This window comes from Bos taurus, chromosome 18 (genome assembly GCF_002263795.3).
Source record: "Bos taurus isolate L1 Dominette 01449 registration number 42190680 breed Hereford chromosome 18, ARS-UCD2.0, whole genome shotgun sequence".
In the NCBI taxonomy this organism is placed as follows: Eukaryota; Metazoa; Chordata; class Mammalia; order Artiodactyla; family Bovidae; genus Bos; species Bos taurus.
In genome coordinates this window covers 52088656-52160581 of record NC_037345.1, presented here as the reverse complement: position 1 = coordinate 52160581, position 71926 = coordinate 52088656, and the positions used below count along the sequence as shown (strand labels likewise).

Genomic DNA, 71926 nt, shown 5'->3' with positions numbered 1-71926 from the left:
ATACAACTGCATCACTCTGCTATACACCTGAAAATAACACAACATTGAATTAATTTATCAACTATACTTCAATTAAAAAAAAAAGAAAGAAATGTCATAACCTAGTTCATGACTATAAATAGATAAAATCAGATTTAGCCAATGTCTGTTTTTATCATATTTCCCACATTCCCACACTACTTAATGCAAACGGTCATGCGTTTTGCTGCAATGTGAGAGGGTCTTGATAAGGAACTCTGACAGTTTCTATTCTTATTCTATTTTATTGAAAAAAAATAATCCCAGTACAATGAACTAAGGTGACTCCATGATCCACCAAAATATTTGACAATGTATAGAAGCTAAGCTGCGCATTTCTAGTTCCTCTAAAACAGGGTTTTTCAGTCAGGCACTACTGATATTCTGGACTGGCTATTCTGTGTGGTGGGGGTTGTGCTGTGCATTGGAGGAGGTTTAACCGCATCGCCAGCCACTAGATGCCAGTAGCACCCCTCCCTCAGCTGTGACAATCAAAACCATCTCCAGACATCACTAAATATCCCCAGGGAGGCCAAATTACCCCTGGACAGAATTTTGCCCAAGTAGACAGGGACCAGAGAAACCTGTGAATTAGAAACACCTCTGTCTTCCAGGGCAGGAACCATTTCAGAAGGGCCAAGGTGGACAAGGAAATGGCAATCCACTCTGGTATTCTTGCCTGGGAAATCCTGTGGACAGAGGAGCCTGGTGGGCTATAGTTTATGGGGGTCACAAAAGAGTTGGACACGACTTAGCAACTAAACCACAACAACAACAAAATAGTAACTACAAAACTAACCTTCAGTTAAAAAAAAAATTGGCTAAAAGGTCCAACCCTTCAAACAAAGAAGGATCAGAGACTCTCAAGGGGGATGAGGTTCAGGGTCAGAGGGCGCCCGTCCTCACCCACTGAGACCAGGTTCCGGAAGTTCTCCACCATCACATCCTGGTACAGCTTCCTCTGGGCCGAGTCCAGTAACCCCAGCTCCTCCTCAGTGAAGACCACAGCCACATCCTTGAAGGTCACGGCCTCCTACAACATCAAACACGTGTCAACTCAATCTTACAACCTCCACTGGAAGGACAGCATCAAGCAGGATAAAGAAGATGAACCCCAAAACGGTTACTGATTTGGAGGGACTCCAGGCAGTTTTCAGTCCCAACACTTGTCTCTTTCTCTCAGTGACAGCGTTGTCACCTCCCTACCACCCCACTCCGTCACTGTTTCTAACGTCTGCAAAGGTCATGGGCCATCAGTAACCCTCTAGGACAGGTGCACAGCTTCTGGTCTGTGCTTTAAAAGCACAAGCCACTTCCAGAAACTGCTGCACGCACAGCTGGTGAAAGCATAGGCTAAGTTCACACTTTAAGGCTTTAATTACAGGATACTGGGCAAATTCCCTCGCCTCTCACTATCTTAATTTCCTCTCTATAATGGTATCTAAATCACAAGGTGTTTGAAAGGATCACATTAATGAATATATATAAATCACTTACACTGGTGCCTGGAACATAATAAGTGCTCAATAAATTTGAACAAGCAGTTTTATCATAATCTCTTTCATTTTGTGACCGTACAGTATAGTATTCCTTAGAACTGGTGACTTAGCTTTACTCAATTCAAATAAAGTACATTTAGTTACAGATATTTACTTATCATCAATGCTGTAAAGATCCTTTTTCAGAGACCTTAGCCAAGAAGTAGCAATTGCAAAGTCAAAAAATATGCACTTTAAAATATTTGAAAGTGTAATGGTAGGTTTCCCTCTCAAAAGGTTTTCCCAATTCACCTTTCACATGCTGCTAAGCTGCTAAGTCACTTCAGTCGTGTCCAACTCTGTGCGACCCCATAGATGGCAGTCCACCAGGCTCCCCCGTCCCTGGGATTCTCCAGGTAAGAACACTGGAGTGGGTTGCCACTTCCTTCTCCAATGCATGAAAGTGAAAAGTGAAAGTGAAGTCGCTCAGTCGAGTTCGACTCTTCGCGACCTCATGGACTGCAGCCTACCAGGCTCCTCCGCCCATGGGATTTTCCAGGCAAGAGTACTGGAATGGGGTGCCATTGCCTTTCACGTGAAGGAGTACAAATGCGCCTGAATCTCTAGACAGGTTAATAAGGACCTAAAGCCTTGTTGAGAAAGATTGAAGGCAGGAGGAGAAGGGGATGACAGAGGATGAGATGGTTAGATGGCATCACTGACTCAATGCACATGAGTTTGGATAAACTCTGGGAGTTGGTGACGGACAGGGTAGCCTGGCGTGCTGTGGTTCACGGGGTCACAAAGAGTCGGACACGATTGAGCGATTGAACTGAACTGAAAGCCTTAAAAAATGAAACAAAAAAAATTCAAGAATCCAAGTGAAATACATAAATAGGAAGATTTATTAACATTTTCACACATTTAGTTATTAATGATCATTATTTTCTTCATAGATCTACTTTCCTTTTTTTTTGACACGTCTAATAATTTCTTTTATTCATATTCCAGTTGGGTCTTAGTTTGTATTGCTAATTTTGATAAGAATTAGAGATATTAAACCTTTATCTAACGTTTACACGTACACCTCATTGGACTTCCCTGGTGGTCCAGTGGTTGAGAATTTGCCTCCCAATGCAGGGCACATGGGTTCAATCCCTGGTCTGGGAAGATTCCACATACCGTGGGGCAACTAAACCCACACACCACAAGCAGAGAGTAGCCCCCTCTTGCCACAACCAGAGAAAGCCAGTGTGTAGCAACAAAGACCTAGCACAGCCAATCAATCGGTTACACAATAAAACTCTAAATAAATAAATAAGTACATCCCATCAGTTCTAATATTGCAAATATATAGTCGTGAATGCCTATAAAAAAGGAAAATAAGAAAGTGAAAACAGCTAGTCTGTAAGGAGGGTAGCACTGTAAATTATGTTTGTCTATTTTAATTTTCCCTTATTTTTTCAAAGATTGCTTTGTGAAGCAAAGAAGATGATAAAACAAACAAAACACACAGCCAGCAGCAGCAGCAGCACACAATGTGCACTCAAGACGTGTTGTGTTCATTAAGCTTTCCAAGGAAGATTAGGGACAAAGATGTCCCTAATCTCTGAGAAATAGAATCCTCAGAAGACAGAAAGCAATGCCTTACTTACCTGAAACTCGGTCATTTTCTCATGTTCCTTCTGGGGAAAGTCAGAGTCCTGAGAAGGCATAACTGGGGAAGGACAAAGAAGCCATGAGATGCAGGCCACGGCTTTCATGACCCCATGTGGATCTTTGCAGAAATTATGCACAAACACGCAGGCTCCAAGGTAGATACGCCCACATAGCTTGGTAAGCAGAGCTTGGAGTAGACTGCAGCTACTAACAAGACTGTCAGCCAGCAGCCAATGGACAAAGAACAACCTGCACGACCACACACAGCATCCCTATTGTGAATATTTCTGCTCCTACTATACACAAAACAAAAAGACAACCTATGGAATGGGAGGAAATGTCTGCAAATGATGCGACCGATGAGGAATTAATCTCCAAAATATACAAACAGCTCATACAGCTTAATATCAAAAATGTAAACAACAGGGGGACTTCCCTGGAGGTCCAGTGGTTAGGATTCCAGGCTCTCACTGCTGTGACCCAGGTTCAATCCCTGGTTGGGAAACCAAGATCCCTGCAAGCTGTGAGGTACAGCCCAAAATACAAAATAAAATAAAAATAAATTTCAAAAAAAGCAAACAACCCAATCAAAAAACGGACAGAAGACCTAAGTAGACATCTCCAAAGAAGACATACAGATGGTTAAAGGGCACATGATAAGATGCTCATCATCATTAATTATTAGAGAAATGCAAATCAAAACCACAATGAGGTACCACCTCACACTGGTCAGAATGTCCATTATTAAAAAGTCTACAAATAATAAATGCTGGAGAGGGTGTAGAGAAAAGGAAACCCACTTACACTACTGGTGGCAATGTAACCTAGTGAAGCCACCTGGAAAACAATATGCAGATTCCTCAAAAAAACTAAAAGCAGAGTTGCCATATAATCCAGCAATTCCACTCCTGGACATACACTCAGATAAAACTATAACTCGAAAAGATACATGCATCCCAATGTTCACAGCAGCACTATCCACAACAGCCAAGACATGGAAACCACCTAAATATCCACTGCCAGATGAATGGATACAGTACATGTTGTGTATACATATGCAAAGCAACTTTACTCAGACATTAAAAAGAACAGAACAGTGCCATCTGCAGCAACATGGATGGGCCTAGAGATTATTATACTAACCGAAGCCAAAAAGAAAAAGGCAAAGACTATATGACATTACTTATATCTGGAATCTAAAGTATGACACACATCCATGAACAGAAACAGACTCATAGATATAAAGAACAAACTGTTGTTGCGGGAGGGGGCGGGGGGGGGGGGGCGGTGTGCCGTGGCGGACGACACATTAGGGGAGGGTAGGATTGGGAGCTTGGGATTAGTAGATGCAAACTATTATGTACAGAATGGGTAAACAAGGTCCTACTGTGTAGCATGGGGAACTATATTCAATATTCGGCGATAATCATAGTAAAAAGAATATAACTGAATCATTTTGCTATACAGCAGAAATTAACACAACCTTGTAAATCAACTATACTTCAAAAAAATTTTTTTAATATTTAAAACCTAAAGTAAATAAAATGTTTTATATTTTTAAAATATTTATTTATTTCAAAAACATATTTATGGTAGAAACACACACGCACATATTAACAAGCATATTAAACATTCTCAGATGTATTCAATAGATAACTGAACGTTTTCCTAGTGTAATTTATTGAGTCAAGGAAATCTAATTAACTGAAAACAGATGACCAACCAAGAAAGACCGTATGTACCTGCGGCTATGCTCTGAGGAGGCAGGAAGTCCTTCCTTTCCCTCCCTTCCGGATTCAAGACGGGCGATGAAAACGATGCGGTGGGACAGAATGACTGTGTTCGTCTCACGTTTCCTGTATAAACTGCAGCGGACATTCCGAGGCACTAGCGCGGGGTGACTCAGTGCTTCCTAAAGAAAGAGATCAGTCAAAGCTCGGAAGGAGCTGTCTCCGGACAGAAAGGCCACGCCATCGCTCCTGGGTGTCTTCCCTGGGGCATCCAGTCAAAACGATGCTCCTGGGAAAAGAACTGCATCAATAGCAAAAGCCAACCCGTGGTGCCGCCAGTATTCGAAGCTGCTGACACGTGTGATCTCACTTGAATCTAATCACAACCCTAATCAGTAGTGACCATATCTCTCGCAATCTTACAGAAGATGCAAGTAGGGGCACGGATAATCAACAGCTTGCCATATATCGTACGGACAGAAGTAGCAGCGCTGCTTGGCAAGCCAGGGAGGAGAGCAGAGGGATTCCGCACTTCTGCTCTCCGATTCTTGGCTTCCGCCGGCGGCCACGACCTCTCCGTACTAAGACAGCCGGCCAGGTAGTGACTAGTACCACGCTCAAGCCAGAAAACCTCGGAGGGGTCGCGGGGGCGCAGGAATAACTCACCTCCCAGACCGAAAGAAATGGTGGCGGCTGCGCTTTCCCGGAGCGGAAGAGCCTCTGACTACACAGAGCTCAAGAACTACACTTCCCAAAAGCCCTAGAGAACAGGAGCAGCAGCCCCTCATTTCCGGAGAGAGTTGCGCCGGGGGGTGGGGGTGGGGCGGTGATAGGGCGGCGAAATACATTTCCCAGGACCCCAAGTGGAGGAAGGGCCATGCCCGCCCCTTGGGAGCTTCAACCCCAGACTCTCAGGACCTCTCGGCCAAAGATTTCCAGAAACTCCTTCATGCCATCCATCCTATTACTGCCAACCTAAAGCAGTTCTCTGACGGCAGTAGAGCTTTATCTCATTGATAAAACATAACAAATATGTAAAGAGTCAGAATCTTAATAAAAAGAACTATAAGAAACATATCATTGCAGTAGGATTGTAACCACTCTACCAGAAAAAACAAATGGGCCGGGGGTAGGGCGTGGGGAGGATGATAGCTTTAAAATGTAGTTTTAACGTTTTTAGATAATGAGTGAAATACCCCAAAATGCAATGGGGGAAGATCACAGATTTCTACTATTGTTAACAGAAAAGTCATATAATTCAGAACTTGGCTGCTGAGGACAACTAGACATGAAGTGGAAAGACAAGTTTCGTAGCCTGTGGGATCAATTTCTCAATGCAATCAGGGCCTTTGTACTCAATCCTCAGAGTTACTGAATTTGAAAGATGAAAACATTATTGTTAATTAGCTGTTTAGTGCTGGAGAAGGCAATGGCACCCCACTCCAGTACTCTTGCCTGAAAAATCCCATGGACAGAGGAACCTGGTAGGCTGCAGACCATGGGGTCGCGAAGAGTCGGACACGACTGAGCGACTTCACTTTCACTTTTCCCTTCATGCATTGGAGAAGGAAATGGCAACCCACTCCAGTGTTCTTGCCTGGAGAATCCCAGGGACGGGGGAGCCTGGTGGGCCGCCGTCTATGGAGTCGCACAGAGTCGGACACGACTGAAGCGACTTAGCAGCAGCAGCTGTTTAGTGGATGGACTGCAGCCCACCAGGGTCCCCTGTTAAGGGGATCTCACAGGCAAGAATATTGGAGTGAGTTGCCATTCCCTTCTCCAGGGGCTTTTCCACCACCCAGGAATCAAACCCAGGTTTCCTGCATTGAAGGAAGATTCTTTACCATCTGAGCCACCAGGGAAGCTCCTAGCTGTTAAGTTTGGGCAGATACGATAAACTCACTAAAAGTAAAATTTTAAAAACCTGAAAGAAGACTTTTCCTTGTCCAAAGGACAACTAGACATGGAGTGGAAGGACAAATTTCGTAGACTGTGTGATCAATTTTTCGATGCAATAAGGGCCATTGTAATCATAAAGTTACTGAATTTGAACTTTTCCTGTCCTTTTTCTTATAGCAATTTCATAAAAAAACCCAGTGCTTTTGGATCCTTTCACTAACCTTCTGATATGCATGAAAATTTTCTAAGACACTAAGCTCTGTAGATCACAATAAACTGTAAATTTCTTAGAGATGGAATACCAGACCACTTTACCTGACTCCTGAGAAACCTGTATGCAGGTTAAGAAGCAACAGTTAGAACTGGACATGGAACAACGGACTGGCTCAAAATTGGGAAAGCAGTAGTCAAGGCTGTATATACTGTCACCCCGATTATTTAACTTATATGCAGAGCACATCATACAAACTGCCAGGCTGGATAAAGCACATGAGTTTGAGCAGGCTCTGGGAGTTGGTGATGGACAGGGAAGCCTGGCATGCTGCGGTCCACGGGGTCGCAAAGAGCTGGACAACGACTGAGCGACTGAACTGAATTACACTACTTTAATAATGCGGATAATGAGGCCAGGACAGAGTAAGCAACTACCACAAAATTATACCCTAGGAAGTGGTAGAACTGACTGTAGTTGAGGGAGGCCAGTTGAAGTGCCGGGAGACCTTCAAACCTGACGACCAGCGACTGGGCAGTCCCCAAGTTGGGGCTACAGGAACTTCTCTGAACTGGAGGCTCAGCGGAGGGGAAGACAAACTGCAGCCGGCCGCGGTTTCTCTTACTTTCTCTGAGGACGAGGGTCAGAGACTCGCTGGCTCCACCACCAAGATTAGCCGGGCCCCGGAAATTGAAGACACTTTTACCCGAAGGGAAAGTGGGAGGTAGCCGGTCCCTCCTACAGCGAAAGCACCACCTATCAGCTAGAGACAACCCGTGGACCACTTCCCAGAATGCTCCAGCCGTCCATAACGGAAGTGCTCTATGCTATACGGACCTCAGACTACACGCCCCAGAATGCCCTAGAGAAAAGACGGCCACGGCCCCGCCCTCTGAAATGGAAGTACTTCCGAATACCCTGAGCCTCTAGGTACTGAATTCTAGAAGGCCAGTGCGGAGTTTGGCGAAGTTGTTCCGTTTGGAGCTGCTACTGTCTTTCTTGAGAATCCCAATCATTCTAGTATTGAAAGCTGAGCATCACTTTAGCCACGTTCAAGGGGCTTGAGAGGAGGTCGGGGTAGGCAAGAGAAGTCGGTAGTAAAATCTCAAAGAACTGTCCTATAGGAGTAAGTACATAGGGTGATGTACTTCTGAAGATCAGCCCTGGGATTTCTTTGGAAGGAATGATGCTAAAGCTGAAACTCCAGTACTTTGGCCACCTCATGCGAAGAGTTGACTCACTGGAAAAGAGTCTGATGCTGGGAGGGATTGGGGGCAGGAGGAGAAGGGGAAGACAGAGGATGAGATGGCTGGATGGCATCACTGACTCGATGGACGTGAGTCTGGGTGAACTCCGGGAGTTGGTGATGGACAGGGAGGCCTGGCGTGCTGTGATTCATGGGGTCGCACAGAGTCGGACACGACTGAGCAACTGAACTGAACTGAACTGACATAGGGTAATGGATCACCTTTGCTGCTGCTAAGTCGCTTCAGTCGTGTCCGACTCTGTGCGACCCCACAGACGGCAGCCCACCAGGCTCCCCCGTTCCTGGGATTCTCCAAGCAAGAACACTGGAGTGGGTTGCCATTTCCTTCTCCAATACATGAAAGTGAAAAGTAAAAGTGAAGTCGCTCAGTTGCGTCCGACTCTTAGCGACCCCCATGTACTGCAGCCTACCAGGCTCCTCTGTCCATGGAATTTTCCAGCCAAGAGTACTGGAGTGGGGTGCCATTGCCTTCTCCAGAGATGGATCATCTTTGGTGGAGACTAAAACCAAACTCTAAATCACCTCAATTACTTGAAATAGGATTAGCGTGAATCTTTTCTATTATCTTCAAGCACTTAAGTCCCGGCTTCCCTGGTGGCTTAGATGGTAAAGAATCTGCCCGCAATGCGGGAGACCCAGGTTCGACCCCTGGACTGGGAAGATCCCCTGCAGAAGAAAATGGCAACCGACTCCAGTACTCTTGCCTAGAGAATTCCATAGACAGAGGAGCCTGGCAGGCTACAGTCAGTCCATGGGGTCGCAAAGAGTCGGACACGACTGAGCTACTGACACTCAAGCACTTAAAGGGAACAAATGACAATTCTTTCTAGGGAAGATAGCATTATCCAAGGTTTCAAATTATTCCTATAATTTAAAAATTATTAATATATGGCAAAGAAGTCCTTGAAGAAAAAAGCATTATAAAATATACAAACTTTATAAATTTCAGACTACCAAGAATGGGTTCACATACAATATAAAGCAAACTTGGAAAAGCAAAACTGACAGAACCACAAGGAGGAAAATTCACTATCAGAATGGGAATTTTAAATACATAATTAGGAAGAAATGTGGGATTTTGAAAGTATATACTAATACATAAGTTAATTATTAAAATGAAAAAATCGCCCCTTGGTAATTTAAAAAATAACAAAAAATACAGTAAGTAGATGGATGTGAATGAAGAGATCTATGAAATAGAAAACAAACAAGGACTTCCCTGGATGGGGAACGAAGATCCCATATGCAGAGTTGTGGAAAAAAAAAACAACAACAAACTTAAAAGGCAGTGGTTTTTCAGTCCTTGACTTAACTCACTAAACTATACAAATTACCTTGAGAGTTGGTGGGCTATTTTGATATCTACTCAAAACAAAATATAACATCTAATGCAATTTGAGGTAGCATGGACTTTCATACTCATAGGAAATGAATCTGAAAAACCTGCCTCTCACGTTATTAACATACTCATTTTTGCTGAGTAAAGTTCTTTAACCAAACAAGTGTTAAACATCAGTGAAAAATGAACTAAGAACTAGTATTCAAATCTCAACAGGTTGTTCCCATCATGCTGTGTTCTTTCTCTAAGCACATCTTTTCCATTTTACCTCCAAGACTTACATATATTGACTCTTTTATCTTCAGGTTTGCCCATTGTTACCTTGGTAAACAATTAAAACACTCATTTTCTAAATTCCTTTGCCCCCATAGCTCAAGGTTCTTTGGATTATAGTACCTGGAATGAACCAGTTATTTTCCTAATCAGACCAAGCACTTGAAAGGATAAGCCAGTACTCCGGATTATCCATCCATCAGCCCAGTAAGGAACAGAACTAAGATGTATAAATTTCTACTATTGGAATTAAAATAATCTTCTGAGCTGTATGGATTTATGCCTAAACTTCATTAGTTACAGAAATATGTTATACTAGCTGATATTCTGTATCTTTGAACAACCATATAAATTTCCTTTTATAATTGATTCCGAGACTTCTATTCCTTAACTTGGGCTATATATACATTTTCTTACTGTGAGGGATTAGTTTAGTAATTTTCTGTTTTACATAGTTTTACTACCTACAGTGCTATAAATATCAGTATTTTACTGTAAAATTGATGCTTAATAAAAATTTTAAAATATGGAATCTAAAACATGGAAACTCCCTGAAAATCCTGTCACTGTTTACATGAGGGTGAATATACCAGGCTCTTCCGTCCATGGGATTTTCCAGGCAAGAGTACTGGAGTGGGTTGCCACTGCCTTCTCCATTTACAGATGACAGGATGCATCCTGTTTAGGATGTCCCTAAACTACATCAGCCTGTTACATGCTTTGGTCCTGAGTCTTGGACATCATTTCTCTAGATCTGGTTTCATATACCAAAATATATTTAAATAAACTCCTACTGAATATTTCACTTTTATAAAATTTAGCAGCATCCTTGATGTGCTACTCACCTTTTCTACATGACTCTCTTAATTGTAAGTTCCACTTCTATGATTTCTGTATCATAGTCACATCCTGTATTTTGATATATACTTCCCAACTTCTCTTCAAAAGCAATTTTTCAATCCATCGCTAGGAAAAGTGTGCAAGTCAGTCACTGAATCAATGTATTTGATGAAATGACCAACTTCCAACAAATTTTTTTCCTTTTATTTCAGGCCAGGAAGGAGTAGGAATGGGGTAGAGAACTTGATGAAAGTAATCTACTTTATAAAGTGTTTCTTCTTTACTTCGGAAGTCTTGATGAAAGTTAACACTAAGACCTTTGGAAGACTATCACATCAAAGCCTAGATGGCAATGTGAAGAATAAAAAACCAACAATCGATTCATTTACTAAGAAATGTTTGTCCTTTAGTCACTGTCATTAATAACTCTGATTTGAAAAAAGAATCAATAGTATGTTTTCTGTACTGCAAGATTAACAATCCATTTTTCAGTAAGTCTATACTGTCACAAGGGCTTCCCTTTTGGCTCAGCTGGTACAGAATCCTCCTGCAACGTAGGAGACGTGGATTCAATCCCTGGGTTGGTAAGATCTCCTGGAGAAGGGAAAGGCTACCCACAGTATTCTGGCCTAGAGAATTACAGAGTTGGACATGACTGAGCAACTTTCACTTCACTTTATACTGTCACAAAAAGTAACTTAATTTGCACTGTATAAATCTGACAGAATACTAGACAAACTCCAAGATGGTAAGATCCAACTGGAAGCAAGGCTAGGTGGACAAGAGGAGCTAATCAAAATGGGACAATGTCAAATTAATACTGCAGACTGCAGTACTGAGTGGTTTACTTATACTTTTAACTCTGTTTCTCTGAACTACTTGTAAGGCCACATTTAATTACCTGTTCTGAATAAAACTTTTTATGAAATTTTGAGCATGATTGCAATATAATTTATAAAACATTTTTCATTTACTAATTTAACAAACATTGAGCACCTATGCACCTATAAAGTATTATGGGTTTCCCTTGTGGCTCAGCTGGTAAAGAATCCACCTGCAATGCAGGTGGCCTGGGTTCGATTTCTGGGTTGGGGAAATATCTTGGAGAAGGGAAAGGCTACCCACTCCAGTATTCTGGCCTGGAGAATTCCATGGACTGTATACTCCATGGGGTTGCAGAGAGTCAGACATGACTGAGCAACTTTCACATGAAGTATTACTTGGCCATGGTCAGACTATGCAAATTCAGAACAAAGTCTCTGCATTCTGGAGAGACTATTGGGCATCAAGAGTTCTAATGGGCATTAGTTTTGACCCATCCATCATACTTTTGTACAAGGCCTGATAAAATCATACTAAGTCTTCTCATCTGAGTAGTATTTAATAATAAGGTCAAAGTTGAACTGAAACCCTTACTATACCCTTTATAAGGGATCTCTGTTACGTGGCCTTCTGACTACTGGGACATGGTGAGCTATGGTTAAAATGCTGACTTTTTAATGAAACAAATGATTTTTTTTTTCTTTTGAACTTGACAACTGGAAGCATTCACATGACACTTGAGTTTTTAAAAAATCATTTTAATGAACTTTTCTAAGTTGAATCTCTGATGGTCTTACCACCCCTATGACTTTTATAGGATTTATCAGCAGCATGGATTCTTTGATGAATTGTTAGATTGGAGCGCCAACTGAAGCTCTTACCACACATCTCACACTTGTAAGGTTTCTCCCCTGTGTGGACTCTCTGATGAGACTGCAGTTGTGAAGACCGACTGAAGACTTTACCACACACATCACATCTGTAGGGCTTCTCTCCAGTGTGGACACTCTGATGAAGCTGAAGACTTGAGGCCTGACTGAAGTGCTTCCCACACTCCCCACACTTATATGGTTTCTCTCCTGTGTGGACCCTCTGATGCATGTCGAGGTTCAGGCTCCACTTAAAGCCCTTCCCACACTCCTCACATTTGTATGGCTTTTCTCCAGTGTGGACTTTTTGGTGGGCTTGAAGGTGTGAACTCCGACCAAAGCTCTTGCCACATTCTTCACATTTGAATGGCTTTTCCCCACTGTGGACTCTCTGATGGGCCAGGAGATTTGAGGCCTGCCTGAAGACTTTTCCACACTCCTCACAATTGTATGGTTTCTCTCCGGTGTGGATTCTGCAGTGAATTTTAAGATCTGCTCTACGACTGAATCCCTTCCCACACTCTTCGCATTTGTATGGTTTCTCACCAGTATGGATCAGCTGGTGGATCTGAAGTCGTGAATTCTGATTGAAGCCCTGCCCACACTCCTTGCATTTGTAGGGTTTCTCTACACTGTGGGCCTTTTGATGGATTTGAAGATATGAACTCTGACTGAAGCCCTTCCCACACACTTCACATTTATAGGGTTTTTCTCCTGTGTGGACAACCAGATGAACTTGATAATGGGAGTTCCTCCTGAAGTTCTTCCCACACTCCTCACATTTGTATGGTTTCTCCCCTGTGTGGACTCTTTGATGTGCCTGAAGGTTTGAACTCAGAGTAAAGCCTTTACCACACACATTACATACATATGACTTCTCTCCAGTGTGGATTCCCTGATGGGCCTGAAGACTTGAAGGCCGACTAAAGCCTTTCCCGCATTCCTCACATTTGTAGGGTTTTTCTCCTGTGTGGACTCTCTGGTGAATGTATAGATTTGAGCTACAAATGAAGCCCTTCCCACACTCCTCACATTTGTACGGTTTCTCTCCTGTATGGACTCTCTGGTGGGACTGAAGGTGTGAATTCCGACTGAAGCTCTTACCACATGCATCACATATGAATGGTTTCTCCCCGGTGTGGACTCTCTGATGGTCTTGAAGGTGGGAGGCCTGACTGAAGGCCCTGCCACACTCCTCACAAGTGTAAGGTTTCTCTCCCGTGTGGACTTTACAATGAATGCTAAGTGCTGATCGACGACTGAAGCCTTTCCCACATTCCTCACATGTGAATGGTTTCTTTATGCTGTGGACTTTCTGATGAGTTTGTAGTTGTGAGCTCTGATGGAATTCCTTTCCACACTCAGCAAACACACTGCATTCTTCTCCTATGTGAACTCTCTGATGAATATGAAGAACTGAGCTATAACGGAAGCCTTTTCCACACTCATCGCACACGTGAGAGGTCTCTTTTGAGTGTAACTGCTGGTGAAGATCAAAGGTAGAAAGGCTGGTAAAGGTTCTTTTACATTCATTACACTGGTAAGGTTTTTGTCCTGTGTGAATCATACTATTCTGATCCAATGTGGAAACCGTGCTGTCTTTTCTATAATCATTGTGGCAATAAGACTTTTCATTCTTGTGTACTCCTCGATCATCAAGGTGGTATGAGATCCGACCAATGCTGTCAACATCCGCTTTACACCGACACAGTTTACTTTGCGTGGAAATTTCCTGGTATCTATTCTGGTAATTCTGTGACTCAGTCAAGGAACTTTTTCTCCAAGAATCCCGGGCTCTCAAAGATGCAAACCTTGGATTTCCAGTATCACCAGGACCACCTGCTTTCTCATTTAATATATAGTTCTCATCTTCAGAAATTTGAATAGATAGTCCTGACCCAACCTGGTGCAGGGAATAACCTTGTTTGTGGAGCTGACAATTATTTATCATGGAGTCTTGACATCTGGTTAAGTCGTTAGCAATTTGTTGCCAGATTTGCCAGCAGGAAAGCTCTTCATGTAATCCTCTCTCTTGAATGGCACTCAACTCACTCTGATTGTTTTCTTCTATAATAACAGAGAATTGAGAGATGTGGACAGGTGAAAGCTTTGTTCAAAGAGTCAAGAGTTCACACTTAAGACACAGTACGAGACTTTAATGAATCCCAGCATGGTTTGACTTATCTTTCTCCCCACAAATAAAGTTCTCAGGTTTATATACTGACAGCAACCAAGAGATGGTCCATTAAACTCCCAAATACTTAGCAGTAATGAAAACCATGTAAAACAAAATGCTATCTGACATACTATTTACAGCATCTTTCAAAAATTACATATTGCTCCTATCACAGTACAGTATCAAGACAGACAAGCATTTTGCTGTGCTCACAGGTTTCACAATGTTTGGCAGTTAAGTTAGTCAGGGCTCAAGAAAGGCATGTACAGGTGAACCCCGGTTTGATTTCCAGGATGCTCAACAATTTTGAATTCCAGATTATCTCTGAATCAAGTCAGAGAAGCAAAAGAGCTTTCACAAGGAAGGTGTCTGAAAGAGGAAAAGCACTGGAAAGTACAGCGTGCTGAAAAGCTGAAATGCTGCACCAGAGGCAGCAGTACACCAAGGAGGGAGTGCTGAGAAGATTCAAGGTGCTAAGAATCAGTGGGGGTGATAAAAAGCACAAACCTATACAATACTCTTTCTGTTTCTTAGTGCGGTAGGCAGCACGTCAGTATCATAATCTGAAACCTATACACTGGATCCTTCTGAGGTAGCTGTATAGCCTAATGTGGCTCCACATCCCCATAAAGTAGGAATCAACATTTACAGGCTAGGGAAGAATGATGTCTCAGCATGGAAAGGACTTCCCTGGTGGTCCAGTCGCTAAAACCGGTGGTGCAGTTCCCAATGCAAGGGTTCCAGGTTTGATCCCTGTTTGGGAACTAGATCTCACATGCTGTAACTAAGAGTTACCTGTTGCAACTTAGAGATGCCACATGCCACAACTAAGACCTGGCACAGCCAAATACATAAATAAATATTAAGAAAACAAACTGGCTGCTTATTTTTTTTAAAAAAATAACCACAGCATGGAAAAATTTTGGACATAAATACATTGGCCTTTAACAAGAATGATTTCCAAAGTGAAGAAGGCAGTTCATGAGTGAGGTGGGAATAAATTCCATAGCTTATGATAAGTATTTAGAAAGAATACTGTCAAAGAATCATCAAAGCAGTCAAGGCAAATATGATCTGAAGTCCCTTCTAAAGGATATGTACAAACCGCCACACAAACAAAATGTTTGTAGAGGTAACAACCTAAGATCCATTTCTTGTTACTGAGGTGGGCTTGGGAGGAAGGAGATGGGACAGAGCTGGGAAAATCTTTTCAGGGCAAGACTAACTCACCAGTTAGCTATTTTCTGAGACCTTTTCTCCCCGGATATGATGGATAAGGAAATAGAATTTTTTTTTCCTTCTATGAAAAGCTACCTAAGAAGTAGACATAAGAATTCTTCATTCAAAAAAAATTTTTCTCCCCAAATGAATATGCTTGCTAGTAACGGCTAAAAGAAAGTCACAGGGAAAGCATTTCACTCATTTTGGTTATAATTACAGGTTCTATGCATGTGTCTGCTCAAGTTGATGAGGGTCAACTTGTACGGAAAGGCAAACACCCACATATACACCATGGGACCTGAGAAGTTAGAATTAGGCTGCTGCTGCTGCTGCTGCTGCTGCTGCTAAGTCGCTTCAGTCATGTCCGACCCTTAGCGACCCCAGAGACTACAGCCTACCAGGCTCCTCTGTCCATGGGAGTTTCTAGGCAAGAGTACTGGAGTGGGTTGCCATTTCTTTCTCTGAGAATTAGGCTAGGAATTCATTTGAAGACACAAAAACATTTTGCAATATCCCTATTCACTTGGATTTGTTCACCAGCCACTGGCTATTTAAGTGGTAGGCAAATTTCTCTATCCATCAACTCATCCATTTATTCAACAAATATTTAGAGTCGTTGTCATGTACCAAGGCTATTCTAAGCACTTAGGCTTGTAAGCAATAAATGGAACAGACCAAATTCCTCCACTCTGGGGACTTCCCTAGTGGTCCAGTGGCTAAGACTCCACACTCCCAATGCAGGTGGCCTGGGTTTGATCTCTAGTCAGGGAACTAAATCTCACATAGGCAGTGAAGATTGAAAATCCAGCATGCCTCAACTAAGACTGGCACAGCCAAATAAAGAATATTAAAAAACAACAGTGACAAATTCCTCCATTCCTGGAATACCCTCCAGGGGAAGAGAGAGAAGTGAGAAACAGGTGAACCAAAATGTATGGACATGAGTGACGATCAGTGCTCAAAGATCAAACAAGGCAGGGCAGAGAAAGAAAGAGAGGACTGGATTTTCTATAGGGTGGTCCAAGGACAGCCCTCTCTTCCTCTTGAAGGTGAGTGACCTGAGGTAAGTACATAGGCCTGAAGGATTACAGGTGAAAGAGTATTCCAGGCAGAGAGGACAAGGAGATGCATCCTTTGCAGGTCTGAGACAGTAGGGAGGATGATGGAGATGGAAAGGACAGAGTCAGAAGGAGGAGGGGAGATGTACTCAAGGAGGTGGTGGGGTCGAAAGCAGACCATTAGAGGATTCCAGAAGTTGCTTTAGGTGGTTTTTATTCTAAGTAAAACAAGCCATAAGAGAATTTTGAACAGACAACTAACATAATCTGACTTAAAGTTACAAAGGATCCCTTCGCCACTTCAAGAACAAACTGTAGGAGGGGAAAGCTGGGAGCAGGTGATCAGTATAGGCTGTGTAATAACCAGGGAAACAGATGTCCCATTGGGACCAGGTGATGGGCAGCACAGGGCTGGTGAGAAGCACAACATATGGAGAGTTAACCACGAGAATGAACAACTGCTTGGTGCTTACCTAAATTTCTATCTGGGTCGCTGAATTCATCATCCAAAGCCTCTCTTCTCTTTCTATGTGTTTTGTATCTCTTTTGAAGAATGAGAACATGCAGAGTTGCAAGTTAAAATGAACAGGTCAGAGCTACAATTTACTGGAAATTTGAGTTTCCAACTGCATATTTAAGATACTGAAGAGTGAAGTATGAACAGCAGAGAAGAATAAACTGTAAAATGGTTCTGATTATATTTCCATTATCAAGGCTAATTGTTTTAAGAGATTTTGCCTTGATTATAACAATAATAAACAAGTAATTTATGTTTCAAGAAAAGATACTGAAGGCCCTGTTTTTCAAACTTTGTATCATGACCCACTGAAGAAGTAGCATTTATTTCATGACTCAGACACATATGTAGGAATATGCATTACTAAAATGAAGGCTGAATGACCTATTTCTGACCGGTCTATTTTCCTAAAATCTGTTCCCACTGGCTCTCACACCACTCATGCATTGACCAGGGTTTTCACTGCAACGTGATCTATTCTTCCTAAGAAGCTCTTGATATTTTCTCTGTAATATTTGATTTCATTAAAAACAGCATATTAGGCTTGATAAGTTGGCTTTATAATCCACTAATGGGACTGCCACTAATGGGACATGAGTGAAATCTGAAAAAGAACAGACAAAGTACATCAGGATACTGTTCACTGACTGTTCTTTGACCAAAAAAAGAAAAAGACCTGAAACATACTGTTTAGAAAGACCAGAGATAGCCTCTCATATCCCACTGGAACTGGAAAAGTCTGGTCTTCAAACTCAGGGAACCATTTCAAGAACCCCAGAGCCTTGAAACACCAAGGTCACAAGACACTTGCAGAGAAAGGCTATCCTCACCTACTGAGACCAGGTTCCGGAAGTTCTCCACCATCACATCCTGGTACAGCTTTCTCTGGGCTGAGTCCAGTAACCCCAGCTCCTCCTCTGTGAAGGCCACAGCCACGTCCTTGAAGGTCACTGCCTCCTACAACAAACAATACCAGCTCAGTCTTATAGCCAGTGTCCAGTGGAAGGGGGCAGCACCAGGAAGGAGAGGAGGATGATGAGAAGTTGCCCTGGCTCCTGTGCAACGTGTAGACTTCGCAGCCCCGCTCCTTCCATCCTGCCAACATCACACTGACTTTCCTTAGCCTCACCGCAAGTGCAGCTATGAAGAAGGAAGGTTTGTGTATTTACCTGGTGTTCTCAGTGAACTCATAAATAAACTCCCTAGAATTCTAACTGCTGCATCCTGAACTAAAAAGCCTTCACTTTTTATTTCTGGCCATGCCTTGCAGCTTGTGGGATCTTAAGTTTCCTGACCAGGGATTGAACCCGGGCCTTGGCAGTGGAAGTGCAGAGTCTTAACCACTGGACTACCAAGTGAAAGTCACTAAGTTGTGTCTGACTCTTTGCGACCCCATGGACTATACAGTCCATGAAACTCTCTAGGCCAGAATACTGGAGTGGGTAGCCTTTCCCTTCTTCAGGGGATCTTCACAACCCAGGGATTGAACCCAGGTCTTCTGCATTGTAGGTGGATTCTTTACCAGCTGAGCCATAAAAGGAACTCCCCAAAACATTTCACTTTTTAGTTACAATCGTCAATTGTCCCAGAAACATTTACTAATTTAGGTCTGGCAGTATATGATGCCTGCTTCTCACTGAAGTAGGAACCAGGTGAGGAAGAGGGTCATATGAGGGAATTAACCAAAAGGCCATGCCAGGCCTCAGATGAAACCCTTCTTTCTTTCTCTATTTGTCTTTCTCTTATCTAATGGTATATTCTGACTCCAGAATCTTGGTTTTCTGGATAAATCTGAATTGGTTCCTCATTTTTCACAACCCTTTTACTTAAAACCAAGATAAAACCAAGTATGTACCTCTTTAGACAATTGTTCTCAGGTGTCAATGCAGTGACAAGTGAAGTACCACCTGACTTTTAAAATTAAGGTCATGGATTATTTTGATCAAAATAAAAAAAAATACTGGGTTAGCCAAAAGGTTCATTCCAGCTTTTCCATACCACCATACAGAAATATCTGAACAAACTTTTTGGCCAACCCAGTACAAGATGGATAAACAAACAAACCAGTAAATAAAATACACACAGGGTCTGATTCAACCACAGGAAGACAGAATCTCACTCTTGTCATAAGAAAACTACCAATAGTTATTTTCTCTGTGTGAAGAGGCAGTTTGACCCTGCTGTGCCATATTTGGCTATTTTACCAAAAAACATCCAAGGCACCACTTACAAAATATACCACTTCAATTTTGCATATCTAGTATGTCAAGGGCAAAAAGAGGCAATATTTTTCAGAATACATTTTTTGAGAAAAAAGTTAAATCAGGAACATTGTCACTGTAGCATTCTTAAAACAGTAAAAGTCCTAAAGGTCTATGAATAAAAAATAGTGTAAAACTGGGTATGTAAGAAAGCTAAGCATCAAAGAATTGATGCTTTTGAACTGTGGTGCTGGAAGAAGGCTCTTGAGAGTCCTTTGGTCTGCAAGGAGATCCAACCAGTCAATCCTAAAGGAAATCAGTCCTGAATATTCATTGGAAGAATTGATGCTGAAGCTGAAGCTCCAATACTATGGCCACCTGATGTGAAGAACTCATTCACTGGGCAAGACCCTGATGCTAGGAAAGACTGAAGGCGGGAGGAGAAGGGGACCACAGAGGAGGAGATGGTTGATGGCATCACCAACTCGATGGACATGAGTCTGAGCAAGCTCCAGGTGTTAGTGATGGACAGGGAAGCCTGGCATCCTGTAGTCCATGGGGTTGCAAAGAGTCAGACACGACAGACATGACTGAAGTTTTGGGAACATGATAAAGCAATTAAAAGCAAATGTTAGGTAGTATTAAATGAGAAAAGTTTTTAAACTGTATTTATTTTATAAATGAGTTTCCCTGTAGCTCAGATGGTGAACAATCTGCCTGCAATGCAAGAGACCCAGGTTCGATTCCTGGGTTGGAAAGATCCTTTGGCAAAAGGAAAGGCTACCCACTCCAGTATTCTTGCCCAGAGAATCCATGGACAGAGGGGCCTGGCAGGCTACAGTCTGTGGGGTCACCAAGAATCAGACATGACTGAGCGACTAATACAACTACTTCTATGTTATAAATACAAATACACAGCTATGAATACATATGATGAAGAGATTACAGAAATATAAAAGCAGGTAATTTGTAAGCTGGGAAATATTAAAGTGGAAGATGTTCTTCATGTCCCTTAATTTTTCTTTTACTTGTGAAATAAAAAATGACGAAATAAAACCAAAATTAAAACCAAAACTAATTACATAAGACAGGAATTTTTTAAAAAGCACACATGGCTCACAAAGGTCTTCACAGGCTTAGACTCTCCTTGAAAAAGAAAAACCCACAGGGAACTACAGTCAGTATTTTGTTATTACAGAATATTTCCTTGTAAGGGAAAAGAATCTGAACATATATATACATACACATATATATAACTGAATCATTTTGCTGTACCTGAAACTAACACAACATTGTAAATCAACTATGAAAGTGAAAAGTGAAAGTGAAAGTCACGCAGTCATGTCCGACTCTTTGCGACTCCATGGACTATACAGTCCATGGACTTCTCCAGGCCAGAATAGTAGAGTGGATAGCCTTTCCCTTCTCCAGGGGATCTTCCCAACCCAGGGACTGAACCCAGGTTTCCCGCATTGCAGGTGGATTCTTTACCAGCTGAGCCACAAGGGAAGCCCAAGAACACTGGAGTGGGTAGCCTATTCCTTCTCCAGCAGATCTTCCAGACCCAGGAATTGAACCGGGGTCTCCTGCATTGCAGGCGGATTCTTTACCAACTGAGCTATCAGGGAAGCTATACTTCAATTAAAAACAAAGAAAGAAAAATCCACGTAAAATCTCTGAGTACAAAAATGGTATTTTTTAACAGCAAGAGAAACAAGCTCTACTCACCATGAACATGTTCATCTTCTCTCTCCTTCCAGGGAAGTGCAGAGTCCTAGGAAGACAGAGGGGGAAAGCAGAAAGAAGTCAGTGAAAACTGGTTTACAAAAACGTGACTAACCCAGGTGGGGCTCACTGTGAATCAGCAAGGCACTCAGTCCTCCAAGTGGCTGCAGCCGAGTGGGCTTGAGAGGGATCCTGCACTGATACCAGATGCCTCCGAGACCTCTCTCATTAGCTGTTCAGGGAGCAACATGCCCACCCACACACTGGCCCTATCAGTGTGCTGCGGCTTCCACAGAGGTCATTCTTATTCCAAGGTGTAGTAAGAGACCACGTGAGTAAGAGCAGGCTTTGGAGTCAACACGCATGGGCTGAAATCCGGGCTATACCACTCACTAGCAGTGTCATCTTCGGCAAATTATTAACATCTCTCCGCCTCAATTCTGTCATCAGCAAGTAGGGGAGAACAGGGGTATCCACCTCATGAGACTGGTGTAAGGCAGAAAGCTCTGAGAACCCCGTCAGGATTTCTTATTTCTCGGCAACAGTGGTAAAGCAGATGATATTGTACAATTTGAAATGATCCTTATAGATGTGATTTCTAACAACAGAACAGTGTCAAATATGGGCAGGTCCCAGGTTGTTGTCCCGAAATGGGAGCTTTTAGAGTTCTGCAAATTTCTGCTTGTATTCCTCATAATTTTGTTACCACAACATTAATATTTAAACTGAAATAGGCAAATTTTTATAAAAGATATAAAAATACATTGTTTCTTTTTAACCAGGAAGTACCCTTCTGACAATTATGCACAGATGTAAAGACAACTAATAAAAGCCTGGATTCTGCAACAATAATAAAAACCACCTTAACAGTCCATACCGAAAAATTCCATACATGAATCTGGATTATAAATAAAGAAATGTTTAAGAAATAAATGGATGAGAAGAGAGAGCTTCCTCCCCGCCCCCAAGGTAGAACACAAACTAATAACTGTAGAATGAAAGACAGAAAATGATCAATGGGTGCTAAAATTTGGAAAAGTTTAGTGCAGAGTAAGATAGCCACATTGTTTCAAAATATTAATTGCAAAAAGGACAACAGTTACTTCGCAGACACCTTAACCAAGCACACAAAGCTGAAATCACCAGCTGGAACAAACCCACAAACTGACATTTGCTTGGAATGATGCCTTAGAGGGCTGCCTCACCACTTCTGGGGCATCACTGTTAATAATGGATAACCTGAATCCAATTATGAACAAATATTAGATAAACCAGGGCTTCTCTGGTGATTCAGTGGTAAAGAATCCACCTGCCAATGCAGGAGATGAGTTTGATCCCTAGTCCAGGAAGATCCCACATACTATGAAGCAATTAAACCCATGTGTCCCAACTACTGAACCCGTCTGTGCTCTAGAGCCCGTGAGCCACAACTACGGAGCCCTCAAGCTGCAACTACTGAAGCCCACGTGGCCTAGAGCCTGAGCTCCACAACAAGAGGAGCCACCGCAAGGAGAAGCCCGGGCACCACAGTTAGAGAAAAGCCCGTGCAGCAGCGAAGACCCAGCACAGCCAAACACAAATGAGTACAATTATTTTTTAAATGCATAACCTGAATCTAATCATGAACAAGTATCAGATAAACCACAGCTTCCTTAGGTGGCTCAGTAGTGAGGAATCTGTCTACCAATGCAGAAGACGTGGGTTCTATCCTGGATCTGGGAAGATACCACATGCTGTGGAGCAACTAAGCCTGTGCTTCACAACTACTGACCCACAAGCTGTAGAACCTGTGCTCCACAACAGAAGCCACCACAGTAAGAAGCCCGTGCACTGCACTAGAGTGCAGCCCCCGCTCACCGTAACCAGAGCAAAGCCCGGGCAGCAGCAAAGACCCAGCACAGCCAGAAATAAATAAAATTATTTTTAAAATGATAATGTATAACCGGAACCTAATTATGAACAAAGGTCAGAGAAACCAAAAAAGAGGGCCCTCCCACAACATAATTTATCAATACTCTTCAAAAATATCAAAAGCCAAAAAGTCTGAGAAATCATTCTGGGCTAAAGAAGACTAATGAAACAAAGATTAAGTGCAAAGCATATAACTGGACTACACCTTGAAGAAGAAAAGTGGCTCGCCAAGACTTTATTAGAACCAACGAGGACCTACTGTATAGCACAGGGAAATTACACTCGACATTTTGTAGTAACCTATAAGGGAAAAGAATCTGAAAAATAAGTGAATCACTATGCTGTGAAATAAACATGATATTATAAGTCAACCAGATTTCAATTTTAAACAAGATCTTAAAGAAAAGGCTAATAAAAAATATAAATATGGGCTGTGCATTAGATAGTAGTGTGTTATCAATGTCATTAACCTCCTTTTGATCAACTGGCTCTGCAAACGAAAAAATATACAAGCATGATAAAGCCATGAAAAACCACACTGCACTGAGAACTAGCAAGAGAAACGGCTCGAACTTGGTGTTTTTAACTGATCAACAAGAATCGTGTTGAAATGAGAAAAAAAACAAGCTGCTCCATAACACAGACAAAAATAACCAAAGAACTGGGACTTCCCTGGTAGTCCAGGGGTTGAGAATCCACCTTCCAATTTAGGAGATGTGGGTTGGACCCCTGGTCGGGGAACTAAGATCCCACATGCTGTGGAGCCACTAAGCCTATTTGTCGCAACTAAGACCTGATGCAGTCACAAGTAAATAATACTAAAAAAACAAAACAAAAAAACAAAGAACTGTCCTCTCAGCAAACATGAAGTGACGGACCACTTCATTAATAATGACTCCAGTCCCATTTTGTTTCTCTCATCCACTAGATGCAAATCATTATGATATTCAGTAGTCAAATTGCATCTCCTTCTTGACACCATCCAATCCAGAACAAACTCTCACTGCCTAAAGCTCTCCCCAACTCAGTTAACACGAACCGAAACCGTAGAAACAGCCATACCTCACCGCCTCCTTACCAGGACACCAGTGCGGCATAGGTGTCCTTGCTTCAGTAAGCTCAAACAAACGGAGCTCTTTGATTACAGGTATGTTCCTGGGGGCTGCTGCCTGGCAGTCACAAATGAGCAACTGAGCAAAACAGAAATAATTGGTGACTCCACATAAAGAGTATATGAGAACTCCTTATACTATTTTTGCAACTTTTCTCTGTTTGAAATTATTTTTATATTATTTCCTAATATTTTAATGAAAATAAAGTTATAGAAAACATATAACACAGCATATCAGCTATACTCCAATAAATATTTTAAGAAATAAAATTTAAAAAGAGAAGCTAAGAAACAGTCATAGTAATAACAATAGTAATAATAGTAGTGGTTCACTGATGATGACTATGGCAAAAATATCTAGTACTAACTAACAATAACTACTAGTTGATCTTCCCACTTTAGGCACAAGTACTCTAGTTTACGAGGCTTTCCAGGTGGCTCAGTGGTAAAGAATCTGCCTACCAAGCAGGAGACTCAGGTTTGATCCCTGGGTGAGAAAGATCCCCTAGAGAAGGAAAAGGCAACCCACTCCAGTACTCCTGCCTGGAAAATCTCATGGACAGAGCTGCCTGGTGGGCTACAGTTCATGGTGTCCCAAAGAGTCGGACACAATCTAGCAACTAAATACCAGCAACAGAACTCTAGTTTAAAAGATAGCAATGAATCTACCCCCAAAAGCCTGGAAGGGATATATCTTCACATCTAATACCCTTCCATTTTGATTCTACACTTGCTAGCTACATTTTGCTCAAGTCAAGATTTTTTCCAAGGATCCCTGACAAGTGACAATCATTAGGGGGGTAATAAAATCCTCCAACTAAGTAAAGCTCCGCTTTATCCAGCTCAGCTTTATTTGCGACATCCAGCAATTTCCTCGGCCTCAGTTTCCAGACAAGAAAGAGCCTTTCCTGAGCTTCTCATATTTTCACATGCAGGGGAGTTACTACAGGATCTTGTTGGAATGCAGACTTCTGGGCCCCCTATGCAGAAATTCTAAATCAGAAGGTCTTGAATGGGGCTCAAGGCTGGGCCTTCCTACCCAAGTGATGCCAATGCTGCTGGCCTGTGGACCACAATTTGAGTAGCAAGGCAGTGTAACCTCAGTCCCAAAGAAAACAGCCTCCACTAAACACACACACAAACAAAGAGTAACCAGACAAAAAGGCACAAAAACATTAACAGCTGTTATCTTTACATCCTAAACTTATGGGTAATTAAAATTTTTCTTTACATCTGCATTTACCATAATGATTGTTACTTCTGTAACATAAATATTATTTGAAATAAAATAAATGACCCAGTTGAGAAAACTATCTTAAAATTGATAGACTAGGCAATTCCCTGGTGGTCCCTGGTTAGGACTCGGTACTTTCACTGCCATGGGCCCTGGTTCAATCCCTGGTCAGGGAACTAAGATCCAGCAAGCTGTGTGATGAGACTAAAGAAACCACACACACAAAATACAACAAACAAAAAAACTTCACAGAATAACCTAAACTTTGCTCTCAAGGTCCCCACATTTAAGCCCCAACCTACTTTCATGAAGAGATTCTAGTCAGTTCCCTATGCTCAACAAGAATATATCAAAGAGATTAGCAAACTCAGGTGTTGGATTCAGCCTGCCCAGGGTTACAACCGCAGCTCTGCTTACTATTCAGGTGAGGATGGGCCAATAGGGTTGTGTTCCCCTGGCTCCATCTCCTTATCTCTAAAGCAGAGAAAAGAGCAGTACCGATGCACAGAGCCAGTGTGATGGAAAGGTGTTCATCAGTATAAAGCTTTTGGAACGTAACTTAAGTGACCAAGGCACAGTTACAATCATTACTCATGCCCCATACGTTCTACAGTTTATGTATCTTAAATAGAAGAATGCTGAGTTCTACTCCCGTGGGTCTCTGTTGCCTCTTCCTTCGTGTAGTGCTTTCTGAGAAGTCAGGGCTGGAGAAGGAAAGGAGGTTGTGAAATCCCAGGATTGTGTTTGCATCCCCTATATTTCACACCCTCTTGTACCAGCTAGAAGAAACCCTCCCTTTTCTAAACAAGTCCGGAGTCCAGGACAATTCAGTTTCCTGGGCTCTCAGAATCTGTGAGAATCCAGGTGCTTCTGAATTACAGAAGCATTAATAACAATCATGTGTCAGGCATTTGTTGACCTTTTGCTATTTTTTTCTCCAAATACTGTATTAAGAAAGCATTGCTTTTATTTCTGTTTTACAGAACAGCAACGGAGGCACAAAAGGGTTAAGCAACTCACCCAGTGTGACAGAGTATGAAGCCAAAGTGTTAGCTTCATAAGTGGGAGGTCAGGTTAGGGGTTCAGAAAGCCGGGGAGACCCTCAAATCCCAAGAAGCACGACCTGAGCCCGCCCCATCCCGAGATGCTACCAAACGCTCCGCCCAGGGGCACGAACATCATCACCCTTGGCCGTCAAACCTCTGCTTCTAGCCGCTGCTTCTCTTTCTCTCCAAATGAAAGGTCAGGAGATGCTGGCCCCAAGCGCATTTCGGGGAAGTTTGAATGAATCGTGAAAAGCGGACCTGAAACATCATCATCAAGCGAAAGATGGCTGCTACGTCGTCTTCCCGGGGCCGAAGGGCCTGCGACTACCCGGAGCTCCTGGACTACACTTCCCAGAATTCCGTGGGGAGACATTCGCAGTCCAGCCTTACTATAGCTGCAGTGTGCGAACCTACACGGAGCTTTGGACTACACATCCCAGAATACAAAGGGAGTGCGTGTGGGCCCTCCACACTACCGCCCTCTTGGACTACACTTCCAGCAAAGGTCCGAGCGGAAAACCGTCAAAGCCTCGCCCCGATGAGGAAGTGGTCAGTTCACCTGGTTTTCACTTCCCTTAACCCCTAAGGTCTCAGGCAAATGTCTTGCCAGTCTACTGTGTCAGCCTTAGAACAGGGTTACAAGCTTAGAAGCACTTTGGACATGTCCAAGGGCCTAAGTGACATAAATTTATTACCAGCCATAGAGGCTTCCTGGTAAACCCCCGAGTTACTGTTGAAATAAGAGAAGGAAACTAGGCTTTCTTAGGAATAGGCTGAAGTCAAAAGTCAAAATACCTCAATCCCTGAAATGTGACCAAACATGCTTTGTCCTTACTGGTTCCACATCGAGAGGCTCCTCTGTTGTAATTCTGTTTTCCCTCCTCACGCACATCTTTTCAACAGGAAAAGTGAAAGTCGCTCAATCGTGTCCGACTTTTTGCGACCCCATGGACTATACAGATCGTGGAATTCTCCAGGCCAGAATACTGGAGTGGGTAGCCTTTCCCTTCTCCAGGGGATCTTCCCAACCAGGTTTCCCACATTGCAGGCGGATTCTTTACCAGGTGAGCCACACATGTAAAGAATCTGCCGGCAATGCAGGAGACGGGATCAATACCTGGGTCGGGAAAATCCCCTGGAAGAGGGCATGGCAACACACTCCAGTATTCTTGCCTGGAGAATTCTATGGACAGAAGAGCCTGTCAGGATACAGTCCACAGGGTCGCAAAGAGTCAGATGCCAATGAAGGTACATCTACTTCGTTTCCAGCTACTGAATTTGCCCTCTCCATGTTCCGTATTTAAAGTACAGCATAAAGATTCAATGGTTGAAACATCAATTTATCTGTGTATACAAAACAATCAGAATTTTTTTTTTAATTTTGAAATTGGCTTCTGGGATCCTATCATAATTTTGATCTTTATATGCCTTATGACAATATAGAACAATCATATTATGTGGTGTTAACTACAAGGGATATTTACTGGTAATTTTTAAAAATTCTATTGTAATTTCCTGCTTTGATAGTACTGGTCAATGAAAAAACCATAACAGGAAATTATAAAATAAAAAAATACCACAAAATGCTCCTAACTAAGGAAAACCACTATGGAAGAGTATCCCTTTACACATGATCTTATGCATGTCTACATACAGATGTATGTGTACATGCACATGCACACACACACAGATTCGATTATACTCTGAAGGTTACAATCTGTGACCTCTCAAAGCCCATATTGTGTATCTCTTGCCATTATATTTGCCATAATTTTAATGGCTTCAGATTAATATACAAATATAGTAAAACTCAAATTCCTACAGCTGTACAATTATTTCCTTTAAAAAAATTCAGTGACATCATTGATGTGGTGCTTATCTTTTTCGTATTTTAACTTCATAATCAAAAACATTCAATTATATGATTTTGAGATCAAAGAGATATACAACCTAGATACTGATAAGTACTCCTTTCCCAAAACCATGCTTTACTGCTACCAATAGGTCAAAGGACATAAATGTCAGTCTTGCCTCAATACTACATTTAATAATTTTCTCAAATTCCTACATTTTCCTGGGTATTTTCCTCATGGATGTGTATGAAAAATATGGCATAGCCTCTACCTGAGAAGTTTTGACAGAAGAAATGCTACAGTTCTTAGTAAGCAAACATTTCAAAGTCTGGATAATAATGCAGGGAATTAGAAATCAGTAAGTTCAAGGTCGACCAATAAAATTTTTTCTAGTGACAATTTTTGTGACATTTTCAAAATGTTACAGTAAATCCTGCCTTAACATTGAGTGACTCATAAAAAATCAATTGTAAAGTATACAGTTACCTACTGTTGCAAAGTTAGTAACATTTTCAGTTTGTACTGTCAGAAAAAAAATCTGCAAGACAGTTCAATTTTATATTAGACACAATCCTTGGAAAACTAGACAGGGCCTCAGAAAATAACTCTACTTGAGAACAGAGGCTGTGGGAGGCAAGGAGCCAGTTGCAATAGGCTCATATCATATTAATACTTCAGATTATAATATCAAGTGGTTTTCTGTACTTCAACAAATGATCACTTCCTGAATTAATTTTACTTGGTAGGTTTCCTCCTCTGAAACAATTTTCATATAGTGTACATTTCCCCCTTTTGGTTTATTTAACATACATGAGCTGAGCACACCTACAAGCAAAAGTTGATGTTAAGGTTGTGTAGATTCAGCATCCAAGTGCCTGACCTCATGGAGCTCACATTCTCCTGGACATCAGTTTTGACAAGCCCATACTTACACTTTCATTAAAGGCAAGACCAAACTCTTCCTCTCTAAGTGCTATCTCCCTAAGTGGTATCTGACAAATGTCAAAGTTCTGAATGCAACCCTTACTGCACCACTCAGAGGAGGTTTCTGCTGTGTGGTCTGGTGAACACTGGGATATGTTCAGCTACTGCTTTGATACCCAATACCTTCCCTCCTATGAGACCTGACACTTGCAAGAATTCAGGGTTGCACATGAGTTTTTTGAAACAATCATTTTGTGGAACTTCTTTCCTCTGACAGTTCCCTGATGTTCTTACCACTCTCATTGCTTTCATATATCTCCAGTATGAATTTTGTGATGACTTACAAGATTGGAGCGCCAACTGAAGCTCTTACCACACGTCTCACACTTGTAAGGTTTCTCCCCTGTGTGAACACGCCTGTGATACTGAAGCTGTGAAGACCGACTGAAGACTTTACCACACAAATCACACCTGTAGGGCTTCTCTCCAGTGTGGACACTCTGATGAAGCTGAAGACTTGAGGCCTGACTGAAGTGCTTCCCACACTCCCCACACTTATATGGTTTCTCTCCTGTGTGGACCCTCTGATGCATGTCGAGGTTCAGGCTCCACTTAAAGCCCTTCCCACACTCCTCACATTTGAATGGCTTTTCTCCAGTGTGGACTTTTTGGTGGGCTTGAAGGTGTGAACTCCGACCGAAGCTCTTGTCACACTCTTCACATTTGAATGGTTTTTCCCCACTGTGGACTCTCTGATGGGTCAGAAGATGAGACGCCTGACTAAAGACTTTTCCACACTCCTCACAATTATACGGTTTCTCTCCAGTGTGGATTCTGCAGTGAATTTTAAGATCTGCTCTACGACTGAATCCCTTCCCACACTCTTCGCATTTGTATGGTTTCTCACCAGTATGGATCAGCTGGTGGATCTGAAGTCGTGAATTCTGATTGAAGCCCTGCCCACACTCCTCGCACTTGTAGGGTTTCTCTATGCTGTGGGCCTTTTGATGGATTTTAAGATATGAACTCTGACGAAAGCCTTTCCCACATACCTCACATTTATAGGGTTTTTCTCCTGTGTGGACGACCAGATGAACTTGATAATGGATTTTCATCCTGAAGTTCTTCCCACACTCATCACATCTGTATGGTTTCTCTCCTGTGTGGACTCCCTGATGGGCTTGAAAACTTGAACTGTAAATGAAGCCCTTACCACACACTTTACATACATATGGTTTCTCTCCAGTGTGAATTCTCCGATGGGCCTGAAATTGTGAAGGTTGAACAAAGCATTTACTGCACTCCTCACATTTATAAGGTTTCTCTCCTGTGTGGACCCTCTGGTGGATATGCAGATTTGAGCTACAAGTGAAACATTTCCCACACTCCTCACATTTGTATGGTTTCTCTCCAGTGTGGACCATACAATGACTATTAAGTGCTGATCTGCGGCGGAAGTTCTTACCACATATATCACATTTGAATGGTTTCTCCCCAGTGTGGATTCTCTGATGTTCCTGAAGATGTGAAGCATGAATGAAGGCCCTTCCACATTTGTCACAAGTGTAAGGTTTATCTCCCGTGTGTAATTTACAATGAACAGTAAGTGTTGATCTACGACTGAAGCCTTTCCCACACTGCTCACATCTGAATGGCTTCTCTACAGTGTGGACTTTCTGATGAATTTGCAGCTGTGAACTCTGGCTGAATTCCTTGCCACACTCATCACACTTATAGCGTTTCTCTCCCGAGTGCACTCTCTGATGAATGCGAAGTGCTGAGCTGTAACAGAAGCTTTTTCCACACTCACAACATGTATGAGACTTCTCTCCTGAGTGAATTTGTTGATGAAGGTCAAAGTTGGAGAGATCATCAAAAGATTTTGTACATTCATTACACTGAGAAGGTATCTGGCCTGTGTGAATTACAGATAGTCCTGCCCCATTCTGGCCAGGTGAGTCACATTGTTGGTGGAATTCAGAACATTTTATCCTGGAGTCTTGACACCTGGTTAAGTCACTTGCAATGTGTCGCCAGATCTGCCAGCAGGAAAGCTCTTCATGTGGTCCTACTTCTGAAATAGTCTCCATCTCACTTTGGATCTTTTCTTCTGCAAAGACACAAAATTCAGAGATGTGGACAACTGAAGGTTCTGTTCGCTGTTTTCAAGATTTCACATTTAGGAGAGAGTATGAGACGTGAGTGAATCCAGAGAATGTTCAGTTTGTCTCTTCCATTGTGTGTCATGTGCTCTGATTTGCATGCCAGTGGAAACCAAGTGGTGGTCCAGGTCGCTCCTACCCACTAAGCATAACAAGCTTCCTCCATGAGGTGCAAGTTAGATGTCAAAAATTTAACTTGAAAAATTGATAATTAGATTCAAACTGTTCACCTATAGACATTTTCTATTGGATTCAAAGGCAGTGTAGAATCTCCAATAGTAAACTTTATAGTTAGTAAATGATGCAGACAAAAAAGTTATATAGATAATAAAATATGAATCAACTAGAACTTTAAGGGAAAGCAATAACTTTTTTTGTAAATAAAACTTGGAAGCAACTAAGATGCCCTTCAGCAGGTAAATGTATAAATAAAAAGTATGGTACTTCCACACAATGGAATATTATTCAGTGCTAACAAGAAATGTACTACCAAGCCAGGAAAAGATGTGGAGGAAATGTAAATACATATTTCTAAGTTTCTAAATAGAAGCCAATCTGACAAGCATACATACTGTGTAATTCCAACTATATGACATTCTGGAAAACCCAGTGCAGCCAAATAAAGTAAATAAAAATAAATATTTAAAAAGAAAAAAGAACCAGCATCATCATCAACAGGAAAGGGGTCATCACATGAAATACCTATGAAAGTGATACATATAAATCTCCAACACCTGAAATGCAGGTTTTTGTTATGACAAAGCATGCATTTCTTACCATGGCTCATGTTTTACCAAAAAAATCCCTCAAAAACTGAGTCTAACTTCTTGATTTACTTTCCTGCACAGCAGAAATTAGCACAGCATTGTAAATCAACTATTCTTCAATTTAAATTAAAGAAAAAAAGGAAAGAAATTAAAATAAAAAGGAACTGGGAAAATTAAATTTTAAAAACTAAAAGGAAGAAAAAAAAGAAAGTAATCAGATAGGCAATCATCAAAGACAAAAAATGCTCTCCAACCTCCTTCCTTCACTCTGGTTTTTACATGACCTATAATTATCCCCTTCACACTGAGAGAAACAGAGCTCTCCTATCCCATCCATCAAACTTACACAGTCAACAAATATTTACAGATGCTTGCCACAACTGGGCTGCTCCGGGTACTCAAGACAGACAAAACTCCACACTCCTGGTGATCACACTCCAGTGCAGAGAGGGGTGATAAACAAGCAAAGTCTGTGAGATCCAGTAAGATGCAGAAAGAGGAGAGAAAAGGGAGGATGGAATTTTACACAGGGTGGTCAGAGAAGGCCTCTCTCATGATGTTGGAACTGAGCGAAGACCTGAAGGCAGAAAGGGAGGGAGTTGGAAGACCAGAGGTAGAGGAGTAGGTCTGGCAGAGTTAAAGGCTCATAGGTGGAAGTATCTGCTGTGATCACAGTAACTGTCCCCCAAAGAACTCACATCCTGATTTTTGGAGCCTAGACTATGTCAGATTATGTGGCAAAGGGGAATTAAGATTTCAGACAGAATTGAGGCTGCCGATTAGCTGACCTTAAAATGTAAGTACATCCTCTACTTTGGGGTGGAGTGGGAGGCTCAATGCAATCAAAAGTCTCCTATGAAGCAGAAGCATGATGCAGGAAAAGAGCAGAAGAGGGACATGTGATAAGGGAGGACGGGGCAGAGAAAAGCGATGTCGCTAGGTGTGAAGCTTGAGGAAGGTGGCCACGAGCCACTGGAAAGGCAAACACAGATTCTCCCCCAGAACCTCCAAAGTGAAACCACACCACACCTCTGATCTCTGGAAGTGTAAGATGTTCAACGTGTGTTGTGTTAAGCTATGGTGTGTGCAGTGATTTGTTCAGGCAGCCGCGGGTGATACAGCATCCCTGGCGAGTCTGAGCCTGGTGTGGTGTACAGCATGGGTAGGAGACAAGGAGCGAGAGGAAAGGAATCAGAGAGACAGTGGGGGACCATGAGCAGATCCTGGAGGACTGCAGAGCCACTTTAAGAAAAATAAGAAGCTATAAAAGATTTGGAAGAGAGCAATGGCAGTCTTGCCTAAGCATCACTCTTGGCTGCTACCTGGAAAACAGACTATAGGCGGGGCAGGGCAACCAGTACTAAGGTGTGTTAAAGAAGAGGTCTGGCAGTTTGGACGAGATGCCAGCCAAAGGGTTGGAGAGAAGCAAAAACACATGGGAGGGCTTCTCTAAGGACCCCCATCTGCCTGGTTCTTACCTGACTTTCCTTCTCTTTGGGTTGCTGTCTTCACCACCCAAAGCCTTTTTTCCTTTTCTAAGTGAAATATATCATGTCTGAAGGGGTGACACCCTGTGAACATGCAGAGTAACATATTTAAAATGAACACACTGTGGCTGATTCATGTTGACGTTTGGTAGAAACCAACACAATACTGTAAAGCAATTATCCTTCAATTAAAAATAAATAAATTTAAAGTCAGAAAAAAAAGAAAATGAATACACTAACAGTACAATTTACTGGAAATTAAGATTCCTGTATTTAATGTTGATCAATGAGTCAAAACGAGTGTAATTAAAATATTTTTAAGAAAACATGACCTATTTGAAAAAATATTGGAACTTCTCTGATGGTCTAGCAGTTAAGACTCTGGGTTTCTATGCAGGAGGCATGGGTTTGATCTCTGATCAGGGAACTAAGATCCCTCATGGCCCAAGGTGCAGTCAAAAAGTTAAAAGGAAAACACACACAAAAAAACCCCAAGATACCAATATTTCAAGACCTGGACACATAAATACAGTAAGTATTACAGAAACCAATTTCTCACCAGTGCCTATTTTCATTAAATCTCCCCTTACTGGTTTTTATATGACTCACACAATTGGCCAGAGTTTTTCCTGCAATGTATTCCATTCTTCCTGACAAATTCTGATATTTTTCTCCCTTATTTTATTTTGATAAAAAGCTTTGGTATGAAAGTCAGGTCCCCAAATGCCATTTCAATACCCCAAAAGCCTTCCACATCTGAGGACACAAAGCCAAACCAAGGAGATGACCTTGTTAGAAAAGGTGCCTGGGACCTCTCTGGGGGTCCAGTGACTAAGACTCTGCACTCCCAATGCAGGAGGCCAGGGTTTGATCCATGGTCAGGGAACTAGATTCCACATACTGCAACTAAGACTCGAGACAGCCAAGTACACATTTTTTTAAAAAGAAAGGGTGCCTGTCCTCACCCACTGAGACCAGATTCCGGAAGTTCTCCAGCATCACATCCTGGTACAGCTTCTTCTGGGCCGAGTCCAGCAGCCTGAACTCCTCCTCCGTGAAGGTCACAGCCACATCCGTGAAGGTCACTGCCTCCTACAACAAATAATCTCAGCTCAATCTTACAACCAGTGTCCAGTGGAAGAGGGACAAAGCCAAGAAGCAGAGATGGATGATGGGAAGATATTCCGGCTCCTGTGGAAATGTGTAGACTTCCCAGTCTCCCTCCTTCTGTCCTGCCAACACCATACACTGACTTTCCTCAGCCTCCCCAGAAGTGCAGCTATGGAAAAGAAAGGATGGGTGAGATGTAAGTTCAGATTCTGAAGGACTTCAGTCAATTTGTAGACTTCCCAGCCCTTCTTCTATCATGCCAGTGCCACACACTGATTTTCCTCAGCCTCAGTGGCTTCCTCAGTGATTCTCCTTCCTCAGTGGCAACAGACTGACTGAAGTCCCTCAGAATCTGGACTCACTTCCTACTCATCCTCTCCACCTTCCTGGCACTTTCGCTTTTCAAGTAGCCACTGATTGTAAGATGGACATTACATGTGTCTGGTGTTATACCAACATTTTTAAAAAATAAATTTATTTATTTATTTGGCTGAACCAAGTTTCAGTTGTGGCATGCAAATTTTTAGTTGGGGTATGTGGGACCTAGTTCCCTGACCAGGGATTGAACTCAGGCCCCCTGCATTGGGAATATGGAATCTTAGCCACTGGACCACCAGGAAGTCTCCCCAAATCTTTTTAACAAACTAAAATCCCACAAGCTGTGTGGTGCATCAAAAAAAAGAGAGAGAGAAAGAAAGAAAGAAGAGCTGTGCCATGCCGTTATTTGGATATTCTACCTAAGAAACAGCCAACACAACACAGATCAAATGTACTCTTTCTATATTGAATGCATAGTACATCAAGGACAAAACTGACATTGTTTTCAGAACTGATTTGAGGGGAAAAGGTATCATGGAAGAAAGCTGTCACTGAAGTGTTGCTTAGAACAGTCAAATTTGTAAACCACCTAAATGTCTACAGGTGGAAAGTAGTCAAAAATAAAAAGGCAGCCCCCCTCCCCAAAAAAAGGTGTATCAATACAGTGGCAAATGTGAAGCATCCATTTAAAAATATAATATTAAAGGGACAAAGTCACAATTTAAAGTTAGATGTACACCATAAATACAAATACAGTTATAAATGCACATGAGGAAAATACAAAATAAAAAGTTAGTTTGCCAGTAGGGAAGTAATGAAATGGGAGAGTTATTCATTTCTAGTCATTTTTCTACTCCATAAAATATATAATAATCACATAGAATAAAAACAAACACAAAGAAAACTCAAGAAGGACAATGCAATGTCTCCCGTGTCTCCTGTTCTGCGTGAGTCATACCAAAACAAACATGTAACAATCTGAGCAATGAGATGGAACTTTAAAGTGAGAAAGGCAGGTACTACTCACCTTAAATGTGGTCATGTTTCTTCCTATGCCTGGGGATGGGCACAGTCCTGAATTATACAGGTTCTAGGAGGTCAGAACTGTCTTGAGAGAGTACTGAGAGTCTGAGAAGGCAGAAAAAAACATGAAAGAGTGGCTTGGGTCACTGCTCATCCACACAGATGCTTCTTGTGAATGAGTGCATGAACATTCATAGCAGCATTACTCAGAATAATCTACAACTGGAAACAACTGGAATGTTGGCCTATGTGTGAATGAACAAACTGTGGTATATTCATACAATGGAATACTATGCACCAATGAAAATGAATCCAGTACTGACTATGCTACAACATGGGTAAACCCTGCAAATGCTATGGCAAGCAAAAGAAGACAGACACAAAAGACTGCATACTGTATGACTCTATTTACATGGAATGTCTAGAATAGGCAAATCTATGGAGACGGAAAGTATGTTAGTGGTACCCGGGGTTTCTGGGGAGAGAATGGGGGTTAACTAAGGAATCCAACTGCAGAAATGAAAATGTTCCCGATTATTATGGTGATAGTTGTACTGCTGAGCAAAGTTACTAAAAATCTTTAATCTGTACACCTGAAATGGGTGAATTCTATGATACGCATATTTGGGGCTGGTAAAAGTAAGTGTTTATTAATCAACATGTCATTTAGATTTGCAATACGAATTTATGGATTGAGTCCATACTAATATTTATATATGAATGAATAAATACATAAGTACGGAAGGAGAAGCTTCTCTTTACAGTAGAATGTAAACTAATAAACATATCTCCCTATTAAAAAACTTTATTAAAAAAAGAAGATAACTTTACAATGAAGAAATCTGACAGACATTACCTGAGCCTAGTAAATAAAGCTGAGTTTACTAATATAGGGATATACTCATATCCTTTGGCTCCAGCTATGTTGCAGTGACAAGGACACCTCACCACTTCTGTGGAATCCCTGCCAACAATGCATAATCTGAACTTAAAAATGGAAAACATCAGACGAACCTCAAATGAAGAACTTTCTCCAAAATAACTTGACTCTATACACCCCCAAAAACCTAGACAGCATATTAAAAAGCAGAGACATTACGTTGCTGACCAAGGTCTGTCTAGTCAAAGCTATGGTTTTTCCAGTAGTCATGTATAGATGTGAGAGTTGGACCATAAAGAAACCTGAGCATCAAAGAATTGATGCTTTTGAACTGTGGTCTTGGAGAAGGCTCTTGAGAGTCCCTTGGACAGCAAGGAGATCAAATCCGTCAATCCTAAAGGAAATCAACCCTGAATATTCATTGGAAGGACTGATTCTGAAGCTGAAGCTCCAATACTTTGGCCACCTGGTGAGAAGAGCCGACTCACTGGAAAACACCCTGATGCTGGGAAAGATAGAAGGCAGGAGGAGAAGGGGTCGACAGAGGATGAGATGGTTGATGGCATCACTGACTTGATGGCATGAGTTTGAGCAAGCTCCAGGAGTTGGTGATAGACAGGGAAGCCTGGCATGCTGTCCGTGGGGTCATAAAGTCGGACACGACTGAGCGACTGAACTGATACTCCCCCAAAATATCAAGAATAAAAAAGACAAAGGTTGTAGAATCATTCCACATTAAAGAATGTTAAGAAAACTATGAGAAAAATTCTGTAAAATGTTTATTAACAAAAAATACGAATTAAGGCATAAAATTGGACTTTGAACTGGGGGGAAAACCAGTTATGAAGACTTTTAGTTAAAAAAAACATAAAAAGAAATACAAGACTGTGGATTATTTAATAGTACATTATTCAATATGCTATCTGGCAATACTTACTTATGATTAACTTAATAGATACCTACTAGATAAAACACTATTCTTTAGTATAATATCTAACATTACCAAGTATGTGATGCTAAAATTCTACAATCAGTCTTTCTGAAATCCCTCTTATCAAGACACCTCCTGATTTCATGTTATGTGGGCTTCCTTCACGCAGAAAGTTAAGATAAGCTGTCATTGAATACAAGTAACTTCCTGGTGTTATTTGGATGATGGAGGTACAGAGCAGATAGGCAAAATGTAAACAATTGGTCAATTTGAGTAACAGGTATATGAGAGCTCCTTATAATATTTTTGCAACTTTTCCATAGGTTTAAAATTATATAAAGATAAAATAGCCTTAAAAATCAGAAAACAGGATAAGAAAGCTATGGTACATATACACAATGGAGTATTACTCAGCTATTAAAAAGAAAACATTTGAATCAGTTCTAATGAGATGGATGAAACTGGAGCCTATTATACAGAGTGAAGTAAGCCAGAAGGAAAAACACCAATACAGTATAATAACGCATATATATGGAATTTAGAAAGATGGTAACAATAACCCTGTGTACAAGACAGCAAAAGAGACACTGATGTATAGAACAGTCTTATGGACTCTATGGGAGAGGGAGAGGGTGGGAAGATTTGGGAGAATGGCATTGAAACATGTAAAATATCATGTATGAAACGAGATGCCAGTCCAGGTTCGATGCACCATACTGGATGCTTGGGGCTAGTGCACTGGGACGACCCAGAGGGATGGTATGGGGAGGGAGGAGGGAGGAGGGTTCAGGATGGGGAACACATGTATACCTGTGGTGGATTCATTTTGGTATTTGGCAAAACTAATACAATTATGTAAAGTTTAAAAATAAAATAAAAAAAATCAGAAAACAGTCATAGGAATAACAATAATGAAAATACTAAAAAAAAGAAAAAAGAAAATACTAAGACTAATTATGAAATTACATGGAAGTTCATTAGTTTATTCTATCTTATCAGGGCTTGGAAATTCCCATAGTTAAAACACATAAGGGGAAAACCATTGAGAAAGGCGTGATTAAAAAAAAAAATCTGTAAAATGTATATAGAGAAATATACAAAAAGACCCACTAAGCAAAAACATATTAGAAGCTTAACAGTTGCTATCATTACACCCTGGATTAATGAGTAATTAAGAAATTTTTTCTCTCAAATTTTTAATTCCTGAATGCTCCACAATAAGAGTCTGTAAGAATAAGAAATATTATTCACAACAAGGGAAACAAAATAGTTGACAATGACTTTAAAAACTCACAGGAAAGTCCAAACCCATCTTACTTGATTTAAGGTCCTTCATGACCAATTCCTAACTATGATGCCTGATTCCACCTGGTTCCTAAGCCTTAAGGACTAAAAGACTATGAACTCAAGCTCTGGACTGACTGCCTGAATTTCAACCTCAGTTGAGCCCCCTGACTTGGTGGGTGACTATGGGCACATAATTTACAGCACTCTGAGTATCAATCTCATTTTACAGAAGGGGAAAAAAGCAACATTTCTTTTCAGAGTCATGGTGTGGCACAATGTATTTATTTGTGTAAAGCCCTCATCATTGGCAGAAAAGGCGATGGCACCCCACTCCAGTACTCTTGCCTGGAAAATCCTATGGACGGAGGAGCCTGGTGGGCTGCAGTCCACGGGGTCGCAAAGAGTCAGACACGACTGAGCGACTTCACTTTCACTTTTCACTTTCATGCATTGGAGAAGGAAATGGCAACCCACTCCAGTGTTCTTGCCTGGAGAATGCCAGGGACGGGGGAGCCTAGTGAGCTGCCATCTATGGGGTCCCACAGAGTCCGAAACAACTGACGTGACTTAGCAACAGCTCATCACTGGGGCTTCCCTGGTGTCTCAGAGGGTAAACAATCTGCCTGTAATGCAGAAGATCAGGATCGGATCCCTGGGTCAGGAAGATCCCCTGGAGAGAAGAGAAAGGCTACCCATTCCAGTATTCTTGCCTGGAGAATTTCATGGACGGGAGGTTGAAGGGCTACAGTCCATGGGGTCGCAAAGAGTTGGACAGGACTGAGCAACTAACACTTTCACTCATTGAAGTTAACGGTTAAGGGTTAATTATCATCAATGCCCATGTCAAGTTACACATCGGACACATTCTCTGATTTATGTAACCGTCATTGTAAGAGAAAAATATCAAGTCCTACTCACGTGGAGCTTTGCAGTTAGTAGCCCAGGAGTCACTCCTACCTCCTGTAGTTCTTTTTGAGGTCACGTTGGGGAAAGAAAGAATGCTAGGAAATGCCAGGACCGAGCCCTCGGCCTCGTTAAAAGTTAAAGCCTCCCTTCCCTCCGAGCAGTCTGGAATCTTCTCTTCCAAGTCAGAAGGGGTGCAGGATGACCCAGTGTCGCACAGAGATAGAAAGAAGGGTAAGGGTCACTGAAAATGGATCTCTGATGCTAACCCGGTACCTGACCACTCCTTGAGATATTAACAGCACGGAGAAATCACCATTCACTATTTGCCAGGAACCGGCTAAGACTTTTATCCTATCACCTCTTCCCAAAACAAAAAGTAATGGGTAGGCTCAGGCGATAAAGACTCCTCCTGCAAAGCGGGAGATCTGGGTCCGATCCCTGGATTGGGAAGATCCTCTGGAGGAGGGCATGGTAACAGTATTCTTGCCTGGAGAATCCCATGGACAGAGGAGCCTGGAGGCCTACAGTTCATGGGATGGCAGAGTCGGACACAACTGAGCGACTAAGCGAGCGGCACACACACACACACACACACACACACACACACACACACACACACACAACGGGAGGCACAGGGAGATTAACTCACACACACACACACACACACACACACACACACACAACGGGAGGCACAGGGAGATTAACTCACACACACACACACACACAACGGGAGGCACAGGGAGATTAACTCACACACACACACACACACACACACACAACGGGAGGCACAGGGAGATTAACTCACACACACACACACACACACACACACACACACACACAACGGGAGGCACAGGGAGATTAACTCCCCATGTGAGGAAGTAGAAGCGCGCGTGGACAGTTGAGAGGCGGAACGCGTTATCCCAAAGCCACGGAAACTCCTAATCTAGGAGATATGAGAGGGGAGCCGGTCCTCTCTCAGTCTCCAGAATACCCCAACCGCTCCGCCTAGGAGAACGCACACGGCCGCCTTTGCTCCTCCGCACCTGCACTCTGCGCCGAGGATTCGTTTCCCCTAAGTCGATTGCCAGGTAATTGCGCATCCCAGGCATGGATCCACGAAATTTGGAAGGACCAGCAAGACGCGGAACTGACATGCCCGCTCCACCAAAGAGACACCCCAACCTCACTCTCCCTGAACGGGAGTCCTAGGAGTTCGCAGGGCGTCTGGACTACATTTCCCAGAATTCATCAGATTTCCTCTTCCTGAGCGGAAGTGCAAGTAACTAAGTGTCAGAACTACACTTCCCCGAATGCCAAGGGACACTAACCAGAGTCGCACTTTCCAGGAAGTGTTGAAACTACGGGGAGCTCCTTGACTACACTTCCCTAAATACCACAGCGGAAAGAACCCCACAGTCCCGACTCCCGGGGTGGTAATGAGGTTTCCTGTACGGAGTCTGTTACTTTTCCTTGAGTTCCCCAGTGAAAATATTCCATAGACATGACTTTCTGAAATCAAAATGTCTCCCAGTTTTGGCAGGAGTGTTATTGGACAGGAACAAGATACAATCTTCAAGATATTAACTGCTTAGGGGACACAAGGTGATTGAATGTAGGTTCATTTTAGTGTAATCTGATGTTATGAGGCTAAAGCTGTGAGATAAAAGAATACGCAAAGAGGAATGACTTGGGAGGGGCAATGAGGAAGGAAGGAGGTAACAATGCCAACTCCAGACCCTTGGTACCACTGCTTTGGCAGGAAAAACAAACTTGAGAGGGCCAAAATGGAAGCTTGCCCTCATGGAAAAGTGCTCTTCCCTCACCTGAACTTTCCATTGAAGTTGATACAATCCCGACTTTGGATGTGAAAACACCCAAATTTCAGAAAGTTAAGAAATTGTCTGCTATTTCAATGCAGGCATCATTGCTGAAGAGCTTGTCACTGGAGTCACTGTGATTCCCAAAGCCTATGATTTAATGCCTGAGCACTGAGGAGGATTCTATTGGTGAGGGAGGATGTTTATATTAATATGAAATGTTGTATTTATTGTATTAAATATTAATATTTTCTGGTTAAAATCCTTATTATAGGTAGTAATTTTTAAACATATGTTCAGTTCAGTTCAGTCGCTCAGTCGTGTCCAACTCTTTGCGACCCCATGAATCACAGCACGCCAGGCCTCCTTGTCCATCATCAACTCCCAGAGTTCACCCAAACTCATGTCCATTGAGTCGGTGATGCCATCCAGCCATCTCATTTTCTGTCGTCCCCTTCTCCTCCTGCCCTCAATCCCTCCCAGCATCAGAGTCTTTTCCAATGAGTCAACTCTTCGCATGAGGTGGCCAAAGTATTGAGGTTTCAGCTTCAGCATCAGTCCCTCCAATGAACACCCAGGACTGATCTCCTTTAGGATGGACCAGTTGGATCTCCCTGCAGTCCAAGGGACTCTCAAGAGTCTTCTCCAACACCACAGTTCAAAAGCATGAAATCTTCAGCGCTAGCTTTCTTCAAAGTCCAACTCTCACATCCATACATGACCACAGGAAAAACCATAGCCTTGACTAGATGGACCTTTGTTGGCAAAGTAATGTCTCTGCTTTTCAATATGCTATCTAGGTTGGTCATAACTTTCCTTCCAAGGAGTAAGAGTCTTTTAATTTCATGGCTGCAATCACCATCTGCAGTGATTTGGGAACCCCCAAAAATAAAGTCTGACACTGTTTCCACTGTTTCCCCATCTATTTCCCATGAAGTGATAGGACCGGATGCCATGATCTTCATTTTCTGAATGTGGAGCTTTAATCCACTTTTTCACTCTCCTCTTTCACTTTCATCAAGAGGCTTTTTAGTTCCTCTTCGCTTTCTGCCATAAGGGTGGTGTCACCTGCATATCTGATGTTATTGATATTTCTCCCAGCAATCTTGATTCCAGCTTGTGCTTCTTCCAGCCCAGCATTTCTCATGATGTACTCGGCATATAAGTTAAATAAGCAGGGTGCCAATATACAACCTTGATGTACTCCTTTTCCTATTTGGAACCAGTCTGTTGTTCCATGTCCAGTTCTAACTGTTGCTTCCTGACCTGCATATAGGTTTCTCAAGAGGCAGGTCAGGTGGTCTGGTATTCCCATCTCTTTCAGAATTTTCCACAGTTTATTGTGATCCACAGTCAAAGGCTTTGACATAGTCAATAAAACAGAAATAGATGTTTTTCTGGAACTCTCTTGCTTTTTCGATGATCCAGTGGATGTTGGCAATTTGATCTCTGGTTCCTCTGCCTTTTCTAAAACCAGCTTGAACATCTGGAAGTTCACAGTTCACATATTGCTGAAGCCTGGCTTGGAGAATTTTGAGCATTACTTCACTAGCATGTGAGATGAGTGCAACTGTGCAGTAGTTCGAGCATTCTTTGGCACTGCCTTTCTTTGGGATTTGAATGAAAACTGACCTTTTCCAGTCCTGTGGCCACTGCTGAGTTTTCCAAATTTGCTGGGATATTGAGTGTAGCACTTTCACAGCATCATCTTCCAGAATTCAAAATAGCTCCACTGGAATTCCATCACCTCCATTAGCTTTGTTCATAGTGATGCTTTCTAAGGCCCACTTGAGTTCACATTCCAGGATGTCTGGCTCTAGGTGAGTGATCACACCATTGTGATTATCTTGGTCATGAAGCTCTTTTTTGTACAGTTCTTCTGTGTATTCTTGCCACCTCTTCTTAATATCTTCTGCTTCTGTTAGATCCATACCATTGCTAATTAAAACAGTATAAAGCCAAATGCGGGGGGGGGGGGGGGGCGGTGGTGGTGGTGGTGGTGGTGGAATGATACTTAGATTCTGTCCCCTTGAAGATAACCAGATTTTTTTTCTCCCTATAAACATACTTAACATGTATCAACACACAGACTTGGTTTTTTTTTTGTTTTGCCCACACTCTATGGCATGCAAGATCTTATATAGTTCCTTGCCCAGGGTTTAAACCCACACCCCCTGCAATGGAAACACAGAGTCTTAATCACTGGGCCACCAGACAAGTCCCCACATGTACTTGTTTTTTCAAGTCTCGTATTTTGCCTCTATTTCTCTAAACTCAATATAAGCTAGATATTTTCTAATAAAAGCCACTGAAAATCTAAAACCTTTCAATGATGATTATATAATGATTCATTGAATGAATCTGAGAAGTGAAAACAAAACAGCCCCTGACATGTGGAAGCTGGCACAGCACTCCAACTAGGCCAATGTTATTCTCCTTTAGGATATAAACCAATCACAGAATACCATCCTCAAATGAGGTGTCTCTGAGACTATGGGTAAAGTAAGACAAAACAAGGCTTCTTCCTAATTTTGTTTAGAAAGACAAAAATAAGGTCACTGTGCCACCCACATAATACCAAACATCACCCTCTTGGCTAAAACAGTAACTGCTACTTCTTTACCACTTTAGACTTTATCTTTGTTCTATTCTGCTCTCCCAAAGCCTTCTGACAGCATCCAACCTAGAGTGAACCCTGCTTCTTTAGGCTCTGTCCCAAAACACCGAACCAAAGCCCAAATCCTGTAAGACTGAGCAGAGACATTTCCACACGGCATGGTGGAAATGCAAGGGCTTGTCAGTCCCATTGTCTCTTGGCAGTACTAGTTCCCTGAGTGAAAAACTGAGCTGCTGGCTACCCTCTGGCCACATGGGGACAAAAAGGATATAGATAAGCTTCCTGTTACCAGGGATAAGCTGGTGCAGTGGGTGAGGACAGAAGTCTGAGAGGTGACTCCTAGAAGAGCAGGAGACTACATCCTACCCAGGCTTTTGGCCAAGCTCAAACTGCCTTGTGTGCTACTCGCCAACTCCCATGATGTCCCAGGGGTTGCAGTGTCTGGGAATATTAGAAGGGTCCTGTGCAGGAAGCTCTGTCCAGTCCAGGTCATGCACAACTCTCATTTTTGTGCAGTACCAAACAACTGATGGCTTTACTGAAACTTTTGAGATAATCTCCTCCTTGAAGGATAAATTTAAAAATTGAAGTACAGATAAGGACAGAAGCTAGGAAAATCCCATGCTAACTGGATGCTGCATCTTATTTAAGGGGACATTGCAGATTCAAATGTCTCCAGCCAAATAACATACTTAGGGATGGGACCAAGTTCTCCGTGTCTTCACCAGAGACAGTGGCCCTATTCTCTAAGATAAAAGGGGGAAACAGAGGAATTAAGACTTTTCTGGGAATCATGGACACTGCATCCTATATGGTAGTTTTTCTAGGCCTCTGTAGGTCTAAAGATTAAACTGATGACACTGGGCTTTGGGGATGAACCTGATACCCATAGTGCTTATGTGCTTGTGTGGCCTATGTGCCTGATGTGGTTGTGGGTGCGGTGCTTTGGGAGATTTTAGGTGCCAGTCATTGTGGTTTCCATCAGTTCAGTTCAGTCGCTCAGTCGTGTCCGACTCTTCGCGACCCCATGAATCGCCATGAATGGCCATGAGCGGCTTGTGGGATCTTACTCCGCTGACCAGGAATCCTACCCAGGTCCTTGGCAGTGAAAGTGCGGAGTCCTAACCACTGGACAAACAGGGAATTTCTTGAACCTTGTTTTTTAAGAGTAGTAACCTCATCCCAAACTTACGGAAAACCGTCAGAGGAGGAGAAATTTAATTCATCCAATGTTCTACTGCGTTAAATGACAGAGTAAGATGGCGTGCAGCTTGAGAGGACGGTCCTTACGGGGAGAGATCTGGAGACCCTCCAACTAGGCCAGAACTGATGCCATCCACCTCCGGGAACGGAAAGGCCTCAGCCCAAAGGAACCACCTTCCACGCCCCATCCTTCAAACCACTGCTTTCTGAAGCAGCTCTTTCCCCCAAATTGATGACTGGGTTAGACAGGTTCCCAAAGACGTTCCCATGGGTCGCATAATGCGGAAACCACTCACCGTTGCCAGGTAGGAGAGGGGTATAACAGGCAGCCCAAAGCAGAAGTTCCGCCCAGAGAGGAAGTTCCGCCCAGAGCGGAAGTTCCACCCACAGGCTGCTCTGGAGACACATTTCCCACAATTCCCGTGCCCGGGTTGCGCCTGCGCGGAAGTGACCGCGAACCTACCGAACTTGTTGACTACACTTCCCAGAAAGCCAAGTGGGCATACCGCTCACTTTCTCAGAAGGTCTGCAATCTGAGGCCTGCAGTGCAGGAGACCCAGGGTCTATCCTTGGGTCGGGAAGATTGGAGTAGGAAATGACAACCCACTCCAGTATCACTGCCTGGAGAATTCTATACGCACAGGAATCTGGCGGGCTGCAGTCCTTGGGGTCGCGAAGAATCGGACACGACTGAGCGACTAACACTTCATTCTTTGCACTGGAAGTATTTAAGCCCCCTCACAGATGTTGGACTATAGTTTCCACAATGCCTTTGCAGGCAAAGTTTATGCAGTCGACTTCCTGGGCAGTAAGGTGGATTCCTACTAGGGGCCAGTGTTACCCTCTCCTGAGTCCGAGAGCAAAACTACATATCATTTGAAAGATTAGTTCAAACTCCAGTGATGAACTTCAGATTCTCTGAAAGAACATCGCACAAAGTGAAGGCTCCAGAAGCTGCACGTTTGGAAATCTACATAGAGCTGTTGATAAAAACAATTTCAGTTTAGATCAGTCGCTCAGTTGTGTCCAACTCTTTGTGACCCCATGAACTGCAGCACGCCAGGCCTCCCTGTACATCATCAACTCCCGGAGTTCACCCAAACTTATGTCCATCAAGTCGGTGATGTCATCCAGCCATCTCATCCTCTGTTGTCTCCTTCTCCTCCTGCCCACAATCTCTCCCAGCATCAGTGTCTTATCCAATTAGTCAACTCTTCCCATGAGGTGGCCAAAGTACTGGAGTTTCAGCTTCAGCATCAGTCCTTCCAAAGAACACCAGGACTGATCTCCTTTAAAATGGACTGGTTGGATCTCCTTGCCGACAAGGGAATCTCAAGTCTTCTCCAACACCACAGTTCAAAAGCGTAAATTCTTTGGCGCTCAGCTTTCTTAAAAGTCCAACTCTCACATCTATACACGACCACTGGAAAAACCATAGCCTTGACTAGATGGACCTTTGTTGGCAAAGTGATGTCTCTGCTTTTCAATATGCTATCTAGGTTGGTCATAACTTTCCTACAAAGGAGTAAGCGTCTTTTAATTTCATGGCTGCAATCACTATCTGCAGTGATTTGGGAGCCGAAAAAAATAAAGTCTGATACTGTTTCCCCATCTATTTCCCATGAAGTGATGGGACCAGATGCCATGATCTTCGTTTTCTGAATGTGGAGCTTTAAGCCAACTTTTTCACTCTCCTCTTTCATTTTCATCAAGAGGCTTTTTAGTTCCTCTTCACTTTCTGCCATAAGGGTGGTGTCATCTGCATATCTGATGTTATTGACATTTCTCCCAGCAATCTTGATTCCAGTTTGTGCTTCTTCCAGCCCAGCGTTTCTCATGATGTACCCTGCATAGAAGTTAAATAAGCAGGGTGACAATATACTGCCTTGACGTACTCCTTTTCCTTTTTGGAACCAGTCTGTTGGTCCATGTCCAGTTCTAACTGTTGCTTCCTGACCTGCATATAGATTTCTCAAGAGGCAGGTCAGGTGGTCCGGTATTCCCATCTCCTTCAGAATTTTCCACAGTTTATTGTGATCCACAGTCAAAGGCTTTGACGTAGTCAATAAAGCAGAAGTAGATGTCTTTCTTGAACTCTCTTGCTTTTTCAATGATCCAGCGGATGTTGGCAATTTGATCTCTGGTTCCTCTGCCTTTTCTAAAACCAGCTTGAACATCTGGAAGTTCACGGTTCACATATTGCTGAAGCCTGGCTTGGAGAATTTTGAGCACTACTTTACTAGTGTGTGAGATGAGGGGAATTGTGCGGTAGTTTGAGCATTCTTTGGTATTGCCTTTCTTTGGGATTGGAATGAAAACTGACCTTTTCCAGTCCTGTGGCCATTGCTGACTTTTCCAAATATGCTGGTATATTATCTTCCAGGATTTGAAATAGCTCCACTGGAATTCCATCACCTCCACTAGCTTTGTTCATAGTGATGCTTTCTACGGCCCACTTGACTTTACATTCCAGGATGTCTGGCTCTAGGTGAGTGATCACATCATCGTGATTATCTTGGTTGTGAAGCTCTTTTTTTGTACAGTTCTTCTGTGTATTCTTGCCACCTCTTCTTAATATCTTCTGCTTCTGTTAGGTCCATACCATTCTGTCCTTTATCGAGCCCATCTTTGCATGAAATGTTCTCTTGGTATCTCTAATTTTCTTGAAGAGATCTCTAGTCTTTCCCATTCTGTTGTTTTCCTCTATTTCTTTGCATTGATCGCTGAGGAAGGCTTTCTTATCTCTCCTTGCTATTCTTTGGAACTCTGCATTCAGATGCTTATATCTTTCCTTTTCTCCTTTGCTTTTCGCTTCTCTTCTTTTCAAAGGTATTTGTAAGGCCTCCCAAGACAGCCATTTTGCTTTTTTGCATTTCTTTTGCATGGGGATGGTCTTGATCCCTGTCTCCTGTACAATGTCACAAACCTCCGTCCATAGTTCATCAGGCACTCTATCTATCAGATCTAGTCCCTTAAATCTATTTCTCACTTCCACTGTATAATCATAAGGGATTTGATTTAGGTCATAGATGGCAAGAGTACACAGAGGAACTGTACAAAAAAGATCTTCACGACCCAGATAATCACGATGGTGTGATACTGACCTAGAGACAGACATCGTGGAATGTGAAGTCAAGTGGGCCTTAGAAAGCGTCACTACGAACAAAGCTAGTGGAGGTGATAGAATTCCAGTTGAGCTATTTCAAATCCTGAAAGATGATGCTGTGAAAGTGCTACACTCAATATCCCAGCAAATTTGGAAAACTCAGCAGTGGCCACAAGACTGGAAAAGGTCAGTTTTCATTCCAACCCCAAAGAAAGGCAATGCCAAAGAATGCTCAAACTACCGCACAATTGCCCTCATCTCACACGCTAGTAAAGTAATGCTCAAAATTCTCCAAGCCAGGCTTCAGCAATATGCGAACCGTGAACTTCCTGATGTTCAAACTGGTTTAGAAAAGGAAGAGGAACCAGAGATCAAATTGCCAACACCCGCTAGATCATGGAGAAAGCAAGAGAGTTCAAGAAAGACATCTACTTCTGCTTTATTGACTATGCCAAAGCCTTTGACTGTGTGGATCACAATAAACTGTGGAAAATTCTGAAAGAGATGGGAATACCAGACCACCTGATCTGCCTCTTGAGAAATTTGTATGCAGGTCAGGAAGCAACAGTTAAAACTGGACATGGACCAACAGACTGGTTCCAAATAGGAAAAGGAGTACGTCAAGGCTGTATATTGTCACCCTGTTTATTTAACTTATACACAGAGTACATCATGAGAAACGCTGGACTGAAAGAAACACAAGCTGGAATCAGGATTGCCGGGAGAAATATCACTAACCTCAGATATGCAGATGACACCACCCTTATGGCAGAAAGTGAAGAGGAACTAAAAAGCCTCTTGATGAAAGTGAAAGTGGAGAGTGAAAAAGTTGGCTTAAAGCTCAACATTCAGAAAACAAAGATCATGGCATCTGGTCCTATCACTTCATGGGAAATAGATGGGGAAACAGTGGAAACAGTATCAGACTTTATTTTTCTGGGCTCCAAAATCACTGCAGATGGTGACTGCAGCCATGAAATTAAAAGACGCTTACTCCTTGGAAGGAAAGTTATGACCAATCTAGACAGCATATTGAAAAGCAGAGACATTACTTTGCCAACAAAGGTTCGTCTAGTCAAGGCTATGGTTTTTCCTGTGGTCATGTATGGATGTGAGAGTTGGACTGTGAAGAAGGCTGAGCGCCAAAGAATTGATGCTTTTGAACTGTGGTGTTGGAGAAGACTCTTGAGAGTCCCTTGGACTGCAAGGAGATCCAGCCAGTCCATTCTGAAGGAGATCAGCCCTGGGATTTCTTTGGAAGGACTGATGCTGAAGCTGAAACTCCAGTACTTTGGCCACCTCATGCGAATGGTTGACTCATTGGAAAAGACTTTGATGCTGGGAGGGATTGGGGGCAGGAGGAGAAGTGGACGACAGAGGATGAGATGGCTGGATGGCATCACTGACTCGATGGATATGAGTCTCAGTGAACTCCGGCAGTTGGTGATGGACAGGGAGGCCTGGCGTGCTGCGGTTCATGGGGTCGCAAAGAGTCGGACACGACTGAGCGACTGATCTGATCTGAATGGTCTAGTGGTTTTCCCCACTTTCTTCAATTTAAGTCTGAATTTGGCAATAAGGAGTTCATGGTCTGAGCCACAGTCAGCTCTTGGTCTTGTTTTTGCTGACTGTATAGATCTTCTCCATCTTTGGCTGCAAAGAATATAATCAATCTGATTTCAGTGTTGACCGTCTGGTGATGTCCATGTGTAGAGTTTTCTCTTGTGTTCCTGGAAGAGGGTGTTTGCTATGACCAGTGCATTCTCTTGGCAAAAGTCTATTAGCCTTTGCCCTGCTTCATTCCGTATTCCAAGGCCAAATTTGCCTGTTTCCCCAGGTGTTTCTTGACTTCCTACTTTTTGCATTCCAGTCCCCTATAATGAAAAGGACATCTTTTTTGGGTGTTAGTTCTAAAAGGCCTTGTAGGTCTTCATAGAACCTTTCAACTTCAGCTTCAGCGTTAGTGGTTGGGGCATAGACTTGGATTACCACGATACTGAATGATTTGCCTTGGAAATGAAGAGATCATTCTGTCTTTTTTGAGATTGCATCCAAGTACTGCATTTTGGACTCTTGTTGACCATGATGACTACTCCATTTCCTCTAAGGGATTCCTGCCCAGTAGTAGATGTAATGGTCATCTGAGTTAAATTCACCCATCCCAGTCCATTTTAGTTTGCTGATTCCTAGAATGTCGACGTTCACTCTTGCCATCTCCTGTTTGACCACTTCCAATTTGCCTTGATTCATAGACCTAACATTCCAGGTTCCTATGCAATATTGCTCTTTACAGCATCGGACCTTGCTTCTATCACCAGTCACATCCACAGGTGGGTATTGTTTTTGCTTTGGCTCCATCCTTTCATTCTTTCTGGAGTTATTTCTCCATTGATCTCCAGTAGCATATTGGGCACCTACTGACCTGGGGAGTTCCTCTTTCAGTATCCTATCATTTTGCCTTTTCATACTGTTCATGGGGTTCTCAAGGCAAGAATACTGAAGTGGTTTTCCATTCCCTTCTCCAGTAGACCACATTCTGTCAGATCTCTCCACCATGACTTGCCCATCTTGGGTAGCCCCACATGGCATAGCTTAGTTTCATTGAGTTAGACAAGGCTGTGGTCCGTGTGATTAGATTGACTAGCTTTCTGTATGGAGAAGGTAATGGCATCCCACTCCAGTACTCTTGCCTGGAAAATCCCATGGACAGAGGAGCCCAGTAGGCTGCAGTCCATGGGGATTGCTGAGAGTCGGACACGACTAAGCAACTTCACTTTCACTTTTCACTTTCATGTGTTGGAGAAGGAAATGGCAACTCACTCCAGTGTTCTTGCCTGGAGAATCCCAGGGATGGGGGAGCCTGGTGAGATGCAATCTATGGGGTCGCAGAGAGTCGGACATGACTGAAGCGACTTAGCAGCAGCAGCAGCTTTCTGTGATTATGGTTTGTGTGTCTGCCCTCTGATGCCTCTCGCAACACCTACCATCTTACTTGGGTTTCTCTTACCTCGGACATGGGGTATCTCTTCGTGGATGCTCCAGCAAAGTGCAGCCGCTGCTCCTTACCTTGGACGAGGGGTATCTCCTCACAGCCACCCCTCCTGACCTTGAACGTGGAGTAGTTCCTCTCGGCCCTCCTGGGCCCGAGAAAAACTTCAAAACACTTTAAGGTTGTATTATAGGGACTTCCCTGCTGAATCACGGGTTAGAATTCCAGGCTTTCACTGCAGTGGCTTGGGGTCAATCCCTGGCTGAGATTAGAGATCCTACAAGTGTGGCGAAGCAAAAAACATACAAGCTCAAAAGTGTATTATAGCCTTCATGGGCCCAAGAGAATACAGTAACTTGGTTGATTCTTTATCGTGTCTCTCATATGAGTCTGAGTCACCAAAGTCAATGAGTCAGAGACTTTTGTGGTAGTTCAGTGGCTAAGATTCTGGCTTCCACTGCAGGGGGGCCTGGGTTTGATGTGTGGTCAGGGAACTAGATCCCAGAACCCCATAACTAAAGATTCTGCATGCCGCAAGAGCATAGATCCTACGTGCCACCAATAAGACTTGGCATGGCCAAATAAATAAATATTAATTCAAATGGATCATAGACCTAAATGTAAAACCTGAAACTGTGCAGCTTTTAGAGTAGGAAAAAAAAGTGGGGGCAGAAAAACCTTTGTGACATTAAATTAGGCAGAGTTATTATATCTGAAACCCAAAGCACAATCGCAGAAGACAAAAACTGAACTTCATCAAAAATTTAAAAAACTTAAATGCTCTGTGAAAAATACTATGTGGCAAAAACAAAAACCACACGCTGTGACAAAATATCTGCAAAACACATAACTGACAAAGGACAAGTGTCCAGAACATATAACTAACTCAAAAATCTAGAACAAGAAAACAGTTCACCAAAGAAAATAGGTCTATGGTTATCAAACATTCATGTATAAAGATGCTCAACTTAGTCATTGCTGCTGCTGCTGCTAAGTCGCTTCAGTCGTGTCCAGCTCTGTGCAACCCCATAGACGGCAGCCCACCAGGCTCCGCCGTCCCTGGGATTCTCCAGGCAAGAACACCGGAGTGGGTTGCCATTTCCTTCTCCAATGCATGAAAGTGAAAAGTGAAAGTGAAGTCGCTCAGTTGTGTCCGACTCTTTGCGACCCCATGGACTGCAGCCAACCAGGCCCCTCCGTCCATGGGGTTTTCCAGGCAAGAGTACTGGAGTGGGGTGCCATTGCCTTCTCCAAACTTAGTCATTAGGGAAATATAAATTAAGACCAACATGAGAAACCACTATAAAACTACTGAAATGTTAAAAAATAAAACCCTGATATGCACTGGTGGTGGGAGTGCAAAATGGTATATCCACTTTAGAAACACCTGTTTTTCACAAAGTTAGACATACTCTTACAACCCAACAATCCCACTCCTAAGTATTTACCAAAATAAAGAAACCTGTGTTGATACACAAATATTGTCAGATCTAGTTAATACACCATATAGAAATCATCATACTTGCTGCCACTGGAGGTAGAACTGACAAGAATGGTACACAAGGAAACATTCAGGTTTAATAGAAATGTGGTATATATTGATTTTGGTGATGATTACACAAGTAGATACATTTATCAAAATTCACGAAGCTGTAAACTTGAGACTTATGCATGTGCTTTCATGCAAATTACATCTCAATAAGGAACTGTTAGCATACAAAATTGCTGGTCACACACAACCTGGTGATTCTGGACCCACTAATGGGTTATGACCTTCAGTTTGATAAACACTAGTTCACAAGACCTGCAGGGCTGGGAAGATGACCCCAAGTGTCTAATCCAATCCTCCAAGCCTTGGAGAATTCCTCTGTTTACAAGTTTATAGAAAACTTTAGAGAGGAACTGAATAAAAATTTCAAAAGTGACTTCTCCCTTTAACTCATTTAACATTGCTGGACACCTGCAGTGTGGTAGGCATTGAAGAGGCAGAGTGGACTTGCTGTAAACAAAGTCCATGCCTTCCAGGAGCTTCTATTCTAGTGGAAGAGATTTGGGCATTTCTGTCTTAGTACTTTTGGTTCCCTCCAGATCGGACCCATCCTTCCCATGCCTCTCATCCATGTAGTATCTGCTAAATGTCAAGGTTCTGAATGAAGCTCTCTGTCTCCACACTCATGAGGCTTCTCTGCTGTGTGGTCATCCAACCACCATGACACTTTGCGAGTTCTGGAGGAAATAAATGTTTTGTTTTCTACGACAGGACTATTTCAGCACGCATGTGAGGTATTAACTCACGCAATTTTATAGAGATTCTTTGCTGTATGTATTCTCTGATGAGGCAAAGTCTTTGTCACCCTCATCCCCAGCATGGACTCGCTGATGAATTGTAAGACTGGAGCTCCAACTGAAGCCTTTCCCACACTCTTCACATTTATATGGTTTTTCCCCTGTGTGGACTCTCTGATGGGCCTGGAGGTATGAGCTCCAACTGAAGACCTTACCACACTCCTCACACTTATATGGTTTCTCTCCAGTGTGAACCCTCTGGTGGGCTTGAAGGTATGATCTCTGTCTGAAGCGTTTACCACACACATCACATCGGTACGGTTTCTCTCCTGTGTGGACTCCACGGTGAGCCAGAAAATTTGAGGCCCGACAGAAGCCTTTCCCACACTCCTCACACTGGTAGGGTTTCTCTCCAGTATGGCACCTCTGATGGGCCTGCAGCTGCGAGCCCACACTGAAGCCTTTCCCACACTCTGCACACTGATACGGTTTCTCGCCAGTGTGGACTCTCTGATGCACTTGAAGGCTTGAGAACTGACTGAAGGCCTTCCCACATTTTTCACATTTATAGGGCTTCTCTCCTGTGTGGATTCGACAATGAACGTTAAGATCTGAACTCCGGCTGAAGCCCTTCCCACATGTACCACATTTGTATGGTTTTTCTCCAGTGTGGCCTCTCTGATGGGCCAGAAGATTTGAGGCCTGACTGAAACCTTTCCCACACTCCTCACATTTATATGGTTTCTCTCCTGTATGGACTCTAAAATGAATGTTAAAATCTGAGCTACGACTAAAGCCCTTTCCGCATGCATCGCATTGATAGGGTTTCTCACCACTATGGCCTCTCTGATGGTCCAGAAGATTTGAGGCCCGGCAGAAGCCCTTCCCACACTCCTCGCATTTGTAAGGTTTCTCTCCTGTGTGGCTTATCTGATGGGCTTGGAGATGGGAACCCACACTGAAGCCTTTCCCACACTCCTCACACTTATACGGTTTCTCACCTGTGTGGATTCTACAATGGATGTTCAGGTGTGAGCTATAACTGAAGCCCTTGCCACACGCATCACATTTGTAAGGCTTCTCCCCAGTGTGGATTCGCTGATGAGCTTGCAGGCGTGAATGCCAACTGAAGCCCTTCCCACACTCTTCACATTGATAAGGTTTCTTTTCCGTGTGAACTCTCTGATGGACATGGAGATAGGAGCGCTTACTGTAGCCCAGCCCACATTCCTCACATTTATAGGGTTTCTCCAATGGGTGGGCTATTAGAGGAGCCTGAAAATGTGAGCTTTTTCTGATGTTCCTCCCACACTCCTCTAATCTGTGTGGATTCTCTCCAGCAGGGACTCTTTGATGTTGATGAAGATATGACCTCTGACTAAAACCTTTGTGTGACATATCATGATTGTTCAGTTTTGCTCTACTGTGGACTCTCTGATGGGCTTGAAGACTTGAAAACCAACGGAAGGTGTTTTCACATTTTTCACATTTATAGGGCTTCTCTCCTGTGGAGGCTGTCCGGTTCATTTGAAGGTAAGAGCCCCATATGAAACCCTTCCCACACTCCACCCCTTTATAGGGTTTTCCTCCAGTGTAGTCTCTGCGCTGAACTTGAAGATGTGAACTCTGACTGAAGTCTTTACTGAACTCATCTTTATAGAGTGTGTCACTTTGTTTTTCCAACTGAGAGCCAATTCCTTGAATAATTCCCATGGAATCTCGACACCTGGTTAATTCCTCTGTAACCTGTAGCCAGATTTTTGAGCAGAAAAATTCTTCGTGTGGCAGATACCTTAATCCAACTTCTTGAAGAGTCTCTATGCCATTTAGATTCTGATTTCCTAAGAGGATAAAGAAAATTAAAAGATGGGGCATATGAGTGCTTTGCTCAGAAATGCCAAGGTTATAAACTTAGGCCCACACCCTAAGGCCTTATGAGGACATGAAAAACTTCTATTTTTCTTCAGCATCATGTATCCTTTGCATACCTCCAGACACCGAGAGGTGTTCCACCAGGCTCCCTTTCACTACACATCAGTGGGATTCATTTAGAATCATAATAAGTTTCATAGCTGAAATATAAATTAGAGATCTAGTAGCTATAGAGCAAGAAAAATACCTCCTAGGGAATGTTTACCAAGACGAGGCTGCATGTTACTCAAAGCCTTACTTTCTCTGCTGCAACAAGTGTTTCATAAACAGCTTTCACATAATTGCACATCTGATCCAAATGCTCAAAAGCTCAAGTAAGACCCTTACTGACAGATTATCAGAAGACACCCCCAAGCAGTGTTGAAAACTTTTGCTTTATTAGAAGTTTACTCCACTGGAAGGAGCTTTGAAGGCCCTAGTAGGTTGGAAAGATAGATGTTTAGGAGAAAATAATTTATCACCTAAGGGCCTAAAGTTCAGAGTATAAGCAGAGAGAGTGGTCTTTTGTCTCCTGCTGGGAAATATCCTTCAGGAAAACAATATGCAGAAAAGTTTACTATAATAACATACACTATTCTAAAACTTCACATCAATAAAATTCCTACAACTTCCCTGGGGGAAAAATAAAGACTGAAAAATTAAAAGATAACCTAATTTTTACAACAGAGTAAGACCTTGCAAGGAGTAAATAAATAGGGTGGAATACAGATTTTAAAAGTCAGTATTGGACAGGAAGAGTTACACTCTCCTTGGAACTCTGTTCCACCAATTAGTCATATAGCTTGCTACTAACTTCTTTAGAGGTGTCTTTTCAAATAATGCCTTATCAGTGATGCCTCTTTTATTACCATACAATATCATATACTAAATTCTCCCTATCTATTCTACATTCTGAGCGACTGATCTGATCTGATCTGATTCTACATTCCTGGAAATCTCCATTAGCCATACACTGTCTTGTTTTTACATAGCACATATTCCCATCTGACATACTATATACATAGTATAGGGCACAAAAAGTCCTTGATCTTTTTCGTTTTACGTCTTCTCATGCTTGAATGTAATACCCACAGGGACAAGCATTTTGTACTGTTCACAGGTTTATCACCACTCCCAGAACTCTGTCTGATACGGTCAGTGTTCCAGAAGTACATGCTGGATGGATAAATAAATCCTAGTTTGATGTCTCTGTGACAGTTTGAGCCATGTTACAAAAGTAAGAGAGATTTTGCAGGTAACTTACTCATCACAGGAAAGGCAGTGGAAACAGCTGGGAAGCTGAAAGGCTTCACTAGATGCAGGGCTAACCTAAGTGAATGCTGCTGAGAGAAAATCACGATGATCACAAAATCAGGGAATTTCCTGGTGGTCTAATTGTTAGGACACTGCGCTCTCATTGCCAAGGGCCCAGGTTGGATCCTTGGTCAGGGAACTAAGATCCCACAAGCCACACAGTGTGAAAAAGAAAAAAAAAATCTTGGCAAGAATCACTCGGAAGGCAAAAAAAATAAAAAAGCATAGGGCATAAAGATGGCCATGGGGTATACAGATGGAATGTCTCTGAAATTCTTATACCCTTTTCCTGAATGGGTGAAGATTTTCCTTTTTCATTTAGGAGTCAATATTTTGACCCTTATGTTACCCCTGCCCTGTGAAAAAGTTGTCTCTGAAAGTAGACTATAAAACTGACGGGTATAGGGGACATCACAAGCCACTTTCTATACTGGGATTTTATTTTGAATGAGAGATCTGAGCAGAGAAATGACAATGCTTGAATTTAAAAGAATCACTTGGAGTGGAGAACGGATTGTGAAAAAGCAAAGCAGAAGAGAGAGCATTACAAAGACTGTGGCAGTAATCCAGACTATGACTTGGACCAGAGCCACAGCTGGAGAGGCCACAAGAAGGAGGACAGACTCAGAGTCACAGGACTCTCACCCGAGGAACAGCAGCTCTGGGCTGCTGTCCTTATCATTTGCAGCTTTTCTTCTCTCTCTAATTGGGATGGTACATCTGGTGTGAAGGATTGATGCCCTGTAAAAAGGCAAGGACAAACATTGAAAATGAATGTATTAGAAGCCCAAATTGTGAAAAATGGTGGTTTACACTATATCAACACTGACATCAAAATCAGTGTTTTCCAAGCTTTCAATTATGACCCATTGGCAGAAATATATTTTATGCAAAATCGAGGATGTGTAGTCATTGCTGTTGCTGTTTAGTTGCTAAGTCATGTCCAACTCTTGAGACCGCATAGACTGTAGCCCACCAGGCTCCTCTGTCCATGGGACCTTCCAGGCAAGAATACTGCAGTAGGTTGCCATTTGCTTCTCCAGGAGATCTTCCCGACCAAGGATGAAACCCATATCTCCTGCATTGCAGGTGGATTCTTTACCACTGAGCCACTTGGGAAGCCCCCAGGATATGTAGACTAAGTATAAATTACTGGAAGACATTATTTTCATTACACCCTTTTCACCATTTCTCATACTCTTCTTGGCAACAGGCCATAGTTTTTATCGCATTGTGCAGTTACTGCCAAATGCTGTGATATTTTCTACCCTATTTTATTTCAATTCCTTAAAGAATGTCATGACCCACTAATTGGAGATGATTACAATTTGAAAAGCCAAAAAGGTAGAGCAATCATGCGGACAATTTATAGTATGTTTACAAACACCTTTTGGTCAGCAGAGAAAGAAAAACACTATTTCTGTGGGACTTCCCTGGCGGTCCAGTGGTTACGAATCTGCCTTCCAATGCAGGGGTGCAGGTTTAGTCCCTGGTCAGGGAGCTAAGTTCCCACACGCCATGGGGCAACTAAGCCAATGCACTGCAACTAGAGAACGTGCACTTCAATGAAAGATCCTGCATGAAGCAACAAGACCCCGTGCACCTCAACTAAGACCTGATGCGGCCAAATAAATAAATAAATATTAAAACAAACTAACAAACAAAAAGCCCTGCGATCTCTGCATCTCATGCTGATTACAAAACCGAAATTTGGTCCAAGAGCTCCGAAGCTCTGCCTGTTCAAGGGCACATAAATATTGCAGGGGTCTCTGTTCAGTTACAGAGGGCACCCGTCCTCACCCACTGAGAGCAGGTTCCGGAAGTTCTCCAGCATCACTTCCTGGTACAGCTTCCTCTGGGCCAAGTCCAGCAGCCCCATCTCCTCCTCTGTGAAGACCACGGCCACATCCTTGAAGGTCACTGCCTCCTACAACATCAATCACACTCCTGATTCTCCCTGGAGGAAGGGTAACAACTGAGAAAAGTGGGCAGGATGTGTATAAAGTGGTTCCAGGTGCTGAGAGACCAGAGTCAATTTTACTGTAACATAATTAAACGTCCCCAATAACGCATTTATGTTGTATATATTTTTCTTTTTATAATAAATGCTGAAAAGAACAACTTTTCATATAGATTGTTTTGCTTTCCTTCTGATTATTTCTTTAGGATAAGTTCCAAACAGTGAAAAATTACCATGTCAAAGAATAGGCAGCTTCAAAATTGTTATGTACAACAGCAGATTTTCTTCTCAACTTTTCCCTTATTTTATCCTCCTCCAAGAGTATATAAGTAGCCCCAATTCTCCATATCCCACACTTGGAATATAACCATATTTTTAAATCCTAGGCAAACTTAGTAAAAGAACAACTAATTTGATTATTTGCACTTATTTGATCATTAATTAGCTTATCATATTTTCACATATTTACTAGGTGTTTTTATTTTTTTCTTCAGAACTTGGCCTGTTAATATTCTTTTTTTTTTTAATTTTTATTTTTTTTCAGCAACAGAGGTATCAGTGGATTCATAGAGGAGTAGCTTCCTTGTCTGAAGCAAGGTCCTGGAGCAAATCCTACTGTGTGTGTCCCATGGCAGGCAGGACATGGCCAATATATATATATATATATTTTTTTTTAATTACCTTGGCCATACCACATGGCACGTGGGATCTTAGTTCCCCAACCAGGGACTGAAGGCACACCCCTCTGTAGTGGAAGCACAGAATATTTAACACTGGACCTCCAGGGAAGTCCCACCTGTTAATATTCTTTGCACATACTCCAACTGGGGTTTTATATTAGGATTCTGTAAAATTCCTATTACAGATTTCAAGCTTTGGTTTTTTGAGCATGGTGATGGACAGGGAGGCCTGGCATGCTGCGGTTCATGGGGTCGCAAAGAGTCGGACACGACTGAGCGACTGAACTGAACTGATTACACATATTTTCACCTACATTTGGCTACTGTTCTTGTACAGCACTGGGGACAGTATGGTTTCACAGCCTTGGCACTTCTGACATTTGAGGCCAGATGATTCTTTGTTGAAGGGGGCTGCTGCGTGCACTGCAGAGTATTTAGCAGCGTCCCTGGCTCTTATGTACTGTATCAGTAATATCCCCCAAGTCAGACAGCAAAAATGTTTTCAGACATGGCCTGAGGGCACAATCGCTCATGACTAGGAATCACTTGTGCTGCTGCTGCTGCTAAGTCACTTCAGTCGTGTCCGACTCTGTGTGACCCCATAGACAGGAGCCCACCAGGCTCCCCTGTCCCTGGGGTTCTCCAGGCAAGAACACTGGAGTGGGTTGCCATTTCCTTCTCCAATGCATGAAAGTGAAACGTGAAAGTGAAGTTGCTCAGTCGTGTCTGACTCTAAGCGATCCCATGGACTGCAGCCTACCAGGCTCCTCCGTCCATGAGATTCTCCAGGCAAAAGTACTGGAGTGGGGTGCCACTGCCTTCTCTGAAGAATCACTTGTATACAGCATTATTTTAACATCTTCTATTCTACTCTGATATGAAATTACAAAAAAGTGATAAAACAACAAAAATGAAACTATACTAAAATTAAAAACCAGTGATCATCTGGCACTCTTCTTGGAAGAGGTTCTCAGATGCCTACTGTTCACTTCAACTGTTCACTTCAGGGCTTCCCAAGAAAGAGAAACAGGATGTGTTTAATTGCTGAGAAATGAGGTGACAACTGAATGCCTAGAAAGGCAAGCCGAACTCACCTTGAACTTGGACATTTTTTCCTCTTCCTTCTGGGGAACTGCTGAGTCTTGGGAAGGCCTGATGGGAGAAGAAGGAAAAAAACTGTCAAAGTCTGGTCCAGGATGTCACTGACCCATGTTGTTATTGTTCAGTTGCTAAGTTGTGTCTGACTCTTCTGAGAACCCATGGACTGCAGCCCACCACACTCCTCTGTCTATGGGATTTCCCAGGCAAGAATACTGGAGTGGGTTGCCATTTCCTTCTCCAGGGGATATTCCCCACCCAGGGATTGAACCCAGAGCACAGCAGAAAATGGAGGGATTACCAATGTCTATCTTGTACACCTACTGTCTTTGCTAAAATAATTAACTTGTATTCACAATTTCAGTACAACTTATGTGGCAAAATGCACAGGCTAACGTAACTTTTCACCATTCGAATAGAACTTATACTTTTAATTTTAATTAAACCTGGAGTATAAACACAAAACAATGCCTAGGATTGCTGTCAGAATTAAATGAGTAGGCGGAAAGCTCAAAGAACACTTCCAAGGCACCTTATTTCTCAGTAGCAGCAGAAAGCAGGTCATGTTCAGTAATGAAAAACCTGTCCTCATAAATAGTTTCTATCACTGGATCCTTCAGAGGCTGTTGCTTTGTCATATGAAAATCACCTTTAGCCTCTGACGTGTTATTCTTGCTTGGTTTGTCATACTTAATTTGATGCCTTTGCAGTAATATTTAAGATTACATTGATGATTTTTTTCCCTGTGTAAAATATATATCACATAAAATTTTATGTTTGAACCATTTTTTTAGGGTGTTGAGTTCATTAGGTATGTTCATATTGTGAATCACCATCACTGTCTGTCTCTAGAACTTTTCCACCACCAGGAACTGAAACTCTATACTCATCAAACACTTAACTCTCCACTGCCTATCCCCTTGGCCCCTGGTAACCACTATTCCACTTTCATAGTCGTAGTGTCAAATTTTTCATGACACTACGAATGACCACTTTTTCAAAGATATAAGACCTTGCTAATTTGACTTTGCTATCAGTAGGGCCTTAAAAAAACTCATACCATTGAGCTGAAGAAAAATGAACAGAATCCTATTATTTAACAGTAAGTTAATCAGTATGCCATTTTAATTAACAAGCTAATCATAGTAATGACAGAAACAACACAAATGGCAATGTTTAACACCACACAAGCACTAAGTACGCGCTAGGGACCTTGAGACGCACTTGGCACACATTGCTCCATTAGGTACCTCCCACACACCTGTGAAGAATCTAGTGTCGTACGAGTGGTGTGACGCTGGTCTGATCACCTCCACCTCTGTGCCTCTCCTCAGCTACAACAGGAGGGAAAAAAAGAGAATGTCAGTCCTAGGGTTACTGTGAGGGATGAATGAGCTCAATGCCCTTAGCCCTGTACCTGGCATTTTAGAAAGTTCTCAGTAAATGGTGATGGTCATGACTGTTGTTTCCACGTAACAGACGAGGAAGCCAAGGCTCGGTGAGGTCAAGAGGTGGGGAGGAACCTGAATCCACTCTCACAAAGGAGCTAATCTTCTAGATCTTGTATCTCTGTTGCTTCTAGGGGAAAAAAAAAATACACAGATGGGAGTCTGAGGTCTCATGAAAAGAGAAATGAGAGGTTGAGAGCTGGGGACAGAAGACAGACATGGAAACTGGAAGAGGACTCTGAAGTCAGAGGATCCGCCTGAAGGAGATGAGAACAGAATCAGGAAGGGTGGCGGCTTTGGAATCAGACCACTGGTATTTGAATACTGGCATCTCCAACATGCCACTACTTAGTCCCAAGGTCTGATCTGTAAATCAGGAATTAACTTGGTTATGATTAACCAGTGGCCAACAGAAGAGTCAAGATTTTCACCGAGAGCCTAACCTAATAGCACATCAGACTCACAGGGGAATTTTTAAAAAATGGTCAGACTTTAAATGGAAAGCAACTTATAAAAGCTGTATTTTAAAAATTGTTTTTTTTAAACAAAACAAAGACAAAGAAATCCTCAGAACTTATTCACAACTAATTAAATCAGAAACTGTGGAGGAGGGTTGCTAACATCTGCACTCTTACCCCTCTCCGAGCACCCCAGCCTGTGATTTCATTGTCCAGTCAGGACACTGCACCAGGAAACGAACCCCAGGTAACAGGACACGGGGTGGTAACCGTGATCAACGTGCAGTATTTCCCAAGCTCCGGTCAGCTCTATCGTAAGGCCTAAAATGCCCAGTTCTCCCCTGACACCTCTGAGCCTCACAGAGCCCAGAAGGCCTAGCTCCTAGCTCCTCTGCTCTCTCCAGACATGACCTTTTCCCTGGGGAAGACTCCCCATCCAGCTGGTTCGCCTATGAGTTAACCATGTTTTTATTTATTCATTTATTGGCTGTACCTCATGGCTTGTGGGATCTTAGTTCCCCAACTAGGGATCGAATCTGGGCCCCTGAAATGAAAGTGCTGGGCCTAAAGACTGAACTGCCAGGGAATTCCCTTAACCATATTTTATTTTAATTCATTAATTAACTAATTTATTTATTTGCCAGCACCACATGGCATGTGGGATCTTAGTTCCCCAACCAGAGATCAACATATGTCCCCTGCAGTGGAAGTGCAGAGTCCTAACCACTGGACCGCCAACAAGTCCCATCCCTTAACCATGTTTTTAGATTCTAGCTATTTAACATCTGTGATTCCTGACTTCTTCCTCAGTCTGTTGAATCACAGGGCCAGACTGTCAACCACAGTTAGTAACACATTCCCCACAAGCCAGCTTCCCAAGGCATGTGAGGGTCACAAGGGTCCATAACATGTTATGGAAAAAATTCAAACAAACTTTTTAGTCAATGTAAGATAACCCGCCCAACCACTGCCCCCTGCTCTCCTGTTCTTAGTACCCCAAAGTGGGATCTCACCACCTATTTACTTCCCACCACTATAGTCATAAAGACACAGTCCTCTTGCTCTGCTCCACGACTCCTGTGTGCGACAGGCCTTGTATGGCCCTGGGTGGCATGCTGTGTCTCTTTTTGGGGGAAACTTCTTTCTTGGTACAGAAAACCTTCTTTCTTGGTAACCTCTCCATGCTGTCATTCGATCACCTTTATAAATGAAGACCTGACACAGTTCACCCCATCAAATGATCAGATGTAGCCCACCTAGTTCTCAACCTAACAGGTTTTGCCTCTGTGCCAGCTTCAAAATTGTTCCAGCAAGCCAACCACATCCTCCTGCCAGAACCAAGGGTTACCCTGCTGCTGCTGCTGCTAAGACGCTTCAGTCGTGTCTGACTCTGTGCGATCCCACAGACGAGAGCCCACCAGGCTCCCCTGTCCCTGGGATTCTCCAGGCAAGAACACTGGAGTGGGTTGCCATCCTACCCTCTGTTTAATACAGAGCCTGCCTCCCAGAGCCACTGCTGCTTCATTCAAGTCCCAAGTGCAACCATGCGTGGCCTTGCATGGCTGTATGTGATAAACAAACTGCTGCCAACCTCATCTGCCCGACGCAGATATCTCATACTGTTTAGGACAGGGATTCCGCCTTCCTAAATAAGGTGAATAGGAAGTGATTGGAACACCATCACAATCATCCAGAAAGCTAAAAGAGAACACATTGGTCCAGGGACTTCCCTGGTGGTCCAATGGTTAAGATTTTGCCTTCCACTGCAGGGGGTGTGGGTTCAATCTCTGGTCAGGGAGATTCCACATGCCTCACAGGCAAAAAGCCAAAACATAAAACAGAAACTATACTGTAAAAAAAAAAAAAAAAAAAAATTCAATAAACAAACAAACCCACAGAAGCCCAGATTCATTGAAATGGTAAAAGGACTGGGTTTTTACCAACTTCCTTAGGTGATTCCAATATGGCCCAAGTTTGGGAACCACTGCAGTATTCTATTCTGCCCCTCAAGCTGTTATCTGAAATGCCTAATAGCCAGGAAGCCCATGACAGGACTAGAACTGGCACTCAGGCCTCCTGATGACTAGCCTCCTTCTTCTCTCTGTTGTAAGATGCCCTCGAAGGTCTAAAGAGGTAGGAGTAATTTGTAAATGCCCCGGGAGGCAAATCCTCAGAGGAAAAATGGAGGCTTCCATTTATACCAGTGGTGCCCAGCTGAAACATAATGCAAGTTACATGGGTAATTTAAATGTTTCTAGCAGACATGTTGAAAAATGTAAAAAGAAGTAGCCTTTATTTTAACAATATATTTAATGCAACATATCCAAAATATTACTTCAACCTGCAACAGAGATATTTTACATTCTTTTTCAGTGTTTGAAATCTCTTATGTGTCCTACACTTAACAGCACATCTCAGTTGGCACCAGCAACATTTGAAGAACAACAGTCTCACGTGGCCAATGGCTACCATAGTGAATGGTGCAGACTCAGGCCTTTTTAACGCAATAGAGACCATATGATTATCCCCGAGGAACCGCTGCTGCTGCTGCTAAGTTGCTTCAGTTGTGTCTGACTCTGTGCGACCCCACAGATGGCGGCCCACCAGGCTCCCCAGTTCCTGGGATTCTCCAGGCAAGAACACTGGAGTGGGTTGCCATTTCCTTCTCCAATGCATGGAAGTGAAAAGTAAAAGTGAAGTCACTCAGTCGTGTCCTATTCTTAGTGACCCCATGGACTGCAGCCTACCAGGCTGCTCCATCCATGGGATTTTCCAGGCAAGAGTACTGGAGTGGGGTGCCATTGCCTTCTCCGCCCCTAGGAACTGACTAGGTTCAAAAGACAACCAATTCTGTTAGTTATCAGTTTCAACAAAGGTTATTATGGAAACGATTCATTTTTGCTCAACTGTATGGTCAAATTGAACTATTAAAAGAAAATGGGGGAGAAAAGAAAACCCTAAAATATTCTTTGCACTTTTAATAACTCACTGCATTTTTCATACTGCATACTCTTCTGTAATAGAAAAAAAAGTACAACTGTAGTCTATAATACATATAGGATGTACTACGTGCCAGGCACCATTTCAAGCACTTTCCACATCATATTTCTTTTAATCATCACATGTCCAACTCTTTGTGACCCCCTCAGCTGTAGCCCGCCAGGCTCCTCTGTCCATGGAATTCTCCAGGCAAGAATACTGGAGTGGGGTACCATTTCCTTCTCCAGAGGATCTTCCTAACCCAGGGATTGAACCCAGGTCTCCTGCATTGAAGGCAGATTCTTTACCATCTGAGCCACTAGGGAAGCCCCCAAAACTTTAATTCTGTGGTTACCTGATGTGAGAAAACCGAGGCACAGAGAAGTTAAGTAAGCTGTGCTGGCCACAGAGTGCTGGAACAAGGAGGTTTTAAAGCTAGCTGCTGAGGTTTAACTCTGGCTCTGCCCCTTGCTGGGTCACCAGGTCATTTATTCAACTGTCTTAGACTGTTTCTTCATTTAAAAAATGACAATAATAATTATTGCACTGGAAATTCACTGAAACAGAAGAGGTGCCCAACAAATGTTAGCTTTTCTCAGCATCCCCATCACAATCCTGACATAACAAACAAAAAACTGAACACTAACATCGATTTGACAATAAATTTATGGTTACCAGGGGAAGGCAGAGGGACAAATTAGGAGTTTGGGATTAAAATATACACAGTTCTATACACAAAACAGATAATCAACAAGGACTCACTGTACAGCACAGGGAACTATACTCAGTATTTTATAGTAACCTTTAGGGAAAAGAATCTGAAAAGACTATATATACATATGTACTGAATATATATATATATACACATATACACACACATATATGCTCATATATATAAATAACTGAATCACTGTGCTGCATACCTAAAACTAACATGAAAGTAAAAGTCATCAGTTGTGTCTGACTCTACTGGAGAGGGTACCCTTTCCCTTCTCCAGGGGATCTTCCCAACCCAGGGATCCAACACCAGGTCTCCCACATTGCAAGCGGATTCTTTACCAGCTGGGCCACAAGGGAAGTCCAAGAATACTAGGGGGAGTAGCCTATCCCTTCTCCAGTAGATCTTCCCAACCCAGGAATTGAACCAGGGTCTTCTGCATTGCAGGTGGATTCTTTACCAACTGAGTTATCTGGAAAGCTTGAAACTAACATAACATTGTAAATTAACTATGCTTCCATTTAAAAAAAAAATTTATTTGCTTCCAAGGAAATCTGTCTTACACATGACAAAATTAGGCATAATGATACATCAACTTTTTTTTTTTAAGGTAAAAAGTAGATTTATTTAGAGAGAAATACACTTTACAGAGTGTGGGCCATCCCAGAAGGCAGGAGAGTTGATGATACATCAAACTTTGAACACTCGGAAAAAGCTGATGAATTCTACAGCTCGCCAAAGGAATGTGAGGCACCAGACAAGGCATATGCCTATAGACTGCCTTTCTGTTTTGTTCTCTAATTCCAGGCTATAGCCCCTCTGGGCGACTGTTTGCATCACACTTACTCACTAAATAATTCCTTTCTGCCGACCCTGTGCTGGACTCTCCAAAAAGATTAGGACCAGGTCCATGAATCAGAGGTCCCTGTAGCCTAATAGGAGAGAAAGATGAAACTGAGAGTTATATGCCCATGGCAAGTGCAACTCCAAAGAAGCACAGGAAACTTATCATTTTCCTTTCATAATTCCAACTCTTTCTAACGTTCTTATATAAAAAACATTCTCCTAGTGGCCAAGTGTGAAAAATCGTAGAGTTGCTGTTAATACCTGTTATGGACTGAATTTTGAGTCCTACCCCTAAACTCACACATGGAAGTCCTAATCACCAGAACCTCAGAATGTGGCTGCATTGGCAAACAAGGCATTTAAAGGGGTGATTAAGTTAAAATGAGGTCATTAGGGTGGGCCCTAAGTCAATCTGACTGGCATCCTTCTTTGAAGAAACTGGACATAAATAGGGATAGTAGGGGCATGCACACACACAAAGGAAAGACCTTGTGAGGACATGACAAGAAGGCAGCCATCTGCAAGCCATGGAGAGAGGCCTCAGAAGAAACCAAATTTGCTGACAGACTCCTAGCTCCAGACTGTGAGAAAATCTGTTTCTGTTGTCTATGCCAGCCAGGCTGTGATATTTTGTACCAGTAGAAGCTGAAGCTCCAATACTTTGGCCATCTGATGCGAAGAGCTGACTCACTGGAAAAGACTCTGATGCTGGAAAAGACTGAAGGCAGGAGGAGAAGGAAACAACAGAGGATGAGATGGTTGATGGCATCACCGACTGGATGGACATGAGTTAGAGCAAGCTCTGGGAGTTGGTAATGGACAGGGAAGCCTGGCGTGCTGCAGTCCACGGGGTCGAAAAGAGTCGGGCATGACTGAGCGACTGAACTGAGGCACTGTACTTCAGATACACTAACTTATTTCTTCTCATCTAACCATGTCATGATCTTTAACTTCAGCTTACTTGTTTTTATGATATATCGCCCCCTGCTGCAACTCAATAGTCCATCTTGAATTTTTTTTCCACTTTTACAAATAATACATGGATCTGTCATTTCAGGTGCCTCTTACATTCAGTGATGTGTCAGTGATGTGGCATGCTGCAGTACATGGGGTTGCAAAGAGTCGGACCCAACTGAACGACCGAACAACAAGTTTTAGCAAATTAATATAGTCTCGGTATAATAACTAATGTTTAAGTTCTATTGACTCAACATCTGGGTTTGCTTTAAAATACTCAATGGGAAAAACCTGTGCATGGGGATAGAGCGATGCAACAAGATCAGCAAGAACTGAAGCAGGATGACTGTTACACAGGAGTCATTATATTACACTTTGTGGGGCTTCCCCCATGGCTCAGATGGTAAAGAATCTGCTAGCAATGAGAGAGACCCAGGTTCTATCCCTGGGTCGGAAAGATCCCCTGGAGAACGGAAGGGCAACCCACTCCAGTATTCTTGCCTGGAGAATTCCAGGGACAGAGGAGCCTGGCAGGTTGTCTGGAAATTTCCAGAATTAAGAGTTAAGGATATGAATAACCTGATAACAATTGTATATAATATAGATAAATACATATAGAAAAGCTGCTAAACAGAAGTGCACTTAAATGTTGATAATCGTCTATATCCTATAGGTCTGTGTCCTATATACGTCATACACATCCTACAAGTTATAACATACGTATCTACGTGGGTAATTCGTAATGGTTTTGACTATGTCATAGCTCTACATTTTCTGAATTCTCTACAATGAATGTGCATTTCTTCTATAATCAGTATACAAACTTTAAATAATATTTAAAATAAGATTAAGTGAGAATGCTTTCAAATTTTTACAAAGACGGCCAAACTCACTAACACTGCTTTCAAATCCTCTACAATAAAATTTCAACCTACCTGCACAAATTGATCCCAAAAGTCTCCTCTGCAGCCAGTTTCCTAATGGTTGACTATTTCGATAGACTGCTTTTCTATCTACGAATGGCAAGTGAGTATCTGCCTTATACTCTTAATATCCCTTTTTATATTAAAGGAATCCAAGGAACAGAAAGAATAAATTCGCATCTAACGTTACCTCGCTAGGAAGTAACTAACGGTGTGGAAGGTGCTGGAGCAGGCGGATTGGACAGCAAAGAGACCTGGAGACAGTCAAACTGCCGATTTCAGTCCGCCTACAACCCCAGGACTTGTGAACCGCCCCAAACGCAGAGAATCCAGCCGTTAAGAGGAAGGCAAGCGGCCGCCCTCGCCCTTCCATCCCGCCCTCTGTTGCAAGTCGCGGCTTTTCTGCCCTGCGACCGAATACCGAGTCCAGCTGATCCCAGGACCGGGTGAGAAAAGTTAAAAGAGACGGCAGGCTCCCAAGGAATCACTCACCTACCTGTGAGAACCAAAGGCCGCAATCGCAATCTCCTAAAGCGGAAATACCTCCAACTATTCGCAGCCCCTGGACTACATTTCCCAGGATCCCCGAGAGGGGAAGGAGCCACTACCCCGCCCCCGACAGGAAGTGACGTGTTCGACAGCGCAGGCCTGAATCGAATTTCCCAGAATCCACGAAAGCAGCGAGGTTCGTGTTCTTGCCCTCCGGTAGGCGAAATACCAGCAGACACGCACAGCGCTGATTATGATTTTTATTTCCCCAGCGCAGCGAATAACCCCTCCGCGCTTTCCCGGAGCGGAAGTTCCGAATCACAGGAAGCCTCCGAGACCACACCTCCCAGAATGCTCTCTGCCGCTGAGCTTCCCACCTGTCTGCAATTTTACTTTTGAATTAGCAGGTGGATGGGGTCGCTATAAGTTGGACACGACTGAGCGACTTCACTTTCACTTTTCACTTTCATGCATTGGAGAAGGAAATGGCAGCCCACTCCAGTGTTCTTGCCTGGAGAATCCCAGGGACGGGGGAGTCTGGTGGGCTGCAGTCCATGGGGTCGCGAAGAGTCGGACACGACTGAAGCGACTTAGCATAGCATAGCATATGTGTAGGAGAAGGCGATGGCACCCCACTCCAGTACTTTTGCCTGGAAAATCCCATGGATGGAGGAGCCTGGTGGGCTGCAGTCCATGGGGTCTCGAAGAGTCGGACACGACTGAGCGACTTCACTTTGATTTCCCACTTTCATGCACTGGAGAAGGAAATGGCAACCCATCCCAGTGTTCTTGCCTGGAGAATCCCAGGTGCGGGGGAGCCTGGTGGGCTGTCGTCTATGGGGTCGCACAGAGTCGGACACGACTGAAGCGACTTGGCAGCAGCAGTAGCAGCAGCATATGTGTAAGCTGTCGGGCGCTTGTAGAACTTGGCTTTTTTACCCCCCCTCGCTTCCTGACAGAAATTGGAAATATGTATGGAAAAGTAAATGGCAAATAATTGTAAAGGCGTGGTATGTGTGAGAGATCTCTTCAAGAAAATTAAAGATACCAAGGGAACATTTCATGCAAAGATGGGCTCGATAAAGGACAGAGATGGAATGGACCTAACAGAAGCAGAAGATATTAAGAAGAGCTGGCAAGAATACACAGAAGAACTGTACAAAAAAGAGCTTCATGACCAAGATAATCACGATGGTGTGATCCCTGACCTAGAGCCAGACATCCTGGAATGTGAAGTCAAGTGGGCCTTAGAAAGCATCACGACGAACAAAGCTAGTGGAGGTGATGGAATTCCAGTTGAGCTATTTCAAATCCTGAAAGGTGATGCTGTGAAAGTGCTGCACTCAATATGCCAGCAAATTTGGAAAACTCAGCAGTGGTCACAGGACTGGAAAAGGTCAGTTTTCATTCCAATCCCAAAGAAAGGCAGTGCCAAAGAATGCTCAAACTACCGCACAATTGCACTCATCTCACACGCTAGTAAAGTAATGCTCAAAATTCTCCAAGCCAGGCTTCAGCAATACGTGAATCGTGAACTTCCAGATGTTCAAGCTGGTTTTAGAAAAGGCAGAGGAACCAGAGATCAAATTGCCAACATCCGCTGGATCATGGAAAAAGCAAGAGAGTTCCAGAAAAACATCTATTTCTGCTTTATTGACTATGCCAAAGCTTTTGACTGTGTGGATCATGATAAACTGTGGAAAATTCTGAAAGAGATGGGAATACCAGACCACCTGACCTGCCTCTTGAGAAACCTATATGCAGGTCAGAAAGCAACAGTTAGAGCTGGACATGGAACAACAGACTGGTTCCAAATAGGAAAAGGAGTACGTCAAGGTTGTATATTGTCACCCTGCTTATTTAACTTATATGCC

General features: G+C 42.8%; 3 protein-coding genes across 18 annotated transcripts in view; all 3 read right to left on the bottom strand.

The window, feature by feature from the left end:
- Nucleotides 1-5607, bottom strand: part of ZNF227 (zinc finger protein 227) — a 12670-nt gene extending 7063 nt beyond the window's left edge. The window contains 4 exon segments of the mRNA NM_001077960.2: nucleotides 925-1051; nucleotides 3152-3213; nucleotides 4898-5067; nucleotides 5552-5607. Of these exon segments, the coding sequence (NP_001071428.1) occupies nucleotides 925-1051; nucleotides 3152-3211 (187 nt within the window). The 5' untranslated portion in view covers nucleotides 3212-3213; nucleotides 4898-5067; nucleotides 5552-5607.
- A 6666-nt stretch (nucleotides 5608-12273) lies between these two features.
- Nucleotides 12274-41460, bottom strand: ZNF226 (zinc finger protein 226). 12 transcript variants are annotated; one of them, XM_059877041.1, is made up of 7 exons: nucleotides 41297-41460; nucleotides 36254-36354; nucleotides 34764-34890; nucleotides 33790-33882; nucleotides 30435-31492; nucleotides 21307-21352; nucleotides 12274-14472 (listed from the first exon to the last, which is right to left on the bottom strand). In XM_059877041.1, the coding sequence occupies exons 2-7, from the start codon at nucleotides 36266-36268 to the stop codon at nucleotides 12308-12310; spliced, it is 3504 nt and encodes a 1167-aa protein (XP_059733024.1). In that variant the 5' UTR covers nucleotides 36269-36354; nucleotides 41297-41460; the 3' UTR covers nucleotides 12274-12307. The 12 variants fall into 12 exon arrangements, with proteins under 12 accessions (XP_059733024.1, XP_024834424.1, XP_015313670.1 ...); XM_024978656.2 differs by lacking the exons at nucleotides 30435-31492; nucleotides 34764-34890 and adding an exon at nucleotides 18208-18334; XM_015458184.3 differs by lacking the exons at nucleotides 30435-31492; nucleotides 33790-33882; nucleotides 36254-36354; nucleotides 41297-41460 and adding an exon at nucleotides 18208-18334 and having other exon boundaries at nucleotides 34764-34844.
- A 12083-nt stretch (nucleotides 41461-53543) lies between these two features.
- On the bottom strand, nucleotides 53544-70110 carry ZNF45 (zinc finger protein 45). 5 transcript variants are annotated; one of them, NM_001076213.1, is made up of 7 exons: nucleotides 70060-70089; nucleotides 62652-62812; nucleotides 62496-62568; nucleotides 61231-61288; nucleotides 59297-59423; nucleotides 58142-58237; nucleotides 53544-56112 (listed from the first exon to the last, which is right to left on the bottom strand). In NM_001076213.1, the coding sequence occupies exons 4-7, from the start codon at nucleotides 61243-61245 to the stop codon at nucleotides 54287-54289; spliced, it is 2064 nt and encodes a 687-aa protein (NP_001069681.1). In that variant the 5' UTR covers nucleotides 61246-61288; nucleotides 62496-62568; nucleotides 62652-62812; nucleotides 70060-70089; the 3' UTR covers nucleotides 53544-54286. The 5 variants fall into 5 exon arrangements, with proteins under 5 accessions (NP_001069681.1, XP_059732862.1, XP_059732861.1 ...); XM_059876879.1 differs by having other exon boundaries at nucleotides 53562-56112; nucleotides 62459-62568; nucleotides 70056-70110; XM_059876878.1 differs by having other exon boundaries at nucleotides 53562-56112; nucleotides 62459-62568; nucleotides 70060-70110.
- Between the last annotated feature and the right edge of the window lie 1816 nt (nucleotides 70111-71926).

Bases quoted from the DNA above. Each gene is read 5' to 3' on its own strand.
- ZNF226 (XM_059877041.1), bottom strand. The intron at 33,883-34,763 runs GTGAGGACAGGC...GCATGTTCACAG, and splicing joins CCGGAATCTGGTCTCAGTGG to GGTGTCACCCCTTCAGACAT. The intron at 31,493-33,789 runs GTAAGAACCAGG...GTGTCTTTGCAG, and splicing joins CCAAAGAGAAGGAAAGTCAG to AAGAAAAGATCCAAAGTGAG.
- ZNF45 (XM_059876879.1), bottom strand. The intron at 58,238-59,296 runs GTGAGGACGGGT...GCCTTTTTACAG, and splicing joins CCGGAACCTGCTCTCAGTGG to GGCATCAATCCTTCACACCA. The intron at 56,113-58,141 runs GTGAGAGTCCTG...TTATCCTCTTAG, and splicing joins CCAGAGCTGCTGTTCCTCGG to GAAATCAGAATCTAAATGGC.